Below are 71,888 nucleotides of genomic sequence, written 5' to 3' on the forward strand. Positions count from 1 at the left end.
TTATTTGTCAATTATTCCTCAATAAAGCTGGATGTTTTAATTGATCAATTAATTGATAGATTTTTGAGAGGAAAAAAAGAAAACTACAGAGCAATATCCCTGATGAATACTGAAGCAAAAATCCTCAATAAAATACTGGCAAACTCAATATAAGTGCACATTACAAGGATTATACACCATGACCAAGTGGGATTTATTCCCAGAAGGCAAGAATGGTTCAACATATAAAAATCAACTGAAAGGCTACAGTAATCAAAACAGCATGGGGATAGGAATGGCGGCAGCAGGGCGCACTTTCTGAGTTCTCCTCCGGATCTTGTTGCAAATGGGAACTATAACCCATCGAGGAAATTTTCGCTCACCACACAATATAGTGGAGAGATTCGTGGATTGCTTGAAGCTAAGAAATTCTTGGGGGTAAGCTAACTGGACGGAGCAAGGAGAGGAGGAGGAGGGGCGGCGTGGGAGCGCCCGGCCGCAGCGGCGGGAGAGCCCAGCCCCCAGCGGAGCCTCAGCTGGCGGGGGCGAAAACCGAAAACCACGGAGCCGGGCAGGCGCGGGATCCCAGGCGGAGCGGAGAGCGCAGAGACCGGGGGTAGGCCCGTTCCCTGCGTCGCTGATTTCTCCCGCCGGGAAGGCGGCACGCCCTGCGGCGGTCGGGGGGCGCAGTCTCCATACCTGGGCCCCTCCCCCCCGCCCTGCTCCCCCAATCCTACCCCGCCCTTCCAGAGACTGGGACTGGAAACCGCGGTGCAGCCCCGCTGTGCCGGGCGCGCACAGGGGCCCAGGCGAAGCCGAGAGCCCAGAGACCGGGAGGCGGCTCTTTCCCTGCGTCCCGCGGCTGATTTCTCCAGCCGGGAAGGCGGCGCGCCCTGCGGCGGACGGGGGGCGCAGTCTCCATACCTGGGCCCCTCCCCCCCGCCCCGCTCCTCCAATCTTACCCCGCCCTTCCAGAGACTTAAACCGGCCCCTGAACCGAGAAGTGGTATCAAAAGCTCACGCTTTGGGAAGCCTGACGGGCAGCCCTGACCCACGCAGACTGGGCAGTGTGCGTGATTTTGGCTGCGCTAGGAGAGAAGAGACGCCTCCACCCCCAGCCACCACCTTTTCTGGCCTGCGGGAAGAGGGCGACGCACGGCTGGGCTGGGAGAGTGAAGACCCCTCCATCTCCAGCCCCCACCCTTCCTGGCTTGCCTAGGGTGGGGTGGGTGCAGCGGCCGAGACACACCCAGAGATCAGCAGTGAGGCAGGCGCAGCTCTGGGCTTTCAGCAGATCAGAAATCTCCTGCCCGCACTCACACACACACACTGAAGAGGTGCCTTAAGACTCAAGAGTTTTGGTCACATATCTGGTGGTGCCACTCTCAGTGTGCATTTGTGCAGGCAAGGGCAGAAACTGCACTGATATTGTAAAAACTATCATCCAGACCCCTCAGGCCCACGCTTTTAAGTCTGCAGTCCCAAAGTCTCTCTGGGCACCAGGTGACCGGCTCTGCCTGCGCAATAAGCAGGGGGCTCCTTGGTACAGCAGAGAACAACCTAGACATTGCTTGGTGGGCTTAGGCCGAGACTGTCGCTGCTTTTTGTATTGCTTTGTTTTGTCTTGTTTTGCTTTGTCTTTATATCTTTGATATCTTTGCCTCTGTCGAGTGGGGTTATCAGGTGGTTTTGCATGTGAACGTATTTGATATTTTTCTTTGTTGTTGTTGTTGTTGTTGTGCTTGGTGATTTGCTTTGTTCTGAAACTGCCCTGCCGGGGCCCAGCTTGTGAGGCACGGTCAGCAGATCAGAAATCTCCCGCCCGCACCCATACACACACACTGAAGGAGTGCCCTAGGACTCACGAGCTCTGGACAAAGGACTGGTGGTGCTCCTCTCGGTGTGCATACGTGCGGACAAGGGCAGAAGCTGCACTGACTTTGTGGAGACTATCATCCAGACCCCTCAGGCCCACGCTTTTAAGTCTGCAGTCCCAAAGTCTCTCTGAGCACCAGGTGACCGGCTCTGCCTGCGCAATAAGCAGGGGGCTCTTTGGTACAGCAGAGGACAACCTGGTCATTGCTTGATGGGCTCAGGCCGAGACGGTCGCTGCTTTTTGTTTTGCTTTGTTTTGCTTTGCTTGGTTTTGTTTTGCTTTGTCTTGTATCTTTGATATCTTTGCCTGTGTCGAGCGGGGGTTATCGGCTGTTTTTTTTTTTTTTTTTTTTTTTTTTTTTCTTTCCTCTTTGCTGTTGTCGTTGCTGCTGTGCTTGGTGATTTGCCTTGTTCTGGGACTTCCCTGCCGGGGCCCAGCTTGGGTGGCACGGGACTCGGCATATCTGGGGGCCAACTCCAGACCAAATCGGAGTGCAGTCGGGTTTGACCTGCAGGTCACACACCTAGAGGGGGTTCTCGGCAGGCTCTGGAGCCCATAGAGGCCAAATCACATTGGGGTGGTTAACCCTCACGCAGCAGAGTGCCCTGCGGGGGGCAGAGCCAAGTCTCACGGCAGGTCAGCCCAGGAGTTGACCCCACCTGCTCATTAGCGGGAAGCAATTAAAGATCTTCTGGAACGGGACAGTGTACACAACACAAGACTCACCTTTGGAGCACACGCGGAGGAGGACGACGTGGTGCGAGTCAAATATAAAGGACACATACTACACAAGATAACTTAGCAAGAACTAAGAACTCTAGGGGATCTACCTAATATATCAAAATAAACACAGTCAGCCAGAATGGGGAAACAAAGATACACGTCCCAAATAAAAGAACAGAAGAAGCTTCCACAACTGGAACCAAATGAAGCAGACGTAACCAACCTCTCAGAGACAGAGTTCAGAACACTGGTGATAAGAATGTTTAAGGAGCTTAGAGAAGACATAAAGAAGGATGTAGAAATCATAACAAACGAGCTTAGAGAAAACATAAAGAAGGATGTAGAAATCATAACGAAAAACCAGTTGGAACTAAAGAACACAATTACCGAAATTAAGAACTCACTTGAAGGAATTACCAGCAGGCTAGATGAAGCAGAGGATCGAATCAGCGACTTAGAAGACAAGGTAGCAGAGATCACCCAAACGGAACAACAAAAAGAAAAAAGAATAAAAAACAATGAAGATGGCCTAAGAGACCTCTGGGATAACATCAAGCGCAACAACATGCGTATCATAGGAATACCAGAAGGTGAAGAGAGCAAGCAAGGGATTGAGAACATTTTTGAAGTAATAATGTCTGAAAACTTCCCCAACCTGATGAAGGAAACCAACATACAAGTCCAGGAAGTGCAGAGAGTTCCAACCAGGATTAACCCAAACAGGTCCACACCAAGACACATTATAGTTAAAATGGCAAAGCTTAAAGACAAAGAGAGAATCCTAAAAGCAGCAAGAGAAAGACGGAGGGTTACATACAAGGGAACTCCCATAAGACTATCAAATGATTTTTCTACAGAAACATTGAAGGCCAGGAGGGAGTGGCAGGAGATACTTAAAGTGATGGAAAACAAAGGCCTACAACCTAGATTGCTTTATCCAGCAAGGCTATCATTTAAAGTTGATGGAGAAATAAAGAGCTTTCCAGAAAAAAATAAGCTAAAGGAATTTATTACCACCAAGCCAGCATTGCAAGAAATACTAAAAGGTCTTCTGTAAATAGAAGAAAGATCAAAACAACCTAACTACACATTTAAAAATGGCAATATCTATGTACCTATCAATAATCACTTTAAATGTAAATGGATTAAATGCTCCAATCAAAAGACATAGGGTGGCTGACTGGATAAGACAGCAAGACCCTTGTATATGCTGTATACAAGAGACTCACCTCAGAACAAAAGACACACACAGGCTGAAAGTGAAGGGTTGGAGTAAGATATTTCATGCAAATGGAAACGAGAAAAAAGCTGGAGTTGCAATACTTATTTCTGACAAAATAGACTTTAAAATGAAGAACATACTAAAAGATAAAGATGGGCACTATATAATAATAAAGGGATTGATCCAACAAGAGGACATAACCCTAGTAAACATCTATGCACCCAACATAGGAGCACCTAAATATATAAAACAGGTACTGACTGACATAAAGGCAGAGATCAACAGTAACACTATTATAGTCGGCGACTTCAACACACCTCTGACCACAAGGGACAGGTCTTCCAGACAGAAAATCAATATGGAAACAACAGCCTTAAATGATACATTGGACCACTTGGATTTAATCGATATTTTCAGAACATTTCACCCCAATGCTGCAAAATACACCTTCTTCTCAAGCGCACATGGAACATTTTCCAAGATAGATCATATGTTAGGCCACAAAACAAGTCTTGATAAATTTAAGAAAATTGAAATCATACCAATTGTCTTCTCTGATCACAATGCTATGAAATTAGAAATGAACTACAGGAAAAAAACAAGAAGACACACCAATTCATGGAGGCTGAATAACTTATTACTAAATAATGAATGGGTCAAGCAGGAGATCAAGGAAGAAATCAAAAGATATTTCGAGATAAATGAAAATGAAAACACGACGACCCAAAATCTATGGGATGCCGCGAAAGCAGTCCTAAGAGGGAAATTCATAGCTTTGCAGGCCTACCTAAAGAAACAAGAAACATCACTAATCAACAGTTTATCTTCACATTTAAGGGATCTGGAAAAAGAACAGCAAAATAAGCCCAAAGGGAACACAAGGAAGGAGATAATAAAGATCAGAGCAGAAATAAACGAAATAGAAACCAGAAAAACAATACAAAAGATCAATGAATCCAAGAGTTGGTTCTTAGAGAAGATAAACAAATTGACAAACCATTAGCCAGACTCATTAAAAAAAAGAGAGAGAGGACCCAAATTAATAAAATCAGAAACGAAAGAGGAGAAGTGACAACGGACACTGCAGAAATACAAAGAGTTTTAAGAAGTTACTATGAGCAACTATATGCCAACAAATTTGACAATTTGGAAGAAATGGACAATTTTCTAGAGGCGTACAACCTTCCAAGGCTAACTCAAGAAGAAACAGAAAACCTGAATAGACTGATTACCACCACGGAAATTGAATCAGTAATCAACAGTCTCCCAACAAACAAAAGCCCTGGACCAGATGGCTTTACAGGTGAATTTTACAAAGCGTTCAAAAAAGAATTATCACCAATTCTCCTCAAGCTCTTCCAAAAAATCCAGAAGGAGGGAAGACTCCCAAACACTTTTTACGAAGCCACTATCACCCTGATCCCAAAATTAGACAAAGACACCACAAAAAAAGAAAACTACAGGCCGATATCTTTAATGAACATAGATGCAAAAATCCTCAACAAAATATTAGCAAACAGAATTCAGCAATACATTAAAAAGATCATTCACCACGATCAAGTGGGATTCATCCCTGGTATGCAGGGGTGGTTCAACATCCGCAAATCTATTAATGTGATACATCACATTAACAAAATGAAAAATAAAAATCACATGATCATATCAATAGATGCAGAAAAAGCATTTGATAAAATCCAACAGCCATTTATGATAAAAACCCTTAAGAAAGTGGGAATAGAGGGATCTTATCTCAACATAATAAAGGCCATATATGACAAACCCACAGCTAACATCATACTCAATGGGGAAAAGCTAAAACCATTCCCCCTAAGATCAGGAACAAGGCAAGGATGCCCATTATCTCCGCTTCTATTCAACATAGTTCTGGAAGTTCTTGCCACAGCAATCAGACAAGAAAAAGAAATAAAAGGCATCCAGATTGGTAAGGAGGAAGTAAAGTTATCATTGTATGCAGATGATATGATACTATATATAGAGAACCCTAAAGACTCCACCAAGAAGCTATTAGAGCTGATAGATGAATTTAGTAAAGTGGCAGGATACAAAATTAATATTCAGAAATCAGTTGCATTTGTATATACCAATAATAAAACATCAGAAGGAGAAATTAAAAAAACAATCCCATTTACAATCGCTCCAAAGACTATAAAATACCTGGGAATAAATTTAACCAAAGAAGTAAAAGATCTATACTCAGAAAATTATAAGACACTGATGAAAGGAATGAAGGAAGATATAAATAGATGGAAACACATATCATGTTCATGGATAGGAAGAATTAATATAGTTAAAATGTCCATACTGCCTAAGGCAATATACATATTCAATGCAATTCCTATCAAACTGCCAACGTCGTTTTTCACAGAAATAGAACATATAATCCTAAAATTTATATGGGACCATAAAAGACCCCGAATAGCAAAGGCAATCTTGAGAAATAAGAACAAAGTGGGAGGTATAACAATACCTGACTTCAAATTATACTACAAGGCTACAGTAATCAAAACAGCATGGTACTGGCATAAAAACAGACACATAGATCAATGGAACAGAATAGAGAGTCCAGAAATAAATCCACGCCTATATGGCCATTTAATCTACGACAATGGAAGCAAGAATGTACGATGGAGTAATGACAGTCTATTCAATAAATGGTGCTGGGAAACCTGGACAGACACATGCAAAAAAATGAAGTTGGACCACCTCCTTACACCATATACAAAAATAAATTCAAAATGGCTTAAAGACTTAAATGTAAGGTCTGAAACCATAAAATACCTAGAAGAAAATATAGGAAGAAACTTCTCAGACATTACCCGGAGTAAGATTTTTACTGATATACACCCTCGCGCGAGGGAACTAAGAGAAAGAATAAACATGTGGGATTATATCAAACTAAAAAGTTTTTTCACAGCAAAGGAAACCATCAATAAAACAAGAAGGGATCCTACTGAATGGGAAAAGATATTTGCCAGTGATATATCTGATAAGGGATTAATATCACAAATCTATGGAAAACTTACTCAACCCAACTCCAAAAAAACAAACGATCCAATTAAAAAATGGGCAGAGGACTTGAAGAGACATTTTTCTGAAAAGGACATACAGATGGCAAACAGACATATGAAGAAATGCTCAACCTCGCTAACCATCAGAGAAATGCAAATAAAAACCACAATGAGATACCACCTCACCCCAGTCAGAATGGCTATCATCAATAAATCAACAAACAACAAGTGCTGGCGCGGATGTGGAGAAAAGGGAACACTTGTGCACTGTTGGTGGGATTGCAGACTGGTGCAGCCGCTATGGAGAACAGTATGGAGGTATCTCAAAATTCTGAAAATGGAACTACCTTATGATCCAGTAATTCCACTCCTAGGTATCTATCCGGAGAAATCCAGAACTTCAATTCAAAAATCTCTATGCACTCCTATGTTTATTGCAGCATTATACACAATAGCTAAGACATGGAAACAACCAAAATGCCCATCGGTAGATGACTGGATTAAGAAACTGTGGTACATTTATACAATGGAGTATTATGCAGCCATAAGGAAGAAAGAAATCTTACCATTTGCAACAACATGGATGGATCTAGAGAACATTATGTTAAGTGAAATAAGTCAGACAGAGAAAGATAAGTTCCATATGATCTCACTTATTTGCGGATTCTAAAGAAAAGAATAAGTGAATGAACTAATCAGAAACTGTTTGGGAGACAATGAGGAAAAACTGAGGGTTACTAGATGGGCGGGGGGAGTGGGGGGTGGGGGGGAGGGTGAGGGGATTGGAGGGCAGTCGGTGACCACAGGATGGCCACGGGGTTTGAAAATTAATCTGGGGAACGTAATTTGGTGGTTACCAGAGCGTAAGGGGGTTGGGGGGTGGGGGATGAGGGTGAGGGGGATCAAATGTACGGTGATGGAAGGGGAGCTGACTCTGGGTGGTGAACATACAGTGTGATTTATGGATGATGTGATTCAGAATTGCACAACTGAAATCTATGTAATTCTACTAACAATTGTCACCCCAATAAATTAAAAAAAAAAAAAAAAAAAAAAAAAAAAAAAAAACAGCATGGTACTGGCATAAAAACAGACACATAGATCAATGGAACAGAATAGAGAGTCCAGAAATAAATCCATGCCTATATGGCCATTTAATCTACGACAATGGAAGCAAGAATGTACGGTGGGGTAAAGACAGTTTATTCAATAAATGGTGCTGGGAAACCTGGACAGACACATGCAAAAAAATGAAGCTGGACCACCTCCTTACACCATATACAAAAATAAATTCAAAATGGCTTAAAGACTTCAATGTAAGATCTGAAACCATAAAATATCTGGAAGAAAATATAGGAAGAAACTTCACAGACATTACCCGGAGTAAGATTTTTACTGATATATCCCCTCGCGCGAGGGAAGTAAGAGAAAAAATAAACATGTGGGATTATATCAAACTAAAAAGTTTTTTCACAGCAAAGGAAACCATCAATAAAACAAAAAGGGATCCTACTGAATGGGAAAAGATATTTGCCAATGATATATCTGATAAGGGATTAATATCACAAATCTATGAAAAACTCACTCAACTCAACTCCAAAAAAACAAACGACCCAATTAAGAAATGGGCGGAGGACTTGAAGAGACATTTTTCTAAAAAGGACATACAGATGGCAAATAGACATATGAAGAAATGCTCAACCTCACTAACCATCAGAGAAATGCAAATAAAAACCACAATGAGATACCACCTCACCCCAGTCAGAATGGCTATCATCAATAAATCAACAAACAACAAGTGCTGGCGCAGATGTGGAGAAAAGGGAACGCTTGTGCACTGTTGGTGGGATTGCAGATTGGTGCAGCCACTATGGAAAACAGTATGGAGGTATCTCAAAAATCTGAAAATGGAACTACCCTATGATCCAGTAATTCCACTCCTAGGTATCTATCCAGAGAAATCCAAAACTCCAATTCAAAAATCTTTATGCATTCCTATGTTTATTGCAGCACTATACACAATAGCTAAGACATGGAAACAACCGAAATGCCCATTGGTAGATGACTGGATTAAAAAACTGTGGTACATTTATACAATGGAGTATTACGCAGCCATAAAGAAGAAAGAAATCTTACCATTTGCAACAACATGGATGGACCTAGAGAACATTATGTTAAGTGAAATAAGTCAGACAGAGAAAGATAAGTACCATATGATCTCACTTATATGCGGAATCTAAAGAAAAGAATAAGTGAATGAACTAATCAGAAACAGTTTTGGAGACAAAGAGGAAAAACTGAGGGTTGCTAGATGGGCAGGGGTGTGGGGGTAAGGGGGAGGGTGAGGGGATTAGAAAACAATCAGTAACCACAAGATGGCCACGGGGTTTGAAAATTAATCTGGGGAACGTAATTTAGTGGTTACCAGAGGGTAAGGGGGTTGGGGGGTGGGAGATGAGGGTAAGGGGGATCAAATATGTGGTGATAGAAGGAGAACTGACTCTGGGTGGTGAACACACAATGTAACTTATAGATGATGTGATACAGAATTGCACACCTGAAATCTATGTAATTTTACTAACAATTGTCACCCCAATAAATTTAAAAAATAAATTAATTAATTAAAAAAAATCAACTGATATAATACAACACATTAACAAAATGAAGGATAAAAATCACATGATTATCTTAATAGATGCAGAAAAAGCATTTGACAAGATTCAACACCCTTTCAAGATAAAGACCACTCAAGAAACCAGGAGTAGAAGAAAACTACCTCAACATGATAAAGGCCATATATGACAAGCCCATAGCTAACTTCGTACTCAATGGTCAAAGACTGAAAATTTTTCCTCTAAGATTAGGAATATAACAAGGATGCCTATTCTTACTACTTCTACTCAACATAGTACTAGAAGTTCTATCCAGAGCAATTAAGCAAGAAAAAGAAATAAAAGGCATTCAAGTTGGAAAGAAATAAAATTATCTCTGCTCCAGATTTTATATGTAGAAAATCCTAAAGAACACACACACACACACACACACCTGTTAGAACCAATAAATGAATTCAGCAAAGTTGCAGGATACAAACCTAACACAAAAAAAATCAGTTGCCAAAAAAAGTTGGAAAATAATAAAAAATAAAATAATTAAAAAATTAAAAATAAATCAGTTGTGTTTTGATACTCTAACAATGAATAATCCAAAAGGATATTTAAAAAACAATTCCATTTATAATAATGTCAAAAAGAATAAAATTCTTAGGAATTTAACCGTGGAAGTGAAAGACTTGTACATTGAAAACTACAAGACATTGCTGAAAGAAACTAAAGAAGACACAAATATATGAAAAGGTCCTATATTCATGAATCGAAAGACTTAATATTGTTAAGATGTCCATACTACCCAAAGCCATCTACAGAGTCAATGCAATCCCTGTCAAAATCCCAGTGGCATCTTTTGTAGAAATTGAAAAACGCATCCCAAAATTCATATGAAATCTCAAGGGCCAAACAATTTTGAAAAAGAAGAACAAAGTTGGAGGACTCATACTTCCCGATTTCAAAACGTACTACAAATCTATAGTAATCAAAACAATATGGTACTAGCATAAAGACAGACAAATGGACCAATGGGATAGAATAGAGAACCCAGAAATAAATATTCATGTATTTGGTCAAATGATCTTCTACAAAGATGCCCAGAACACTCAATAGACAAAGGACAGTCTCTTCCACACATGGTGTTGGGAAAACTGGATACCCACATGCAAAGGAAGTCAGACACTTATCTTACACCATAGATAAAAATTAACTCAAAATGTATTAAAGACAAATGGAAGACTCAAAACTATAAGTTTCTTCTAGGAAACTTCTGTTTCCTAGGAAAGGCATAGGAGAAAAGCTTCATGACACTGGTCTTGGCAATGATATCTCAAATATGACACCAACAGCACAGGTAACAAAACAAAAAAGACAAATGGGACTACATCAAAATGAAAACTTCTGTGCATCAAAGGACACAATCAATAGAGTGAAAAGACAACCTACAAAGTGGTTGAAATATCTGCAGATCATATATATGAGTATGATAAAGGGTTAATATGCAGACTATATAAAGAACTTCTATAATTCAATGACAAAAAAACAAATAACCCTATTAAAAAATGGGCAAAGGACTTAAACAGACATTTCTCCAAAGATGATATACAAATAGCCAAAAACAAAGAAAGAGAGGCCCAACTTCACTAAGCAGCAGAGAAATACAAATGAAAGCCACAATGAAATATCACCTTATACTTATCAGGATAACTACTACCAAAAAAAGCAGAAAATAAGTTTTGGCGAGGATGTGGGCAAGTTGAAAACCATATGTACTGTTAGTGGGAATGTAAAATAGTGAAACCACTATGGAAAACAGTGTAGAGATACCTCAAAAAATTAAAACTAGAACTATCATATGATCCAGCATTCCCATTTCTGGGTACGTATATACCCAGAAGAATTGAAAGCAGGTCTCTAAGAAATGTTTGCACACCCATGTTCATAACAGCACTATTCCCAATAGCCAAGAGGTAAAAGCAACCTAAATGTCTACAGATGGATGATGATACATACATACAATGGAATATTATTCAGCCTTAAAAAGGAAGAAAATATTGTCACATGTTACAACATGGATGAACCTAGAGAATATTATGCTAATAAGCCAGTCATGAGACAAATATTGTATGATTCCACTTATATGTGACATCTAAAATAGCCAAATTCATAGAAACAGAAAGTAGAATCACGATTACCAGGGGCTGGGGGGGTCAGGGGGGAGAGGGGATAGGTAGGAAGTTGTTTAATGTATATTGAGTTTTAGATTTGCAAGATGAAAAAATTTTGGAGATTTGTTTCATATACTTTGGAAATCATATATATGACAAAGCGTTAATATTCATAGAGTGAATATATTTAACACTATTGAAATGTACACTTAAAATGGTTAAAATGGTAAATTTATATTATGTGTTCTTCACTGCAATTTTAAAAAAAAAGAAGCTGGAAGAGGGAAGGAAATGATTTTTCCCTAGTGCTTCCAGAAGGAGTACAGCCCTTGACTTTGGCCCAAGAAAACTGATTTGGGACTTCTGGGCTCCAGAACCATGAAAAAATTAATTTCTATTGTTTTACAATGCCAAGTTTGTGGTCATTGTCATGGCAGCCACAAGAAACTAACAGAGAACAAACGATTAACTGTAATGTCAGGTGAATCCGTGCTATAAAGATTAAAAGCCAGGGAAGGAGACAGAGCATGACAAAGAATGTTAAGTTGCTTGGGGTGGCTGGGGCACCTGACCTCAGGCCAGAGACCCTGCGGTGAGCGCATGGCTGGGAAGTCAGAACAGCAGAGAGGTGCCCCTTGGTTAACAAAGCTGAGCAAGGAGCGAAGTCATAAGGGCAAGGAAGCAGCCAGGGCCTAGGTCTCACAAGGGTCGAAGTGAGGGCTTTGGACTGGAAAGCAAGGAACTGCCACACTTTGACCTGTGTGTTCAGAGGCTCTGAAGGGTAACAGAGGGACAGATTAGGGGCTGTTGCACTGGAAGCCCAGCCAGATCAGGGAGGAGGGAGAAGTGGTGGAATTCTGTATATATTTTGTACCGAGAGCCAACAGACTTTGCTGATGGGTCAGATGCAAGGAGTAGGGAGAGAGAATGACAGAAGTCAAGGACAGCTGCAAGATATGGCCTGAACAACATCAGATGACGGTGGTGGCGTTTACTGAGATGAGAAACACCTAGAAGTGAAGAATCCTAGAATGGGGAGGAGCAGATCTGGGCACAAATTAAGAGCTCTGGCCTGGACACATTGTCAGGTGCCTATTTGCCATCCAAGTGAAGATGCTTAAGTAGACATTTGGGTCTTTGTGTCTGCAGTTCAAGGAGAGACGAGGGAGTGAGTCACTGAGGCACATGTCTGCGGGAGGAGGCGGCAGACTGATTCTGACAGCAGGGATCCCATCATACCAGCTGTCTTTTCACTCCTAGACGACGACAACAGCTCAGGCGCTGGCCCCTGCCCTGAATAACAGTCTTGGGCTCATCCTCTGAGTGTCCCCACAGAGCCTCTCTCCTGTCACCAGCTTGTGTTCAGCCAGGCATCAGTTTGGACAAATCCTCATCACTGACCTGGAGTAATCGAGCCTTTCCCACAGTACTCTCAACCCTCATCTAAAAAATTTTTATCACGTATTCCATCAGTAAAATATTTTTAAGCAAACATCATGTGTGTGTGTGTGTGTGTGTGTGTGTGTGTATTTCTGATGGAACACAAATGGGCACCTAAAACTTAACACATCCAAGCCAGAGCTCTTAATTTGCACCTAAATTAAGATTTGTGCCCTATCACACACACGTAGGCATATTCTCTTATAAATTATATACATAATTGACTATACAAATAATAAAATATGTTCATCACATAACAGTGCAAAAGCAGAGTTTAAGAAGAGTGCTCTAAAGATGAGATAAACAATATTTGAATGGTTTTATTTATTAAAAGTACAAAATTCCTTTTTTGCTTTCAATTAAAAAAAAGTTTAATACCTTTGAGCAATGTGACTGAATACGTCAGGTCTGATGAGCCAGTCACTGGTTTCAACGGGAAATGTTGCTGACAGGGGGCTCCAACTAGGGATGGAAATGCCAGCTTTCTCTTTTCGCTCGTCTTGCTGCATTAACATTGTCTTTCATCTCTGCTTTCTTTTCAGGAATCTTTTGCAGCCACAAATCCATTCTGTGAGGATTAATTTTGTTAAAACTAGGTAATGTCACTCAGCTAACCAGGCACAGGTCAACAGCCTCTCCAGGTCCACCCTGCATTGTGGCCTTCTCCTAACCCCCTTCAAGCTGCGGTGGTAACTGCTGCCACCCCAGGACTGTGCCTGTCCTCACTGGTTTCCCTTAACCCTGCCCAGTCTATTTTAAAATCCCCTTTATGAAACTCTCCTCAATAATCCCCACTGAGGGCCAGGACCCTGTCTGAGATATACCTTATACGAAAGCAACAAACAGTAAAACCATGCTGTACAGCTCTGAGGACCACCATGACTCCTTGGGACACTTTACTGTAAATGCTCTGGGACCATCTGACCAGCAGACAAAGTGAGAGCACTAGCATCAATCTGAATATTATTTTAAAGCCCGGCTTCTTTCTTATTAGAAAGCAAAATTTGAATATTTTCTTCCCTCCCCCAGGTAATTGTTTTGCACCCAGGGGTGAGTGCCCCTGCCTTACAGTCCACGGGCCCTGGGCCCTGGCTAGAGAAGTCTAGCAACTGTGATGGCTGGAGCCAGAGTCCGAGCAGCTCTGCGCTCCTTCACTGAGCGCACTTAGGCGTGTGGCTCAAAATCTGCGCTCATAGCTTCCTGGGTAGTGGGATGAAGTGGGAGGGCGGTCCCAGGGGAGATAGGGTCACCCCCCTCCCCAGATGGCATTGTAGGATTCTCTGCTTCTAGGCAGGTGCTCCACCTTTCCAGTGCTGGACTAGGCACCTGTGCCCTGGGAACCGCCCAATTCCTCTAGCCATTTCACTAAGCCAAACCCTGTTCAGCTGTGACCCTCCTGAACCCTGAGCAGAGCAGCGCCAGCATCAGGTCGCCCGCGCTGGGAAGAGCAAACCTCTGAGCACATGTATCGCGGGCCGGCAGGTCCTCCCCCAGGGCCTGCTCCGTTAGCGCCCTGCCTAGCCCTTGAGGGCCTGAGATTTGGGCCGTAGCCTTCCCGCCTCTCCTCCCACGCAGGCCTCAGAGAGGGAGAGGACCTAAGCCGCACCCCACCCCAAGGAGACCGCCAAGGTCTCAGGGTCCACAACGTCTCCTCCAGCTCAGGTCTCGGTTGTTGGCCTCCATCCAGCTCGCTTGAGTCAGAGGCGCTCCCTGCGGGGAAATTGAGGCCCCTTCTCGAGGCTCCTAAACCCGCCTAGGCTGCCGCATCAGAGTACGCATCCCTCCTAGGCTTCTCCGCCTCCCGGCTGTGGGCAGAGTTGTCGCCCCAGAGAGATGAATGAAGTGGGGGGAGGAGTCGGCGTAGGGGGGCAGACGCGCCGAGGGCGTGGGGCGGGGCCGCGCAGGGCAGTTCCGCTGCTTGCCCGCCCCGCCCCGCCCCCTGCCGCAGCTCTGAGGCCCCGCCCCGGCCCGCCCCTCCGCTCCCTCCCCAGGCCGCCGCGGCGCGGAGCCGGTGCCGGAGCCGGTGTCCTAGAGACGGCGGCGGCCCCGCTAGCCCCGAGCCCACGCCGGCCCGGCCCGCGCTCTCCGCCTCCGCCTACCGGGCGGGCGGCGGCAGCGGGCGAGTTCGCCGGGCCCGGGCCGCCCCCAGCCGTAGCCCCGCCGGGCCCCGCCCCCCGCCGAGTGCATGAGGTTGACGCTACTTTGTTGCACCTGGAGGGAAGAACGTATGGGAGAGGAAGGTGCGCGGGGCGCGGGCCGGGCGGGATGCTGATCCCGGGGCTGGGAGGGTGGGGCGCCGCTACTGGGGGTCGGGGGACACGGGAGGGGCCGGGCTGGGCGGCCGAGGAGGCCGGGTCAGCCGCGAGGCCGCGCCTTTCTCCTCCGGGATGAGCTCGACCTTCCGAAGCCCGCAGGCCCCTCCCTGACTAGCTCCCACCCCGTTTCCCCTTCCTCGGCCCTGGGTGGGCTACCTTCCCACGGGCGGAGGGCCCCTCCTCCCTTTCTTCGCCGTCTTCCCCCATCCCCCGACCAACGACCACCCGGGAGGAGTTCCAGGCACTGTCCCCCGCCCCCAGCTTTGGCCTCCATCCGCGTGGTCTGTCCACCCGGGGCTCGTCCCGGGCCACCCCTTATCCAGTCTCTAACAGGGCTTGGGAAGAAAGAGGCACTGAGGAAGCCGCAGCCCTGGGTCTGAGTCGCTGCCTCGCGCCTGCTTGGTTCCATGACCTTGAGCTAGGCGCTACCTGCCGGGCCTCAGTTTCCCCGTCTGTACAGTTGGGGGCCGCATAATTGGCCCCGGGTACTGGTGGTTGGGGGAGCGAATGGACAGAGCAGAGATGTGCCTCCAGGGAGCCGTTGACGTTTCTGGGGGCCTCCACCCCCTCTCCCTCCGCCAGACGCAGTGCCTACCATCAGGATTGGCTGGGAGGATGACTCGTATTCATGCCAGCCTTCTCTTCAGCCCCTTTCCCCTTACTAAGACTCAAGGCTTGGGACTGCACCATAGTTAGGGTGTGAAAACCCTCCCCACCACCCCTAAACTCCCCCAGCCCAGAACAAGGTCAGGTTTCCCCTGGGTTTCCTCAGCCAGGCCATCACATAGTCTCACCTGGTCCCAACTATCCCAGCCCCTCCAGCCTTGCCCTCCCCTGGGGCTCCTGCCAGTCCTCCCACCAGGTCTCTGAAGGCCTGCTTGGAGCAAGGGCCCACCTCACCATCACCCCCACCTTAGGTCCCTGGGTCCTAATGGAGGGACAGGTTGAGGCCTGGGAGCCTGCTGTGTGACCCGGCAAGCCTTACCTTCTCCAAGGCTGTCTCCCCACCTGTGCAGTGAGGAAGGGCAGTCCTGGGGGATCTTCCAGGGCCCACCCAGCTCCAACTGGGCCAGGCCCCAAGGATGACTAAGCACACATAGTGGCCAGCTTGTAGAGGTACCAGGCCTCCCTGGAGCAGGTAGGTGTCTGGGAGTGCCCAGCTTGGCATCCCCCGCTCCTGGTCAGGTCACAGCGGAGCTGAGGCTCATTTAGGGCCAGCACCTCTGGGCTTCCTGCCCTTTCCCTGCCAGGGGCTTCAGCCCAGGATGCACCAATCCAGCCCTATCTAGTCCCTACCTAGACTTGAATGGTTCTCTTAGTACCTTTTCTTGGGCAGTCAGGAGAGGAAAGGGGCTGTGACAAGAATGTCACCCGCTGCCTCCTTTCTAAATCCGGCCACTTTCTTTCATTTACTTTGAGTAAAGAATGCTGTTGCTGGAGGGTGGATATCTGATCCTTCTCTTCAGCTTACAGATAGGGAAATTGAGATCCAGAAAGCCTTGGTAATTTAGCCAAGGTCTCAGCAACACTCTCAGACCTACCTCCTTTCTCCTGCTTGGAAGAGTGACTGCCCGGCTTGGGTGCTATGTGTGTGTGTATGTGTGCACACGAAGATTTGTGCAGATGCCTGTGAGGTCGGCAGAGCGTTGGGCATGCACCAAACTGACTCCTCTAAGAATGGTTCCTGGCTTTCCACCCCTGCAGGAAGCGAGTTGCCTGTGTGTGCAAGCTGCGGCCAGAGGATCTATGATGGCCAGTACCTCCAGGCCTTGAACGCTGACTGGCACGCAGACTGCTTCAGGTAAGTTGGGCTGGCCAGGGGTGGGGTGTCCTAGGTAAGGCCTGCCAGAGAGGTAACAGGCTGGGCAAGCAATCTGGGAGAGCTGGCCGTTCCCCCTAGTGCTGTCTCTGGTTGTGACTTCTAGCACATCCTTGGCATCAGTTTCTCTATGTATAAAATGAGGCATTTGGACTAGACGATGCCTAACGCCCTCTCTGTTTTGTCATTCTGGACCTCCAAGGAGAGGAGGAGCGAAACCTCCCTTTCCACCAGTATTAGCAAGGCCTGCAGACACTTAGGCAAGGGGAGCAGGGGATGAGTAGAGCACCCTTGCCTTCTGAGTGCTCATGTTCCAGGGGTGGAAGGGAGACGACCCGGCCTTGGGGGAAGCTGGGCCTCCTTCACTGGCCCCCGGGTGAGTTGTGAAGATGCACAGGCCAGATGCGTAGCCCAGACACCAACTCCCAAGTTTTGGAGAGAGAGGTCAGGTGAGCAAATGGGACCCAAAGGTGGCCCAGCACCCCAGTGGGACCATAGTGAGAAGCAGGGGTAGAGGATAGCCTTAGAATTGGTTCTAGAGCCAGACTTGGGGTCTTAAAAGACGTGAGATATCCTGCGTGGGGAAGCATTAGCAGAAAGGAATTCCAGGCAGAGGACCCAGGAGGTGCAAAGGGTAGAACTGTGACAAGGCCTGGCCCAGTCAGTGAACAGCAGAGTTTGGTGGAAAAACATTGCAAAGGAGGGAAGGTGAAGTTAGGAGACGCAGCTGGGGTCTTTGGAGCATCGACCAGCTAATGGAATTTATTTTAGGCAGTCGGAACCTCTGACAAGTATTCTTTTTTTTTTTTAAGAATAATGTATAACATTTTCTACAATAATGGCCAGGCACTGGTATAAGGACTTTGTATAGTTAGATATTGCATTGTTGCCATTAATTGAGACACAGAAAAAGGTTAATTATTTTGATCAAAGTCACACAGCCAGTGAGTGAAATGAACACACAGCACCCATACTGGTTGGTGAGGCCAGAAGAGAGACAGGCACCGTGCCCTGGGGTTCCCAGGCAGGCGTTCCAAAGGAGGGCTTCAGGAAGGCAGGGGACTCCGAACAGGCCAATAAAACCACGTGCACGGAGACAGGGAGGTGGGACAGTATGGGCATTTGAGGGAACGGGAGCAGCTCATTGGGTTGGAACAGAGTAAGCCGTGGGATGCAGTGAGGAAGCAAACTTGGGATGGATTTGTGAAGGGCCCTGAATGCCAAGATAAGGACCTCCTGAAGGCAGTAGGGAGCCAATGGAGGAATTCAGAAAGCAGAAAAGCAGGGAAAGATGTGAGCGGAAGTGCTGTTGAAAAGTGCCATTCCAGTGGGCAGATGGCAACTTGGCAGGGAAGGGACTGTCACAGTAGTTCAGGCATCTGTACTCAAGGCCTGACCTAGGACTAAGTGGAGAGAATTGCAGATACAGAAGGGACAGTACTTGGCAAGTATTAGTTATATTAGCCACCACTCATTGAGCACTCCTTTAATGTTTCATTAAACCTTTGCCATAACCAAATGAGGTACCATTATTTGCCCAGCTTGCATTCGTGAGCAATGGAGGCTTAAGAAAAATCAAGCTAGATCTGGGACTCGAACCTATGTCTGTCTCGTTCCAAATCACTGCAGAGTTGAAGAGGTGAGGGGTCTTGGGGTAGGCTTGGGGGCTGGTGAACGGCAGGGGCTGAATCTAAAATGGTCTGGTTTTTACCTGGAGAGGGCAGTGGTCTGTTGACCCTGGTGGAGTTGGGGGCCGTGTTGGTGAGGAGTTGTGCCCTGTCCGTGTGAAGTTGGAGTTGTGGTGGACTATCCAGGGTTGCAGTGCCCTGCCCAGAGCTGGCCAAGGTGATCTGACGCCATCAGAGGTGGGAAGGCCAGAGAGAACGGCCCACTCAGGGCTGTCGCTGAAATAGTGGATGGGATTTGAGATGGGGCCAAGAGAAATCAGGGGAAGAAAACAGGGGAGTCCCTGTGCCCAGGTGGGCAGGGAGATGGAGCCTGGGAGACGTGAGGGAGGGCTAGGAGTAGAGCCCTGGAAGGGAAGTCATGGGGCAGGATTCATCGAACCCAGCTTCGGAGCGTCCCTGCCTGTATAACCAGCAGAGAGAGGGCTGAGGCCTCTGGTGGGGGCAGCAGGGAAAAGACATGTTCGGGCTGTCCCTGGTGGGATGGGTACCGGGAAAGCTCCCACCGTGAGGAGGGCCCACAGGCAGTAAGGGCCACAGCTCCCAGTGGGGCTTACATGAGTGTTGCTGGCCCGGTGATGTGTGGTTCTCCCAACAGCGCCCAAAACTGGGTGAGGCCAAGTATCCTCATCCTATGACAGTTAGGAAAGCAGTTCAGAGAGGAGTCTCTGCTCGCCTGGGTCCCATGGCTAACAGGCAGTCAGGCTGGCTCTCAGCGGGATCCCCAAGGCTCTGGACTCTGCGTGGTCTCTCCCTGGAAGCATCTCAGTGCTATGAAGTGGGGCTGGCCCCAGCCCCTGGACTCCAAGGCCTTGCAGTGGGAGGGTTGCTGCAGGCACACAGGATGCTTCTGGCATTAGCACTGGGGGTCATTGTCACCCCAGGGCCCACCCCTTTCTCCGTTGCAGGTGTCCCACCCCCTGTGGGCCCCACCTCCCAGAAGGTTATGGCCAGGCCCAGAGTGGCCCAGCTGCTGCCTCTGGGAGGTCCCTCCCAGGCAGCCTGCAGCCCACGAGCTCGGGGGCTTCTGTAGTTCTGGTAGCATCTCTCTGGAGGCTGGGTGGGCTGGCTCTAGGTGAGAAGGGGTGAGCGTGCAGCTGGCACTGCAGGTGTGAGCCTGAGCCAGGATGCAGCCTCCCCCTCTTTGGGGGACCTTTCAGGCAAGGAAGATAGACTATCCATGAAACTCAACATCTGTTCTCTTGGGGGCAGCACCAGAAGGAGCAGCTACTTTTGAGCTTGTCCCTGTCCCCAGAGAGCCCTGAGTCCCCAGTGTCTCTGTCAAAGCAGAGGCTCGGGAGCATGGAGGGGTGCCTTTTTCAAGTGTGCAGGGCCGAGGGCAGAGTGCCTGCTACAGCCTGTCTGCCTGCACCGGAGCCCCAGCAGAAGGCCCTTCAACTGCTTCCTGTTGTGGGCCCAGACCAAGTCCTCTCGTACCCACACTGCTGCATTCTCCTCCCATGCTGGGTGACCACACTGGCCCCACCCTCTGCAGCCTCCAATCCTGAGTGTCTGGAGTAGGATGGGGAAGCAGTTGGTCGGCCCACCCCTATGCTCCTCAGGCCTCCAGACCTCCTGCTGTGGGGAGCTGCAGAGGATGCTGCCCTTGGCCCTGAGAAGAAGGCGCTTCCTTAGAGGGGCCAAGTAAGTGGAAAGTCCATCTCCACCTGTCAGACTTCAGGCAGGGCCCCTGGTGTGAGGGCTGGGGCCAGAGGCAAGCGTGGGACAGACCGATGTGGGTCCAGGCTGTGGGGCAGGAGAACTGAAATTCCTGGTCACTGTTGGCCGCCTGTCGCGGGGAAGCAGGCCGCTGCTGAGCCTTCTGGCCTTTCTGGTACAGTCTCCCCATAAGGCTGGTCCTCTTGCTGCTCTTTTGTCACCTCTGGTGTCCAGGGATGTGGCCCTGGGTAGAGGGCACCCCGGGAGGGATGGACCTCCCAGGCCAGTCCTTTCATGCCCTCCCCAGTGCCTGAGCCTGTATGGGGCGTCCTTTAGGAGTTCCTCTCTGTCCTACCCTCTCTACACACCTTCGGTACCTGGCACTTCTCTCTTGATGTCCTTTGTGGGGCCGGGGGCATATGCAGAGCACCCCTAAGAGCCAGGCCTGCCGGCCCCACCTGCCTCCTCTGGCCCCGGCCCAGTGTGAGCCTGAGGGATAAAGAGAGGGACAGGGTTGGGGGCTCCTGGGTGCCTTCCATCAGCAAAGGTCCATTGAGGGCCCGAGTGCCAGCCACGCAGCTGCTGCATGAGCCTGGGCTAGACCCCCTATCTGAAATGGAGCTCCCCTCTCTGAGACAGAGGCCCAGCCGGGGTGCCCTGGAGCAGTTCTGAGGAGGCTGGGGGTGGGAACTGCTCCGGGTTGAGTGCACAGAGCAGGCCTCTGGCGGGAACCCCTTATGTTCTCTTTGGGGTCCAGGGTGTGAGGTTGCCTGGCCTGGGCCCTCAGAGAGCCTGTAGGTTAATGGCAGAGACTGGTGGTGCAGGCTGCACTGGGTGGCCAGCCAGGCCTCTGAACAGCTTCGAGGAAGTGGTGACCAGGTTGTGATCGCACTCAGAGCCGGGTCATCCAGGGCTGCTGAGGTGATGAGGGGTGTGAAGGAGAGAAGAAGTAGGAGTTTGCAGGCGGGAGAAGAGCATCCTCTCCCCTGGAGGAAGGCAGCTGCTCCTCAGCCCCGACCAACCCACCCCCAGGGAGACGGGGGCCCTGCTTCCTGCCCGAGAGTGAGGGGGAGACTCCTGTGGTGACACTCTTGTGACGCAACGTGTCTGGTCGGTGGAAGGACGACGTGAATCACTAATCAGCGCAGAGCGTGGGGGGAACTCCCCAAGGTCACGGTGCAGTGAGATGCAGTGAGGTGCAGAGCTTGCTCTGCCTCTGCAGAGCCCGCTCCTCCTGCTGCGCACCTTCCGGCTGTGGGAGAGCCTCTGGGGACCTGCCCCCATCCCTGGACGCCCTCCCCCTGTGGGGCCTGGTGCCCCTTCGCACCGGTTCCCCTTCAGTGTGCGGAGTTGGATGCCCGCCCCCTGCTTGAGCTGGAGTAAGGCGGGGGAAGGGATAAGGGGGCAGGAAGGGCTGCGGAGGCAGCGGATGACGTCATGGCTCTGGTCCAGCCGCTGCTTCCACGGCCGCCTCTCACGTCCTCCCAGCTCCCGTCTCATAGACCTCATTAGATCCCCTTTCCTGGGTGCACACACGCCCCCTGTGCTTCTGAACCCGGGCATTTTGTGCCTTCCCTGCCCCTGGCAGTGGTCCCCACCCCCCTTCCCTCAGGCTCCCAGACAATGGGGAACTGGTTGGATCCTCTTAAAGGGACAGTGTCCCACCAGCCCTCTTGCTGCTGCCTTTCCCTCCTCCTTATTTATCCCCAGTCAGTGAATGCAATCAAGAGCCGGCTACAGTAGAGTGGGGGGTTCCCTGTGGGATGAGGCTCAGTCAGGTCCCCGTCTTTCCTGCCCTCTTCTCTCCTGACTTCTTTCCCTACTGAGCCGTAAGCTCTAAGCATGGGTCCTTCTGTCACTGTGTGACCTTGGCACGTCACCCAGGGCCCAAACAGTAGCAGAGCTAGACCTATTCTCTACATGGTGTGTACTCTGGCCCCTAGGACCCTGGGTCAGGCTCTTGAAAACATGCCCCTGGGGCTCATTGGGTATCCAAGTTTCTGCATTTGCTCATCCTGACTTATCTGGGCTGCTGGTGCCCACCCCAGTGGGACAAACACTTGGGTGGAAAGAAACCAGGCATATTGGTCTAGCTCTGGGCCTGTGGGCTGACATCTAGAAGCTGGTACATCACTCCTCCCCGTCTGCCCTCCAGGGGCCCCACCAGCCAGGCCTCCCTGGTATCCCCTGGCTATGCAGCAAGGGGATCCTGGCCCTGCTGACCCCGCACATCCGGGCATTCTCCATAGAGCACAACTGCTTTTCTGAGGGAAGGTATGGGGAGTAAGGCCCTGGTTGAGCTGGAAGGAGGGGCTGTGCTGCACTGCCCCTTATGCCCCCTTCTTGTGACTGACAGCACCGAGGGCTGGCGGGGGTCTAGGAGAACACCACATCCCCTGTCTGCCTGCTCCTGGCTGGTCTCTACTGAGCTGAGCTCCTGCCTCATGTCTTAGTGGAACAGGGAGTAGCTTTGTGTAACCTTGGGCCACTAAGACACTCAAGCTCGTCTGCCTCATCTCTACAATGAGGATGGCTGTGTCTGCCTCATGGTGGCCGGTGAGCATTAAATAAATTTAACCAAGACAATGGGAAAGTGCTAGCCTTTGGTAGGTCTTCACAGCCCCAGCGGGTCACTTTTATCTACATCAGTTGGCTCAAGATGCCTCCACATCGCTGGGATGGGGGAAGCAAGAGGGAGAGGAAGCAGACCAGACTAGACTAGAGGAGTAGGGCCTACGGCTTGTTCAGGCACCTCAGTCCTGGGCTCCCTAGTTACTTCCTCCACCTGACTGGTGACCAAGAGCAAGTCGCTTGCCCTCTCTGGGCCGTCTTCCTTGCATGATAACGGATAGGGTCTCAGATGAGGAGCACCGCTTACCTGGGGCTAACAGGTGGACCAGACGCTCTGGGTGCAGAACTGCTATGGGTGGTTGTGCAGGATGTGCACTGAACAAAGGTTTCCGGCCAAGGGGGTGCTGAGTGCATCCGACTCCACTTTCTGAGCCCCGTGCTCCAGCGCAGGCTGCCTCTGCCCGGAGGGCACACCTTTTTCTAGTGTTCATAAAGGCGCCTATAGACTCTGGCCAGGCCCAGCTGTGGGGAGGGGTGGGAGTCGGCCCTGCTAAGCCCCAGCTCCTCTTCCTTCCAGGTGTTGTGAATGCAGTGCCTCCCTCTCACACCAGTACTATGAGAAGGACGGGCAGCTCTTCTGCAAGAAGGACTATTGGGCCCGCTATGGCGAATCTTGCCATGGGTGCTCGGAGCACATCACCAAGGGGCTGGTCATGGTGAGCATCCCCCACACACCTGTGTGTGTGTCCTCACAGGTTTCACTGCTTTAGATCATTCTCTCGTCATCTCTCTCGTTCTTTGCCCTGGTTCTCTCATTTCCCCATGCCTTCTTAGCCCATTTGTCTGTATCCCCCAGCCCCCTATCTTTGGAGCCAGCTCTGTCCAAGAGCTCAGTAGCTCGCTCATCAAGCCCCCTAATTTTGTTTGGGGATGCCATTCTGAAGAGAAGGCCAAGGGGAGGTGATATGGGGGCCGAAGGGGCTGCTAAGCTGGGTTTTCCCCCCACGTCCCTGCCAGGTGGCTGGGGAGCTGAAGTACCACCCCGAGTGCTTCATCTGCCTCACGTGTGGGACCTTCATTGGTGACGGGGACACCTACACACTGGTGGAGCACTCCAAGCTGTACTGGTGAGTGCCTAGCCCCTCCCCAAGCCTGCCGTGCCTGCCTGACCACAGGTCTCCCACTCCAGGGCCCTTTCCCTGCCCATGGGGGGAGTTACTAATCAGAGTGATGGTGTAGAAGTGACTGGGAAACATGACACAAGAGTCACACCATCAAAGCCTCGGACCTTAGCTTTCTTACTGATGTATGACTGCAGTGCAAATTCTGGCACCCAGCACCAGAGTTAGCACTGACCCTGCAAGTTCAGGGCCAGTCTCCAACAAGACCCCCCTCACTTCAGACAGGTTCAGAGGTCCCTAGGCCACTCCCACTTCAGACCAGCTGGCTACAGATCAGGGATTTCCCACAACCCCCTCAGGTTTGGTAATTTGCTAAATGATTCACAGAACTCAGGAAGTACTATATATACTTAGGATTAGTTTCAAGGGTACTAATCAGGACCAGCCAGATGGAGAGACCAAAGGGCAAGGTCTCAGTGTCCTGAATGTAGAGGTTCTATGCATCCTGCCCATGGAATTAAGACATGTGACCCCCTTCCCCTGGAGTCACCTGAGGTTTTATTGGGGCTTCATTATGTAGGCAAAATTTATTAAATGATTAGGCATGTGATTGAACTCAATCCCCAGACCCCCTCCCTTCTTGGGAGGTTAGACTGGGTCAAAGCCCCAATCTTCTAATCACACAGTTGGTCTTTCTGGTGACTAACCCCCATCCTGAGTCATCCTGTTAACATAGACTCAGGTGTCATCTGAGGGGGCCCATGGAAAACACACTCTTGTTCCAAGGATTCAGCCTCTTTCCCAGGAACCAGGGACAAACAACAGATAAATTCTTTATTTTATAATGCTGATAAAGCTGGATACGAGGGCAGCGTGGCTTGATCCCAGGTGGACTTTTAATGACTTACTCCTGAACTGGATCTATCCCCAGGCCTTTCTCTGGCCAGCTTACAACATAACAGAGAGTAGACAAACCCGGAATGGCTGGGCGCCAGAGGGGCAAGGGCAGCGCTAGCGCTGGGCATGTGTAGTTCCTGCTCCTAGTCTGCAGGTAGCTAAGACCCGCCTCCTCCCAAGTGAAGCTGGGGAGGGGAAAACAGCCTGGGGCTGACGGGGGGCGGGGGGGTGGGGGGTGATTCTAGTGACTGTGCTGAGGCTCTTTTCTTCCCACTCTTTGTGTCCCCACTGCCTGTGGCTCTTGCAGTGGGCACTGCTACTACCAGACTGTGGTGACGCCTGTCATCGAGCAGATCCTGCCTGACTCCCCCGGCTCTCACCTGCCCCACACAGTCACCCTAGTATCCATCCCAGCCTCAGCTCATGGAAAACGTGGCCTCTCGGTCTCCATCGACCCCCCTCATGGCCCATCGGGTTGTGGCACAGAGCACTCCCACACCGTCCGCGTCCAAGGGTGAGTGACTGGCCTGCAAGGCTGCAGCTGGTATGGCTGTGGCCACGGATGCTCTAGATGGGTGGCCAGCTGAGGCCGGGGCAGGTGAGCATTTAGGGACAGACTGAGCCCAGCTCACACAGCCTGGTATACTAGGTGCCTGGCCTAACAACCATTACAAATGCGAAATAAAATATTTTAAATATTTTCTTTAATCCATGTATGATGCAATAATAAAGAGGAGTAACTAGGTCAGGACTAAGTGAAGGAGGGAGCCCAGGGGTGTCATCAGAATATTGAACGCAGCCATGCCTAGAGGACAAATCTCAATTAGATGAACATAAGCTTCAATTTTCAAGTCCTTTCATGGCTGGGCCTCTTAAAGCCTTGACCTGCTAAGGAAGCTAGTCTAGTAAGAGAACTGCACCCTCACCTATAAGCTGAGACCCCAGAAGGGCTCTCAAGGTGAGGATGAATGAGAAGTGAACTACACCTTCTATCAGCCCCCTACTCCCAGAGCTGTAAAATAAACTGATTTGAACCTGAATGAAAGGGGAGAGGGAATCTTAGAATTCATAAACTTGGGATTGCAAACCAAATTCATATGCTGGGTGGTTCAGAAAACCTTAAGGCAGAATTATAAGTTTAAAGTACTTCCCATCTGGTAGTTCTCCCAGGCCCTGCCAGAATCAGAAGCAGATCCTTTCTAAAGAAACCCACCTCCAGGCTTCACTGAATTTGCTTAGATAAGTGTCCCAAGGAAGGTGAGCAAGTCAGTCAAAAATCACTGAACATAAAAGGAAGCAAGGCACTTTGAGTGAGTCAGCAGAAACAACAGGAAGCAGAACCAGACCTATAAAACTTTCTGATATTGGAATTACCAGAAACAATGTAAAATAATTATGCTCAATATGTTTTAATAAATAAGAGATGCTTGAAAAATGAGTAAAGAATAATAAATTTGGAGAATAAAATACCCCTAGAAATGATATATGTATTTATTAAAATGAAAATCTTTTGCAAGTATTTAACAGTAGAGTAGGGTTTGAAATAGCTGGAGAAGCAGAGACACAAAAAGATGTAAACTGTGAGAGGTTAAGACACACTGAAGACAGAGTGAAGAGGCTGTAATCATCGACTTGTGATACCAGGAGAAGAGAGAGATTGGAAAAGTGGCCCTATTTGAAGGTGTAATGGCTGAGAACTTCCCAGAACTGATAAATCCACAGACTCAAGCCCAGTAAATCCCAAATAGCAAAATAAAAAGAAATCCACCCATGGATCGCCCTCGTCTAGTGAAACTGGACACCAAAGGCAAAAGAAATGATATTCAAAGTGACCACAGAAAATAGACACATTACCTTCAAAAGAGGACGATTAGACTGACAGCTGATTTCTCAACAGAAACAATGGAAGCCAGTAATCAGTGAAATGATATATTCAATGCACTGAGCAAACAATAACTATCAACCTAGAATTCTATATTTGATGAAAATATCCTTCAAGAATGAAGGTGAAATAGACATGCTAATTGTACACCAAAAAGGATAAATTTTACTGTATGTAAAGTTTATAATAAGTATAATTTTGAATGGAAAAAAAAATAGACATGTTAAGGCAGACAAAACCGAGATTTGATACTAGCAGATCATTTGAGAGAATCCTGAAGGATGTAGGAAAGGTCTGAGATGCAGGGAGGAGTGGAGAGCAGGGAGCCAGCCAGTTGCCAGCACTCGGTGATGCTGAGCAGCTTGCCTTGTACTCTCTGGGCTTTGGGGTCTTGGTCTGAACAAGGAGGAGGTTGGACACCTTAGAGCCTCCTAAGATTTCTCCGGGGCCTTCATTGACACCTTGAGAAATAGTTTTAAATGTCTCCTGTGTCCACACGTCTGGACATGGGAGCCAAGTGCTGGCTTCCATTGGATTCAGTGAACTTCCTCACACACCGGCCGGGTACCAGGCGCCATGCCTGGGAGTTGGGAAGAAGTGAAGATGGCACTTGGGAAGGAGGATGCTGTCAGGCGTGACTCTGCTTCTCCACCCCCGCCTTGAGCATCAGCCAGGCCAGCAGCTGCCTTACAAAGACAAGTAAGCAGACAGACTGGTGAGAGAGATGGGGAAACTCCCAGACCAGCTGGTCTCTGACAACCAGACGGCATTTTAGAAGTGGAGAGCCAGTGGCACCTCCCCCCGTCTCCCTCACTAGAGGAGCATTCTTTCCAGACAACATCTGCTTTCCAATTTCTGCAAAGAGCCACTCCTCAGAAGCAGCCCAGTTTGCCCAAAGGCTGCTAACCAGAGTCTCTTGTTTGTTTTAAGCGAGCTGGAGTTGACCACTTTTCACTTTGTTTATAGCAGCATTTTAAGGCAAGTTTGATTTATCTGTGCCCCAGCCCCCTGCTGCCTCAGCAGGAGACTGAGGGAGGGGTGGTGGGTCCAAGGAATATACTTTTAAGGCTATATCCACAAGAAGCCTTTATCAATGAAAATATATTCATTGTGTTTTCAACTTTTTATCTTGAAATTTAAAAATTTATAGAAAATTTGCTAAAATAAGTATATTGAATACCATGCACCCTTCACCTAGGTTTACCAATTTTAATTTTTTTGCCACATTTGGGGTGCATGTGTGTGTCTCCCTCTACATATATGTATTAGTACACATATTTATACTGATTTATACATGTGTGCATATTGTTATTATTTATTAAATCATTTGAGAATAAGTTGCAGGTATCATTGACCCTTCCTTCCCCCCCCAAAAAAACTTGAGACATTCTCCTAAAAACAAGGGCATTCTCTTACATAATTATCACTTGTATCTTATATGTAATCATGACTTTCAGGAAATTTAATATTGATAACAATACCTTTATCCAATACACAATCCATATGCAAATGTCGTCCATGTCTCAGTCTTGTCCTTTATAGCAGTTTCCTCCTGATTCAGGATCTAGTCCACGATCATACATTTCATTGAATCCTTCTGCTCTTCAGTCTCTTTTAATTTGTGACAGTTCCTCAGTTTTTCATTGTCCTTCATGACCTGGACAGTTATGAAGAGTGCAGGTCAGCTGTTAAGTGGAATGTCCCTCCGTTGGATTTGACTCATGCTCCCTCCTTCTTAGATTTAGGTTATGCATTTTGACTGATACTACAGAAGTGATGCTGTTTCCTTCTCTATGCATCTCACATGCAGTGTCAGTACAGTGAGCCCTTAATTGGGGATGTCAGCTTTGATTCCTTGGCTAAAGTGCAGATAATCTTCTCTGCTGTAAAGGACTTTTCCCTTTGTAGTGTAACCCGTAAGTTACATGTGAGATATGACCCTGTAAATATCCTGTTCCCCAAGAACCTTTCACCAAATGGTGCTAGCATCCATAGATAATTCTTACCCATATCAATTATTACTATGATGGCTAAGAAATGGTGATTTCCTAACTCTGTTCTTCCTCCTGCATTGATAACCTGGCTTTCCAATATAAGGAAGAGCTTCTCCCCTATGTGAGAATGTACTCTTGATAATGAAAAATTTTGTATGACTCTGTTTTTCTTTAAGTCCTTAGTCTCCTCTCTGTCCTGTCCCCGAGCCTTGCCCATCTCAGGCCAGAGACAAAATGAACATTCCTTAAGCTTTTATGAAGAGAAGAGGAAAAGCAGATAGTTAGCACCTAAGTTAAAAGAAGCAAGTGAAACTGGCAAATTAGCCATTCCAGGAGTTAGCTTATAGCCAGCTAATCGAGGGTGTCGTCCTGCCTCCACTCTAACTGGCTCAGAGCAGGCTGCTGGCTCCTTCCTGCTGATTCCGGAGGAACGGGAGCCTCGCCTCACCTTGCACGGCAAGTTTGGGAGTCGGGTAGGAAGCCAGGGGATCCTGATCTTTTAGGACTCATGACACTCGTCTGCCCCAAGCCTGCCGGGAAGGTCAGAGGATCGCTCTGTCCTCCGTGGCAGAACCCATCCTCCGTTGAATGGGAGCCCCGAGCACCTAGTGTGGGGTAGTAAATACCTAAGGGTGTGCCTTCTTGCTCCAACTTCACACCCCCCGCAGACATCAGTAAATAATTACGGAATTCTTCCCACCAAGCCAGAACTCAGGGTTCTAGACCGTTGCCACCTACTGATCACACAAGATAGAATCATCTGTCCCTTCACTCCGATCTGATCCCTTTAGCTTTGGTTTCCACTCAGGGTTCTAGGGGGCAGGTGGGCCGGGGTCTGACCACTGCTCTGTGCCCACAGAGTGGACCCAGGCTGTATGAGCCCGGATGTGAAGAATTCCATCCACGTCGGAGACCGGATCCTGGAAATCAATGGCACACCCATCCGGAATGTGCCCCTGGATGAGGTATGTATAGGTCCTGAGTCTGGTGAGCAGAACTGGAGGTGGTGCCTTCATGCCTGCCCCCCACTACCAGGGACTCACCTGTCCACACACTTGTTCTCCCCAGATTGATCTGCTGATCCAGGAAACCAGCCGCCTGCTCCAGCTGACTCTCGAGCACGATCCCCATGACACACTGGGCCATGTGCCAGGGCCCGAGCCCAGTCCCCTGTGCTCCCCCGCCCACACTCCCAGTGGAGAGGCGAGCAGCTCTGCCCGGCAAAAGCCTGTCCTGTAAGTCATCCCTGTGCCTTGGCATGCCTGGGTACGTTCACTGACTCTGGGCCTCGGGGATGAGACCTGATCCCACCCTCCAGTCGCTCATTGTGTGTGGAAGTTGGCCCTGCAGAAAAGCAGGCCAGCAAGCGATGCTGGGGACTATGAAAGAGGAAGGGCAGTGAGAAGGAGGAAAACAGGTGGAAGCAGCTCCCCTATCTGGGGATTACATATCGCTTCCAGGGTGGCCCTGCCTCCTGGCTTCATGGAGCAGCCAGCGAGTAACTCAGGATGAAGGGAGCGTCAGATGTGGTGGGCGTGGGAGTGGGGCGGGGGGTTGCTCAATGAGGCAGAAGCTAATTGCCGGGCTTGAGATACGCAGGGGTCTTCGAGGCTTTGTCCGCCCATGATGTGTTTCACAGAGACCACTCTGGTCCCCTGTGCGGAAGCGTGCCCAAGACCAGAGACAGCTAGAGGGCTGTTGCAGTGATCCATGTGGGGGGTGGCCCGTATGTACCCTCTTGAAGGGGGTCGAAGGGCATGAGGAAGGAACCCAGAGGCAGCCTGGTCCCCACTCCACTTACTGTGGGCCTACTCAGGACTCCTGGTAAATACTTGGAGGAGAGGGGACATCTTCTTGGGGACAGCCTTTACTCTAAAGGCTTGTATTTCCTCCCTGCCTGCATTTGTCTAGAGCTCATGCCACCCTGTAGGGTTACCTATATGGCAGGTTTATGGGCTTCCTGAGCAAGTTGTCTGCCTCTGCACTCGGGGGCCCAAATGCTAGGAGACAAAGTGTCTGACCCAGGCCACCAAGCAGAGAAGGCCAAAGGCAAACATTCCTACCAAGGGTACCTGAGCAATACTGGGCCTCAAACAGGAAGGCTGAGCAGGGCGGGGCGCCGGGTGCTGGCATCAGGAAGGGACGAGGGCCTGAAGACCAGCCAGGAGAGCTGCCCTGTGCCACCCACTCGGAACGGGTGACTACACAGACTGGCACTGATGGCAGTATGGCAGGCAGGAGGAAGGGGGCAGGTCAAGACCAGGGGGCTCGGCCAGGTGCCCACCTGCCCCCAGTGGCACTGGAAATGTGTGTGCCCCCCCAGGAGGAGCTGCAGCATCGACAGGTCTCCAGCTGCTGGTTCTCTGGGCTCGCCTGCCTCCCAGCGCAAGGACCTGGGGCGCTCTGAGTCCCTCCGTGTGGTCTGCCGGCCACACCGCATCTTCCGGCCATCGGACCTCATCCATGGGGAAGTGTTGGGCAAGGGCTGCTTCGGCCAGGCCATCAAGGTACAGGGCGTGCAAAGAAGGGACAGGCCATGGATGGAAGTGGGGAGGCAGCGCGGGTGCAACCCATCAGTCCTCCGCCAGTGCCTCCAGGAATCCACACGGAAGGGGCTTCTAGACTTCCCAGCCAGTGCTCACCTCCACCTGGGCCTCCTTGAGCTAGTGAGGGGGAGGGCACCTACTGCGGATAGACCCAGAACTTTATATGGAGGAGGTGGTTGGAAGGAGGCTCCTTGGGTGGGGGATGGGCGGGCAACCCAGACCGACCGAGGCCCCATACCGAGCCTGGTGCCAACCTCCTCGGGGCTCTGGGCTGCTTCCCCCTTCACACTCTCCCAAGCAGAGACATGAGTCCTTCCCTGGCTCACGTCTGACCCCCAGCCCTTGCCCCTTGGGTCCTGGACCCAAGCCCCAGCCACCCCCCTTCCCTGCCAGCTGGGTAACCTAGGTCCCTGTTAGGAAACCTCCCTGAGCCTCAGTTTTCTCATCTGTGAAAACATTAAGTCCTACCCCGCTAAGGGCCAGGAGCGTCACGAGAAATGTGTGTGAATGGCTCGAAGCCAACAGTTCATCTCCCTGGCGCTCCTGGGGCTTCCTGCCGGGCCGGCTTAGAGCAGAGCCTCTGTCTGTCTGTCTTCATGCCTCGGTGTCCCCACGCAGGTGACACACCGGGAGACGGGCGAGGTGATGGTGATGAAGGAGCTGATCCGGTTCGACGAGGAGACTCAGAGGACGTTTCTCAAGGAGGTTAGTGAGTGGGACGGCCACATCTTCTCCACCAGGTTTCTAGGACGTGTGGTCTCCACTCCCTTCCCCCATGGAGAGGGGGTGGCAGAGGGCCCGGGAGGATGTGACACTAAAGCCACATGTTGAAAGAAGAGACAGTATCTGCCAGGAGGGCAAGAGGGGTCACCCCACCACACAGTGGGCCCACGGGACACGGAGGCTCCTTTATCTTTGGGACTGTGTGTGGCCTCTGGTGGGACGGCAGAGGGAGGAGGAGATGGGCGCACCCCCAGGCCCCCCCTATTTGCTCCCCACCAGGTGAAGGTCATGCGATGCCTGGAGCACCCCAATGTGCTCAAGTTCATCGGGGTGCTCTACAAGGACAAGAGGCTCAACTTCATCACTGAGTACATTAAGGGGGGCACGCTCCGGGGCATCATCAAGAACATGGTGAGTGCCAGACAGAGCCCTGGTCCCAGCCCCTGCCCTGGGCCCCGGCTCCTCAGCTCTTTTGTGGATTCAGCCTCTGGTCTCCAAGGCCCACCAAACCCAGATTCAGAATTGAATAGTGTTGCACAGACTCCATCTAAAGCTGGGAGAATGCTGGGGCCCAGAGAAGGGGGGCAGATTCACCGAGGGGACACACATACTGTTTTGGATTAGCTGTCCTGCGGGGCCCCAGGCCAGACCTGGCCGCAACTGCCACAGGTCAAACACCTGAGGAGAGGCACCTTTCCATTTCCTCTTCACTGTGGCCTTTGTTTTGGGTCTGGCAAAACCAAGTCATTTTTCCAGTTTGCCATGTTCCATAAAATTTAGAACTTTAAGTGCTTCGATATAATTACAGAGCCATCCTTAGAAACGAAGCTTGATGGGACACTCCTAGCACTTTCATGCTGCTGGCAGTGCCCCAGGGATCCAGTGCTAGTGCCATCTCAGTGTCACCCTGAGTCCTCCAGATCCCACCACTGAGTGCTCACCCCCCTCGGCTGAATTGACTGGTGTTGCCAAAGTGGTGCCCCTGCAGGCTCCTAACAGATACCACTTCTCAGAAGGAATTCTGTGCTCAAGTATGATTTAAAAACGCGGGACTACACCTCTTAGGCTTCCTAAGTGCGCTCTGGAATCTCTAATATGCTCTGATGTCGTCACCCTCCCGCTGGAGGTCTCGGGGGCTGGCGGGGGGTGGTGGTGAGGTCAGAGGAGTCGGCATTCCCTCAAAGGACTGAGCCCAAAGCCCTGCGCTTCTGAGTGACGTGGCTGGTGCTCTGCAGGTTACCTCGCCGGCCCGTAGATGTCTGCTGGTCCGCGGAAGTAGGTTCACTTTTTTTTAAAACTTGAAAGGAGGGCATTTTGTAGGAGGTAAACAGCTTTTTCCTCTCCGGGGTGGCAAGTCAGGAACTACAGAAGAGTATTCCCCACCTTACTGTGTGAAATCAGTTCTGCTGGAAAATCGTTTTGAATTGTTCACCCACACGTCTAAGAAGGGGTAGGTGTGGGTGCAGCAGAGAGGGGGGGTCATCAGACCCTCTAGGACACGTGCCCTCCTGCCTCTTCTCTCACCCGACGGTCCTGCCTCTGTGGCCCCATTGGCCCCTGCTGACCCTTGTCCCCGCCCCCAGGACAGCCAGTACCCGTGGAGTCAGAGGGTGAGCTTTGCAAAGGATATCGCTTCGGGGATGGTGAGTAGGCGCGGGCTCTCACTTCCAGGGTGTGGGCTGGGTGAGCCAACCCCACTTAGGAAAACATTCTCTCCCGTTAACCTAAAATTCCACAAGGAATTTAGAAATGGAAGCCACAAGGAAGCTTTGCGAGTGTGCAGAGAGGACTGAATAGAGTCGGAAAAGGACCCCCAAGTGGCCTGCTTGGGGCGGGAGGGGAGGTGGGAGCCTCTGGCGCAGGGCTGGGGCCCTCAGCGCGGCTGCCCCCTCACCTCCGTGCTCCCCGCCCCCAGGCCTACCTCCACTCCATGAATATCATCCACCGGGACCTCAACTCCCACAACTGCCTGGTGCGTGAGGTGAGCAGCCTGGGCCCGGGGGGGGGGGGGGGGGGGGGGCAGCAGGAGCCCCGCCCCTTCGCCTCGTGACCCTTCCTGAATGGGACCCTGGCTTGCCTCCCGCTCTCCAGTTTGGCCTGTGGGGACCTCGCCATGCCATTTACCTGCAGTGTGGCTCCAGCTCTGAGCCACCAACATCGCAGGTTGTAGGAGGGTCTGACAGATTGATAGAGAAAGTGAAGTATGAACCGTGAAGGACCATGAGCGTGGCATTCACAGAATGGCCCGTGGCAGAGTGGCCAGGCCTATACCAGCGGCACCCAGAGCTGCAGGTCCAGAGGAGGGCCTGGGCGTGCGGGCTGGAGTGCTCAAGGCAGGCTTTCTGAAAGAGGCTTTGGGGGGACATGCTTTAGTAGGGGCAGTGGGGACGGTGAGCCCAGGCTCTGAGGGGTAGTGATTGAGGGACCACAGCCTGTCACAGAAGGCAGAGGAGTCACTGACCATGCCCACCTGGAGAGGTTTCCCGGGGCTGCTGTAGCAAAGTACCACAGACTGGATGGCTTGAAGCAACAGGAATGTATTCTCGGAGTTCAGGAAGCCAAAAGTCCAAACTGTGCAGGCGTTGGCAAGGATAGTTCCTTCTAGAGGCTCTGAGAGAATCTGCCCCATGCCTCTCTCCTGGCTTCTGAACGTGCCGGCACTCCTTGGCGTTCTTGGCTTGTAGCTGCCTCGCTCCAGCCTCTGCCTCTGTCTTCACGTGGCCTTCTTCCCTCTGTGTGTCTGTGTGTCCTCCTCTTATAAGGACGCCAGTCATTGGATTTGGGGCCCGCCCTAAGCCAGTGTGACCTCATCCTAAGTTATTGTATGTGCAAAGACCCTATGTCCAAATAAGGTCACATTGAGGTTCCGGGTGGACGTGCATTTTGGGGGAGACATGATTCATCACGCTACAGGCCAGTTGAGATCCAGTCCTGGAGGAGGAGGTTCTGCAGGCAGGTGTTTGCCCAGTGAATTCAGTACAGGAAGTGTTTCTGGTGGTGGGAACAGCACATGCAAAGACCTGGCGGTATGACATTCAGGAAGTGATGAGTTACTCACTTTCGAATGGGGGTCTCAGCCCTCTGAGAATGTCCCTGCGGCTCTGGGGTCCTCTGGGCTGTGGGGAGCAGTGGGCAGTGAGCACAGAGCAGGGCGAGGCTGCATCCGTGGCCTCCCTGGAAGCAGGCTCAGACTGCCCCTGCTGGCGGTGGGCGTCACTGCAGGGCCCAGCCAGTGTGGTGGGCAGGCAGAGTGAGGACAGCATGGTCCGGCGTAGCCTCAATCCCATAGCAAGGACCCTCCCAAGAGAATCTGATGACATTTGTGAGCCTTCCCCTCCCCAAAATCCATCTATGCACAACCAAATCCTTTGCCTACAATTTGGGGGCTCTGAGAGCCCGGTGGTCGCCCTGGCTGGTTTCCCTAGAGCTGTTTCCCGTAGAGGGGTCTGCAGACCCCTATACCATTAGATCTTGGGGGACTCGTCGAAAGTGCAGGGACCTGAGCCCCACCTGAAAGGGATGGGGCAGGAGCCAGCACTGGAACAATCCTGGTAGACCCTGGCCTTCAAGAACCACTGCCCGGGGACCCAAGGGTCCCAGGCCCAAACCCCCTCAACTACCCTTCCCTCTGGTATTACACCTGAGAAGATGGAGCCCTGAGAGGGACTGTGTTACCTGAGGTCCCATCCAGGTGGGGCTAGGACCTATATTCAGGCTGAGGTGGCTAGGACCCCTCCCAGCCATCTTTGTAGAGTTTTCTCTAGGTGACTGTCCACGTTTGTATCGCTCTCACAGGTAGCACGGGCTCCTTCCCGTCACAGTGATCCTGGCCCCGGCCCCCGCCTACCTGGGGCCCTGCCACCTCAGCCTCTCTGTGCCCCCTCCTCAGTGTCCAATCCTAGGGCTGGCAAGTAGGGTCCAGAATTCCAGGGCCCCAGATACCAAGCCCAAGAGGCCAGGTTTCGGGGCACTTGGAGGACTTCCGCAGCCCCCTGTCTTGGCACTGTCCCCCAGGGCTCCCTCCCTGTCCCTCATCTTTCAGGAGGCCCCCTCCATGACTTTCCCATCGTGCAGGACAGACAGAGTAGTCAGCATCTCCAGTCTGCAGGGTTCGGGACCGGGCCCTGGGAGGGGCTCCTATAAACCTGAAACAGTAGAGCCTGGGGCTCTGAAGTCCTGGGTTTGAATCCCAGCCCTGCCACTGACCAGCTGGGTGGCCTTGAGCAACTTTCTTAACTTCTCTGGGCCTGGGTCACCTCATCTGTGAGGCGAGGATAAAAATAACATGTACCTTCCCAGATTGTTGGAGGTTGAGAGATAAAATACTAAATGAAGAGGCAGGTGTGGGGCCACACTGGTATTTTCAGGAGCTTTGGGCAGAGGCTTTTGGGGAAGGAAGGGGTCCTCACCCTGCACCTGAGCCCCTCTGAGGAGTGGGGTGGCAGGCCCCTGGGTGTCAGGCATGTGCTCTGGCTGTCTGCACACTGGTGTGGGGGCCCGGCGAGGAGCAGGTAGCAGGTGATGCTCAGCGCGTGCTCACTGGCCCTGCTTCCTCATCGCCCCAGAACAAGAACGTGGTGGTGGCTGACTTCGGGCTGGCACGGCTCATGGTGGATGAGAAGACGCAGCCCGAGGACCTGCGAAGCCTCAAGAAGCCAGACCGCAAAAAGCGTTACACGGTGGTAGGCAACCCCTACTGGATGGCGCCCGAGATGATCAATGGTGAGTGTGTGGCCCCCAGGCAGAGCTGCAGGGACACAACCCCTGGCCGCCTCAGCCCCCCCTTCCCCCCCCCCCGCCTCCTCCTCTGGGTCCTGTATTAGTTTCCCATTGCTGCTGTAACAAATTACCACACTCTTGGCTTTAAAAACACAAATTCTTGTGTGGTTCTAGAGGTCAGGAATCCAGTATCAGTCTCAGTGGTCTGAAGTTAGGCGTCAGCAGGGCCGGCTCCTTCTGGGGGCTACAGGGGGGGCTACAGTTTCCTGTCTTTTTCCGCCTCCTTCCCTGGCTCATGGCCCCTTCCCTCCACCAAGGCGGCAGCCTAGCATTTTCTCTCTGACATCTATCTCTCTGACATCTATCGTTGTCACGTCGCTTTCCCCGACCCTGCTCCTCCCCCCTGTCTCGTAAGGACCTTTGTGATCACACAGGACTCGCCGAGTAACCCAAGGTCATCTCCCCATCTAAAGATCCTTAACTTCGTCACACCTGCTGAGTCCCAGTTGCAGGGCTCGGGACGTGGCCATCTTTGGAGGCCGTTATTCAACCTAGGACAGGCCTCTCTCCCACTCTGTTTGTTTTTTATCAGGACTGTCACACATTGTATGCCTAGACGGGGGTTATAAAGCCCCTCCACAGACGGGTGACGTGCAAACACAGGGTCAGGGCAGGCAGGCGGGGTCACCTCAGTGCCAGTTCTGACGAAAGGTGACATAGCCCCACAAATAATTTCCCCTGTAAAATGGGGTAAGCAGCCCTATCTTTAAGGGGTGACGTGAGGATTAGATAAGGTTGTAAACTAGGCAGCGTTTAATAAATGAACGTGGTTGTGTTGATTGTTTTTAACACTGTGAGGTAGATAGTGTTCTTCCCATTTTACAGATGAGGAAACAGGCTCAGCAAGTCTGAATCAGTCCCTAAGGCTGCTGTAGTAAGTTACCACAAACTGGCTGGCTTAAAACAAGAGAAACTTGTTTGCTTATATACTGTTCTGGAAGTTGGGGCTGTGAAATCCAGTAGAGCTGTGCTCCCTGCGGGGACTATAGGGAAGATTCTGTTCCGTGCTGCTTCCAGCTTCTGGTGGCTGGCTTGGCGTTCCAGGCTTGTGCCACATCATTCCAATCTCGGCCTCCACCTTCCCAAGGCCACCGCCGCCTCTTCTGTGTGTCTTCTCTTCTGTCTCTGTCATAAGGACACTTGTGGTGGAGTTTGAGGCTTGCCTGGATAATCCAGGATGATCTTGTGTCAAGATCCTTAATCATCTCTGCAAAAACCCTATTTCCAATAAAGTCCCAGGTCCCAGGGGTTTCACATGGTTATCGATCAGGACCAACATGAAGTCACTGACTTGCCTGGAGTCACACACGTAGCTCGCTGGTCAGTGACTGGGCTGGGCCTGGAACCCCTTGCCCTGGGCTCAGCCTCGCCCCCCAAAAGTGTGCTCAGACCTGGTGGGGTCAGGGACACAGCCTAGACCCTGATCCCGTGGAGGTGGCCGGCATCTGCCTCCTGGTCCTGACCTGCTGGCCTGGGCATCCACCCAGGTGGCCCGTCCCTGGCCCGGCCATCCCCCACTCCCCACCAGTGGGCATCCCTGGCCCTGCCTCTCCTGCTAACAGTCAGTCTCTTTGTCCAGGCTGCCGCTATGACGAGAAGGTGGATGTGTTTTCCTTTGGAATCGTCCTGTGTGAGGTAGGTCCGGAGGTGGCAGCACTTGGCACTGGACCCAGTGACTCCTCTCCACTCCGCCCCCTCCGAGGCCTCAGGCTGGCAGTCTGCAGGAACCCGAGGCCAGGAGGCTCCTGGGCACTGGGCTGCCCACAGCATGCAGGCCCCGTGCGACCTGCCTTCAGACCTCCCTGGGTGGCGCCCACCCCTGGGCCTCAGGTAAGTGCTGCCCTTGTGTCGTACAGATCATCGGGCGAGTCAGCGCCGACCCCGATTACCTGCCCCGCACCATGGACTTCGGCCTCAATGTTCGAGGCTTCTTGGACCGCTACTGCCCCTCCAACTGCCCCCCGAGCTTCTTCCCCATTACTGTGTGCTGCTGCGATCTGGACCCTGAAAAGAGGTGAGTGGGTGAGGCTCAGTGCGGAGCAGCCGTGAGGGTTAGCCGTCCGCGGAGAGCCAGAGCCCCCGTCCCTGACCCCCCACCTGTCGCCTCAGGCCCTCCTTCGTGAAGCTGGAGCAGTGGCTGGAGACCCTCCGCATGCACTTGGCCGGCCACCTGCCACTGAGCCCGCAACTGGAGCAGCTTGACAGGGGCTTCTGGGAGACTTACCGGCGTTGCGAAAGCGGACTGCCTGCCCATCCCGAGGTCCCTGACTGAACCCTGCCCACCCAGCAGCCCCTGTCCCCACTCCGGAGAATCCGTTCTGCACCAGGTTCCTTTGCAGGAGGTAGCTGGCTGTGGCGCCTGTAGCGGGCACCGCGCACCCAGATCCCTCCCGGCCCTGACTTGCCTTCTACCCTGCAGGCTGTGGCCCCTGCCCTGTCTCTGCCCCTGGCCCCAGAGCGGCCTGGCTGCACACACACCATCACCTCGTCCCGCCTTACCTCTGTCTCGGTGGGGCTGCCCCCCTCGCTTCTCCTTGCATGAGCTGGAGGGCCCGTGTGAGTTGTGCCCTGTCCTGCACCCACTGCCCTCTCATCCTGCACACACTCCACCTGTCTGCAGCTCCTCTGAGGCCAAGCTGGAGGACAGCTTCAGACTGTGCCCTGTCGCGGCTGGGTCCATAGGAGGGCGTGTGTCAAGGGAGAGGCCATGTTCCCAGGAGCCATAGGGGAATCTGGAGCCCATCCCCCCATCCCCACGGGTACCTAGGTGGTAGCAGGTATTGATAACCATCCAAACATCCAAATCAGAGAGGTCTGCTCCGGTGTGGGGAGGTCTGTCCCTGCTGGCTAGGCAGCAGCCCTCCTTGCTTTGGCTCTTTTCACTTCTTTATTGGAACCACTTTAGTGAGAAGCAGGTACCAGGCCTCAGGGTGAAGGGAGGGTCCCTGGGCCAGAGCTGCCGGGAGGAGCCACAGAGGGAGGTGGGCAGAGCAGACGAGGCACGTGTCCACCAGCATCCCAGCCCCTGATGTTCATCTCAGCACCCCTCCCAAGCCTGTCCCCAGACTCTCTGCCACTGGCGGGAGCAGCTCTGCCCATCCCCACGCCCCTCCGTCCTCTGGGTTCTTTCTGTGTAATCTATTTTTTAAGAAGAGTTTGTATTATTTTTTCATACGGCTGCAGCAGCAGCTGCCGGGGGCTTGGGATTTTATTTTTGTGGCGGGCGGGGTGGGGGCGCCATTTTGTCACCTTGCCTCAGTTGAGCATCTAGGAAGTATTAAAACTGTGAAGCCTTCTCAGTGCACTTTGACCCTGGAAAACAATCTAAACAGGCCCACAAGACCGACTCACAGAGGTGGGACAGTCCCTCCGTTCAGGAATTGTGATGTCTAAGGAACAAAACCCAGACTCAGAACAATAAACTCAGTTCTGTACTCCCCCCCCGAGATCCTGTGTCACAGTGTGTGTGTGGGGTGGGGGACCCTGAGGAAATAGTCAGGACATGAGAGGAGTTTTGTGACTAGAAGCCTGGTGGGAAGACAGAAATGGAGGGCTGGCAGAGGATGCACGGGGCAGGCGCAGCGGTGGTGGCCCAGGGGACGAGTGAAGATTTTCCCAAAGCTGCGTTTATGGGGGAGGGAGACATGACGGGATGTGTTGCTTTCATTTCATGTTTCTTCCTAAAACATACAGGGTCCAATCAGGAAAACAGAAACCACACTAGTTATTAGGTTGGTGCAAAAGTAATTGCAAAAATCACAATTACTTTTGCACCAACCATATAGTATTCCATATAAAGGGCATTTAATCCAATGAATTGTGCATACAGCTGTTGAAACTGAATACTGAGGTAACCCAGAGATGAAGAACTGCAGGAAGCAGCTGCCACCCCTTGGTTGGGCATTTAAGGAAAGAAGAGGTGACTTTAGTTATCTGATGTTGCATCACAAATCACTCCTTAAATCCGATGGCTTACAGTAACAGTGATCACTCATAGTTCACAATTTCTCTGTCAAGGGTTTGGGAGCAGCTTGGGTGGGTGGTTCTGGTCTGGGGTCTCTCCTGAGGTTGTGGCCAGATACTGCCTGGGGCTTCAGTCCTTTAAGGGATGGCTGGGGCCAGAGAGTCCACTTCTAAGGACCTTGCATGTGGCTCACACATGGCTGCAGGTTGATGCTGGCTGCTGACAAGAGGCGTCAGGGTCCTCTCCACAGGGCTCGTTGAGTGTCTTCACGGCATCCTTTAGTTGAGCATCCCAAGAACAAAGCAGAAACTCCACTGCCTTTTATCACCTTGTCTCAGAAGTCACACAGCTTCACTTTCACCATATTCCCTTGGTCACATGGACCAAATCTGATTCAGTGTGGGAGGGGACCATGCAAGGCCATGAATACCAGGACCAGGAGGATACACTGGGGGTCATCTTGGAAGCTGGCCAGGTACCTGGAGGGAGGAGCCCCATGGGACCAGCTCTTGGGTTTTTGATGTGTGTGGGAGAGAGTTGGATTCTAAGCAGCTAGTGCTGGAACTTCTAAGAATGTAGGTGCAAAAATGGTTTGTGCTGGATTTAAGTGTCTGCTGCTGCTGGCTAGTGCTGGAGGGCAAAGAAAGTCCCTTCTCTTCTTTCACTTTCCAGTCTCCCTCTGCTGGCCTCTACTAGCCGGCTGACCTTAACAGGAAACCAGCTGGAGGAAGTCTGGGAAGTGTAGTTTTCAGCAGTCCAGCAACAGCATCGCAAAACAAGATGGAGTGGGCTTGGTGCTGAGATACCGTAAGTGACCAACACACGTCACTCCTTTGGCTGCTCATCACCCGCACACACCTTTCTACCACATTCAATTTCCATTCAACTCCAACAACCATGCTTCCACCGAAAGCTGCACAAGTGTCCTTTGTACACAGATGGCATCATTCTCTCCCTAAAAGGGATGGACAGCAAAGTTCTATAGTCATCATACCCATCACTGTTGGTTCCAGTCAAAATTCTACTTGAATATTCAGTAACTGAAAGACTTAAATAGTCAAGTTCATCATCATCATCATCATCATCATCATCAATACTTTTCTACGAAATAAGGGAACTAGAGGGAAGGAAAAATTAGACAACAAGCAAAGAAAATATGCAGAGCTGCTCTACCTAGTCCTCATTGCTACTATTGATTAGGACGTCAATTGATTTTGTAACACTTATAAATGAGATAATTCACGTACAAAACACCAATTAAAATGCAAAATTTAATAGTTTCTAATGTCATCAGAGTTGTGCAACCATCACCATTTAATTTTAGAACATTTTCATCACCCTAGAAAGGAAACCCAGCGCCCATTTCACCCCTCCCTCAGCCTTAGGCAACCACTAATCTACTTTCTATAGATTTGGATAAGTTTTACCCATACAATATGTAGTCTTCTGTGATGGGCATCTTTCACCGAACATAGTTTTAAGGTTCATCCATGTCACATCATGTCATCAGTATTTCATTCTTTTTTTATATAGAAAAATATTCCACTGTATGGATGTACCACTATTCATAGACGTGCTGAAGGACATGTGAGATGTTTCCACTTTTTGGCTACTATGAATAATGCTGTATTGTGAACATAGTGTACAAGTTTTTGTGTGAATGTATGTTTTCATTTCACTTGGTTATATTCCTGAGAGTAGTAACTCTATGCTTAACATTTCGAGGAACTTCAACATCGTTTTCCACAGCAGCTGCACCATTTTACATTCCGAACAGCAATGTATGAGTTTCTCACAACACTTATTGTTGTCTGTTATTTTTATTATAGCCAGCCTTGTGGATGTGTAGTGGTATCTCATTGTGGCTTTGATTTGCATTTCCCTAGTTACTATGATGTTGAGCATCTTTTCATGTGCTTATTGGCCATTTGTATATTTCTTTTGGAGAACTGTCTATTCAAGTTCTTTGCCCACTTTTTAATTGGGTTGTTATTGAGTTGCAAGAGTTCTCTGAATATTCTGGAAAGAAGTCCCTTATATATATATGATTTGCAAATATTTTTCCCATCCTGTGGGTTGTCTTCTCACTTCTTTGTGTCCTTTGTTGCACCAAATTTTTTAATTTTGATGAAATGGACTGATTGCTTAAAAGACACAACCAAAACTCACCAAGGAATAAATAGAAAATGTGACTATTTACTAAATGAATTTAATTTGTAGTTTAAAATCCTCAGAAAAAGAAAACTTCAGGCCCAGATGGTATCACTGGCAAATTCAAAAAGGAAAAAATACCAATTCGAGAAGAAGAGAACACTTCTTTTTTTTGGGGGGGTGGGGGAGGGGAACAGAACTTTATTGGAGAACAGTGTATACTTCCAGGATTTTTCCCAAGTCAAGTTGTTGTCCTTTCAATCTTAGTTGTGGAGGGTGCCGTTCAGCTTCAAGTTGTTGTCCTTTCAGTCTTAGTTGTGGAGGGCGCAGCTCAGCTCCAGGTCCAGTTGCCTGTTGTTTGTTGCAGGGGGTGCAGCCCACCACCCCTTGCGGTTGACGAACTGGCAACCTTGTGGTTGAGAGGACGTGCTCCAACTAACTGAGCCATCCGGGAGCTCAGTGGCAGCTCAGCTCAAGGTGCTGTGTTCAATCTTAGTTGCAGGGGGCACTGCCCACCATCCCTTGCAGGACTTGAGTTGAACTGGCAACCTTGTGGTTGAGAGCCCACTGGCCCATGTGGGAATCGAACCGGCAGCCTTCGGAGTTAGGAGCACGGAGCTCCAACAGCCTGAGCCACCAGCTGGCCCCCAACACTTCTTAACTCATTTTATGAGGTCAGAATTACTGATACCAAAATCAGATACAGATTGGAAGAGAGAATTTACAAATCATATGTCCAACAAAGTGCTTTATACAGAACATAACTGTCAAAACTCAAAAACAAGAAAACAACCCAATTTAAAAAAAAATAGGCAAAAGATTTTAACTACCACTTCACCTAGAAATATATACAGATGCCAAATAAGCACATAAAAAGGTGCGTCACATCATTAGTAATTAGGGACATGCAAATTAAAACCATTATGAGATTTAACTCACACCTGTTAGAATAGCTAATATTTTTAAAACCCGCAATACGAAGTGTCAGTGAGTATGTGAAGCAACTGGAGCTCTCGTATGTTGGAGCAGGAATGCCAAGGGATACTGTACTCCTACAAAGTTAAACACACTTAGTGTCGTGCAGGGGATCCTGCCGACTTCGCCAAGTGTCACGCGGGGCGTCCGGTGGGGTCTCCGGTCCCGCCCCCCACACAAGAACGCAGGACATGGTGAGGCCAAAAAGGAACACCCACGGAGCCATAGGTAGGGGAGTCACACCACTATAGTCTCACTGGCGGCTGGGCTAGAGACACAGGAACCAGGAGCAACACAATTCTCAACCCGCCGCTTGCAGACTCAGCCACCATCTTCTTGCTAGCTCCCCCCTTCTCCTCTTCTTTCTTCTCTGCTAGCCTCTTCCCCTAGCCTAGCCACGGCAGTTATATTCATGGCTAATGGCTCACTGGTTACAGCTGACGGCCAACTAGCCACAGCTGCTGGCCATTTGATCACAGTCGATGGCCATTTACTACCTGAGCCAGCACCCTTCTATGTGAGGCCGAGAGCCTGGAAACTGCTTTTTGGGGCTCTGTCCCCACACTCCACCCCTACAGGCTCTCGCCTCACAATCTACGCGACAAGCGTCTTCCGCGAGGGGCCCTGTGCGAGGAACCTGGAGGTGAATGCTATTTCCTGGACACAGCCAAGCTCTCTGGTCACAGTCCGGGTTTCTCAGGGCACCACCAGTACTCCTGGGCACAGCCAGACTTCCTGGACTTCTTAGGGTACCACTAGTCTCCCCGGGCACAGCCAGGGTTTCTCAGGGCACCACCAGTACTCCTGGGCACAGCCAGACTTCCTGGACTTCTTAGGGTACCACTAGTCTCCCTGGGCACAGCCAGGGTTTCTCAGGGCACCACCAGTACTCCTGGGCACAGCCAGACTTCCTGGACTTCTTAGGGTACCACTAGTCTCCCCGGGCACAGCCAGGGTTTCTCAGGGCATCACCAGTACTCCTGGGCACAGCCAGACTTCCTGGACTTCTTAGGGTACCACTAGTCTCCCCGGGCACAGCCAGGGTTCCTGGACACAGCCAGGGCCTCTCAGGGCACCGCCACTCTCTCTGGGCACAGCCTGGCTTCCTGGACACAGCCAGGGCCTCTCAGGGCACCGCCACTCTCTCTGGGCACAGCCCGGCTTCCTGGACACAGCCAGGGCCTCTCAGGGCACCGCCACTCTCTCTGGCCACTCTCTCTGGGCACAGCCCGGCTTTCTGGACACAGCCAGGGCCTCTCAGGGCACCGCCACTCTCTCTGGGCACAGCCCGGCTTCCTGGACACAGCCAGGGCCTCTCAGGGCACCGCCACTCTCTCTGGGCACAGCCCGGCTTCCTGGACACAGCCAGGGCCTCTCAGGGCACCGCCACTCTCTCTGGCCACTCTCTCTGGGCACAGCCCGGCTTCCTGGACACAGCCAGGGCCTCTCAGGGCACTGCCACTCTCTCTGGGCCTCTCAGGGTACCGTGCTGGAACAACAGCGGCTCACAGTCAAGGTGCTTACATATTCTCGATGGCGGCCGGTCAAGACACAAAAGCAAACATCCCCCAGTTCCACTACATGGTGGTATGTTCCCAAACAAATAGTCAAGCTGTCCATTAAATTAGGGATGGAAGGCAATTCCCCATAGTCCATAGTCATTCACCAGGGCTGTCCTGGGGGTGAGGGATGACCTTGACCTCACCCTCAGCTCCCACGGAGGACTCAGCAAGCGTTTCCTCCTGGGACTACAAGTCCTGCATCCGGGCTGCCTCTGCAAGCACTTCCCAGCCCACAGGGCCACCACAACCTTCCCTTTCTCCGGCCTCTGCTGGTTGGGGAACCGGCCACATCTTCCCACCCCTCCACGGGGGTCCAGCTCTCAGGCAGCTGCTCCTCCTGGTCTTCCTGCAACTGAGTGTTCATATGCACAAACTGCTCCACTGCCCTTCGGAGAGCTTTGGCCGACACCGTACCCTGCTCGCTGCGCCATGTGTCGTGCAGGGGATCCTGCCGACTTCGCCAAGTGTCACGCGGGGCGTCCGGTGGGGTCTCCGGTCCCGCCCCCCACACAAGAACGCAGGACATGGTGAGGCCAAAAAGGAACACCCACGGAGCCATAGGTAGGGGAGTCACACCACTATAGTCTCACTGGCGGCTGGGCTGGAGACGCAGGAACCAGGAGCAACACAATTCTCAACCCGCCGCTTGCAGACTCAGCCACCATCTTCTTGCTAGCTCCCCCCTTCTCCTCTTCTTTCTTCTCTGCTAGCCTCTTCCCCTAGCCTAGCCACGGCAGTTATATTCATGGCTAATGGCTCACTGGTTACAGCTGACGGCCAACTAGCCACAGCTGCTGGCCATTTGATCACAGTCGACGGCCATTTACTACCTGAGCCAGCACCCTTCTATGTGAGGCCGAAAGCCTGGAAACTGCTTTTTGGGGCTCTGTCCCCACACTTAGCATACAATTTACCACACAACCCTGCAGTCCCACGCCTAGGTATTTACCCTAGAGAAATTAAAACTTACATTTCTCACACACACACACACACACAATTTTTTTAACCCTGTGAGTACATGGATGTTCCTAAAAGCTCTACTTAATTGCCAAAATTTGGAAACACCCCAAGTATCCTTCAACAAGTGAATGATTGAACTGCAGTAAATCCATACAGCAGAATCTACTTAATAAAAAGGAACTAATGATACTGCAACAACATGGATAAATCTCAAAAGTACGATCATCAGTAAAAGAAATCAGTCTCAAAATGTTACAGACAGTATGTTTCCCATTTTATGACATTTTAGAAAAGGCAAGATCAATGGTACCCAGGAATTAGGGGTGGGGAAGGATTTGACTACCATGGGGTAGCATGAGTTTTTTGAGGGTGATAGAAGTATCCTGTATCCTAATTGTGGTGGTGGTTTAATGAATCTATAAATGTGCTGAAACACAAAACTAGAAGCAGAAAAAGAAGTCAATTTTACTCCATGTAAATTTTTTATTTTGTATTTTTACTTATTTATTTATTTACTTACTTACTTACTTATTTATTTATTTTTAAGAAGGACGCAGCTCACATTTGCCCATGTGGGGATCGAACTAGCAACCTTGTTGTTATTAGCACCACGCTCTAATCAACTGAGCTAACCGGCCACCCCTCCATGTAAATTTTTTAAATAATAATTTTTAAAAATCTAACCAAAGCAGATGACAGGCCAAGATGAACATTTGCAAACGGTGTAACAGTCAAAGAATTCTGTAATATATAAAGTGTTCCTACCAAAAAGAGAGATTGTCAGATTGGATTTAAAGAAAAAACTATCTATGCTGTTTACAAGAAACCTACTTGAAATATAACGATACGAGTATAGATAGGTTAAAAGTAAAAGGATGAGGCAACATATACCACACGAACACTATTTTTTAAAGAAAGCTAGACTGGCTATATTTAGATTAGATTAGGTTAGTATCAAACAGAGTAGACTTCAGAGCTGGGAAAATTATTAGGGATAAAGAGGGAATTACATAATGATTAAAAAAAGTCAGCTAGCCAAGGAGACATAACTATCCGAAATGTGTATGCATCCAAAAATATTGTTTTGAAATATGTGAAGCAAAAGCTGCTAGAACTGACAGTAAAAATAGACATCATGGGCCGGCCCGGTGGCTCAGGCGGTTAGAGCTCCATGCTCCTAACTCCGACCGGTTCGATTCCCACAGGGCCAGTGGGCTCTCAACCACAAAGTTGCCAGGTCGATTCCTCGACTCCCTCAAGGGATGGTGGGCTCTGCCCCCTGCAACTAAGATTGAACACGTCATCTTGAGCTGAGCTGCCACTGAGCTCCCGGATGGCTCAGTTGGTTGGAGTGCATCCTCTCAACCACAAGGTTGCCGGTTCAACTCCCGCAAGGGATGGTGCCCCCTGCAACTAGCAACGGCAACTGGACCTGGAGCTGAGCTGCGCCCGACAACTAAGACTGAAAGGACAACAACTTGAAGCTGAACGGCACCCTCCACAACTAAGATTGAAAGGACAACAACTTGACTTGGAAAACAGGCCTGGAAGTACACACTGTTCCCCAATAAAGTCCTGTAAAAAAAAAAAAAAAAAAAATCATATAAGCACCAACTTTACAGCCATGTGAAGGCTCCTCCAGGCTTCAACTGACTGCAGCCCCTGAGCCAGAACTACCCAGATAAGCCACTCCTGGATTCCAGACCCTCAGAAACTGAGAGATAAGGTTTGTTGTTATTTGAAGTCACTAAATTCTAGTGTTTAAGTTGTTACACAGCAATAGATAGCTTATACCGCAACCATAAAACCTCTCTGGTTCTTTGACCATGACTTGAGCCAAGAATTTATAGCCCCAAGCTAATCCTTTTCTTTCTGAAACTCTGCAGTGCGGTCGGAAATAGCCAGCCCACCTCACCATTCTTAGAGTTTTCCTTAGCCACTTGTTTTCACACGGCGTTGGGTTCAATAGGCATCTAAGATGTCTCTTTATGTCAGGGAATACCAGAATCCCATCTACATTGGCAAGGTGCTCAGTGCTTAGTTCAAGGTCAAAGACATCACCAAATAAATCTCATAGTCCCACCTATGAAGGTCTATTTCTCTTGCCAGCTGCCTTCTAACTTCTGACAACAGGAAACAATAAGGGGACCGCAGAAGATGGCCGAAGGGGAGAAAGGACTTCCTTTCACTTTTCCAGGGATTGTCTGTATTTCTCAAGCAGCAGCAATTTGACTTCTACCTGAAACTACTTGCAGCACACGTATCTCAGGCTGCCCATAGCTCTCTGCGCACAAGTCACAGCCCTGCCCCTTTCCTCAGTAGTCTGGGCACTACCCAAGGGCACCCTGTCTTCCAGGTTTCTCAGGGTTCTGAACACCAACTGCATGGAGATACAACTTAGAGCTCCTAGGTCCTAGTAAATTATAAATTTTGGTTTCTGCTATCCTGACTGGTCCCTGATTGATGTAGTACTGGGTAAATTAATGAATAAAAGAATTCATAATTGACTTACTCCCAGCTGCCACCTTACTCTCAGAATAAGCACCTAAATTATTTATTCAATAATTAAATCATTCAACATTTACTCTCTATGTTAACTTCTTGCCCGCTCCATCAAACCAGTCCATCAACCTCTTTCTGCTTCCACTTCTTAGCCCTATAAATTTAAATGAGACTCAGACTCCACAACCCTCTGGTTGAACAAGAAATCCAATAGATTTGAAGTTTTATTAAATTTTTGCAGTAAAGAAAGGAAAAAAGTGCCAAAAATCCTTTCCTGGCTTAACAAAATGAACCTCAATGATGTATATCTTTCAGAAAGTATATACATCAGATTAAACATCATTACAAGGGCAACAAATTATTAGGTAACCAGAGTGTAGACTTTCAGGGATTATTGGTTTCAGTTCACAGAATATAGTAAAAAACACTGAAGTCTGGGTGTCTTAGAAGATTCATTTGTGTCGAGAAAAGGATTACACATTTGCACACTCTCACATCAGACAGGGGTACAGAACTGATACTTTTGTGAATGTTCTCCAGTTACTGCTTTGTCAGAAATAGCTTTCTGATACTCACTGATGTCCACATTTCCGCAGCTGTAGGACAAGGGCATATATTTTATACTTTTCTTTCTAAGCCTTTTATTAGCATTTTCAAGCCTACTCCCTAGAATTCCATTAGTTGGAATTGAAAAAAAAGGAGTTACCTAACGAGCCTAAAACAGAAAACATGGGGCATGCCTGGTGGCTCAGGCGGTTGGAGCTCCGTGCTCCTAACACCGAAGGCTGCCGGTTCGATTCCCACATGGGCCAGTGGGCTCTCAACCACAGGGTTGCCGGTTTGACTCCCACAAGGGATGGTGAGCTACGCCCCCTGCAACTAACGGCAGCAACTGGACCTGGAGCTGAGCTGCGCCCTCCACAACTAAGATTCAAAGGACAACAAGTTGACTTGGAAAAGTCTCAGAAGTACACACTGTTCCCCAATAAATCCCTGTTCCCCTTCCCCAATAAAATCTTTACAAACAAACAAACAAACAAAAACCCAGAAAATATGGAAAGGGAACCACCAAGATAATTTTTAGATAAAATTTACACACAGTAAAGTGCATAACTCGAGTGCACAATTTGAAGAACTGTAATATATGTATACATCCACGTGACCACAGCAATTAAGATATAGAACATTTCTATATCCCCATAAAGTTCCCTTGGTGCTCTTACCATAAAATCCCACCACCACCACCTCACAGGCAACCATTGTTATGATTTCTACCATGCTCCAACACATTTTCCAGTTCTTAAAGTTCAAATAAATGGACTCATACAGCATGTTCTCTTTTATGTCTGGCTTCTTTTGTTCAACCTAATTCTTTCCAGGTGTGTCCGTGTTGTTGAGTATGGTTGTATTTTATTATTTTTATTGCTCATTTGTATTCCATTGTATGAATATACTACACTACAATTTGTTTACACATTCTTCTGTTAATGAACATTTTAGTTGTTCCTGGGTTTTGACTATTACACATTCATACACAAATCATTGTAAGAACATATGTTTTCATTTCTATTGAATAAATACCCAGGAGGGGAATTGCTGGGCCATCTGGTAAGTGTTTGCTTAACTTTATAAGAAACTGCCAAAATGGTTGTACCATTGTTCATTTCCACCAGCAATGTCTGAGAATTCTAGTTTTCTGCATCCTCAACAGCAGTAGGTGCCATCAGTCTTTAATTTTAGCCATTGGCATTTGCATTTTAGCCATTGGCATTGTGAACTTAATATGCATTTTGCTAGTGACCAATTATTTTGAGCAACTTCTCATTTGCTTATTTTCCTCTCATATATTTTATTTGGTAAAGTATCCGTTCAAAACATTTGCTATTATTGGGTTTGCTCTTCATATTATTGAGTTGTAAGAGGCCTTCATATATTTTGGGTTCAAGTCCTATATCAGATGTGTTGTACAAATATTTTTTTCCCCAGTTTGTGACTTGTTTTTCATTTTCTGAGCTATATCTTTTGAAGACCAAAAGTTGTTAATTTTGATGAAGTCCAATTTATTAGTTTTCTTCTTTTACAGTTTGTGCTTTTTGTGTATTAAGAAATATTTGCTTAGCCTAAGGGTCAAAAAGTTTTTTCCTGTTTTCTTCTAGCACACATAGTTTGAGCTCTTATGTTTAGGCCTGTGATCCTGTGACACTTTGACTTCGTTTTTTTATTAGGATGTGAGCTCAGTGACCAGGTTCGTCTTTTGGCATTTGTGTAACTGCCTGTTGCAGCACCATTTCTTTTTATTGTTGTTGTTGTTTTCTTCCCCCCACCCCCAACTCCGATTCAAGCCGTTGTTCTCAGTCTAGTTGTGGAGGACGTAGCTCCCTGGCCCATGTTGGTATTTTGAGCCTTGCGCTCCACCCAGCTGAGGCAGCCGGTCTCTGGCTGTTGGTTGGCTGGTCTTGGCAGCTCTCGCTGGCAGCCCAGCTTGAGGTTGAGCCGTTGTTCACAATCTTAGCTGTAGAGGACACAGCTCACTGACCCATGTGGGAATCGAACTGGCGACCTTGGTGTTAGGAGCACTGTGCTCCAACCACCTGAGCCACCGGGCTGCCCTGTTGTTGTTGTTGTTATTGTTTAATTGAGATATAACTGACATATAACATTGTATTACCTTTAGGTGCACAACATAATGATTTGATATATGTATACATTGTGAAATTATTAACACAATAAGTTTAGGTAACACCATTTGTTGAAAAAACTATCCTCTTCCTGTTTCTTGTATTTTGAAGCTACGTTATTAAGTGTCTACACATTTAGGATTGCTGTCTTCTTGATAAATTGACCCTTTTATCATCATGAAATGTTCATTTTTATCTCTGATAACAATGTAACCATTCCACCTTTCTTATGGCTAGTGGTTGTATGGTATATCTTTGTCATCCTTTTCAACTTATCTGTGTCTTTAAATTCCATCTCTTGAAAACAGCATATGATTTGGTCCTATTTTGTCGTTCATTCTCACTCTACCTTTAATAATGTTTTGTCCACTTACATTTAATAAATTATTAATGTTGCAATTATTGCTTTTATTTTCTAATCGCCTATGTTCTTGTTCCTGTGTTTTCTTTTTCTGCCTTCTTTTGGATTGAGTTCTTTGTTTCTGAGAATTCCATTTTATCTCCATCTTTGGCTTTTTATTAATAGTTATACCTCTTTATAAGTTTTATTGATTGCTGTAGATATTACAAAACTAACCCTTAACTCAGTTTACCTTGAATTAATGTTTACCACTTCACACATAATATAAGAAAGTCACAAAAATGTAATTTTATTTACCTTTCCCCATCCTTTGTGCTATTATTGTAATGTTTTATTTCTAGAAATGCTATAAACCTCACAATGTGTTGTTAGTATTCTTTGCTTTAAACCACCAATTTTCTTAAGTAAATTAAGAAAAAACAGTCTTTATTTTCACCTACATAGTTACAATTTGTGGTGATCTTCATTTCTTCCTTTAACTATGAATTTCCTTCTGGTATCATTTCCTTGCTGACTGACAAATATCCTATTATAATTTTACAATGCATGTCGGATAGAGACAATTTTTCTCTACTTTTGTTTATTGAAAAAGTATTTTACTTTCACTTTTGAAGGCCATTTTCACTGGGTATAGAATTCTAGGCTGACAGATTATATTTTCAGCCTTTACACATGTCTTCTGGCTTTGAGAATTTCTGATTAGGTTTTAGCCATTATTCTTATTGTTCCCTCGTATGTTGAATTTTTTACTCTGTCTCCTTTTAAAATTTTCCCTTTTTTATTTACCCCCCTTCATCCCGGGGCAGGCAGCAGCAGCTCACGCCAACCTCTGGCTGTTCATGGCAGCCCAGCTCCAGAGAGAGCCATTGTTCACAATCCTAGCTGTAGAGGGCGCAGTTTACTGACCCATGTGGGAATTGAACCTGTGACCTCGGCGTTGGGAGCTCGGTGCTCCAATCAAGCACCTGAGCCACTGGGCCAGCCCTAAAATTTTCTCTTTACCTTGGGGTTTCAGAAGCTTGTCTCTGGTTTGCTTAAGTGTGATTTTCTTTGTATTTAACCAGTTTGGGCTTCATGAAGTTTTTTGAATTTATGGATTAATGCGTTTCATCAAAGCTGGAAAATTTGGTTTCACTGCCAGTATGGCCAAGTAAGCATCTAACAAACCTGACCTTCTCAGAGATAACAACTGTAAATACTAGACAATATTTGTAAATGTCATGAAAGCAGTGAAGTGTGAGCAAAGCAAGTAGATCCTGAAAGGGGGTTGAAAATTAGAATAAGGGACTGGCACAGTGTGAGTGTCCCATTTTTATAGCTTTTAGCCTAAGGTCAAGACAAAGACAGTGTCATATAGTAAGTGCTCTGTCCAAACTAAAAATATTTCTGGCTTGAAGAACTAGAGAACAGTATTTAGGACAACCATGACTGATGGAAAGTAAAGGGGAATCATGAAAAGAGAGCCAGGTGAGCCCCTGATTCTGGCACAAGTCTGCCCAAGTCTCTTGCTGACTCCTACAATATGTATTCAAGGGCATATTCGTGGCAGCTAAAAGAACTGGAGTGAGATTTGAGCTGCTGCCCAAAAGACAGAGTTTGAGTTTGGGTCCACAAAATCAATTGCCTGCTTAAAAAAAAAAAAAAAATGTCAACATAGAGTTATATAAAGGAATCTATCATCTCTCCAACATAATATTCACGAGATCTAGGATAAAATCCAAAATCCTCAATGTACAACAAACAGGAAAATGTGACCAATCATCTCAAGAGAAAAGAAAGGCCAATTCTAAAATGACCCAAATGTTGAAGTTAACACTGTAGTATTTTATTTTAGAGTATCTATTATAATTATGCCAATGGAGTGAAGGAAAATATTTTCACAATGAATTAAAAGATAGAAAATCTTGGCAGAGAAATAGAAACTGAAAAAAGAAATGGAGGGGTGAATGGGTGGCTCAGTTGGTTAGAGCGCGAGTTCTGGGCAACGGGGCTGCTGGTTCGATTTCCACATGGGCCAGCGAGCTGTGCCCTCCACAACTAAAATGAAGTCAATGAGCTGCCGCTCGGCTCTCGGCTCCCGGCTCCCGGGTGCCCAGATGGCCCAGTTGGTTGGAGCGCGGGCTCACAACCACAAGATTGCTGGGTTCAACTCCTCGACTCCCACAAGGGATTGTGGGCTGCGTCCCCTGCCACTAACAATGGCAGCTGGACCTGGAGTTGAGCTGCGCCCTCCACAACTAAGATTGAAAGAACAACAACTTGACTTTGGAAAAGTCCTGGAAGTACACACTGTTCCCCAATAAAGTCCTGTTCCCCTTCCCCAATAAAAATCTTTTTTTAAAAAAAAAACAAAAAACAAATGGAAATTCTAGAACTCTGTTCTGGAATTTTTTGTTTTGTCTTCTCTTGAGTATGGGTCACATTTCCCTACTTCTCTGAATGCATTTCTCAAACTTTTTAAATTTGTTTTGGATATTATGTGTAACAGAAAAGTAGGGACTAACATATAAATTTTTGTTTTGTTCATATTTTTTTTCAGAGGCTGCAACCCCTTTCCTCCGTCAGGAGGTTAGGGTGGAGGAATGATCATTGCAATTTCACCAAGAATATAGTAGATCTGGGGATGATCTGCAGCGCTAATTAGATTGAGTTCACCTCTGGTTTCAGATGGGGTTAAGAAGATCGCTCTGTGCCAAACCCAAACTCTAACGTGCAGTGCCGTCTTAGACCAGCTGATCTTAGATCGTCAGGATTTCAACTCAGGAGTTGTAGTTTAGCCTTGATTCGTTTTGTTTTACTTTTGTATTGATTCTAGTAGTGTCTTAGAATCTAAGCACCAGGAGACGGTGCAAACCCTCTGCTTTGTAGCCTCGACTCCATCACCACGTACTCAGCAAAATTCCCAGAGGAAATGGGATTGCAGGATTGTCACGTTGCTCAAACTATTTGTTTTTAAGAAAATAGAATCATTAGAACATAACACCTTTTAAAGAACAAATTTACCTTACACATATTGTACAGGACAATTTTTTTCAAATATAAATATTTACACATATTTTGTTTAGTTGAAATGTTATTTCGGTTGTAAAACCAATCTCCTGTTTCAAAAAAACAAAAACAAAAACCGAGTACTTAAAGTATTCGAGCTGCTTTTACAAATGGACTAACACGTCTTAAGTTAAACAATATTTTATACATTTTTTATTAAAATACAATTCACACGCCATAAAGTTCCTCTTTTTAGAGGCAATCCAATGGTTTCTAATGTATTTACAAGGTTGTGCACCCATCACCACTATCCAATTACAGAACATTTTCATCACCCCTAAAAGAAACCCCATACACACTAGGAGACACTCCTCATTCCTCCCTCTCCACAGCCTCTGAAAACCACGAATTTAATCCCTGTCTCTATGCATAGAGTTTCCTATCCTGGACATTCCACATAATTGGAATCATGCAATATGTAGCCTTTTGTGCCTGGCTTCTTTCACTGAGCATAATGTTTTCACGGTTCACCCACGTTGTAGCGTGTGTCAGTACTTCACTCCTTTTGTGGCTGAATAATATTCCATTGTAGACATATACATATACATTTTCTTTAAGCATTCATGAATAATGGGCATTTGGATTGTGCCCACCTTTTGGCTATTATGAATAATACTGCTATGAACATTTGTTACCAGTTTTTGTTTGAACATGTTTTCAATTCCCTTGGGTATATACCTTAGAGTAGAATTGCTAGGTCATATGGTGATTCTATGTTTAACTTTTTGAGGAACTGCCAACTGTTTTCCAAAGTGGCTGAGCCATTTTAAATATCCATCAGCAATGTATGAGGCACTTAATTTCTTCATATCTTCATAAACACTTGTCATTGTCCATCTTTTTTATTATAATCCTAGTAAGTGTGAAGTGCCATCTTATTATAGTTTTAATTTGCATTTCTTTAATGGCTAATGATATTGAACATCTTTTCATGTGTTTACTGGTCATCTGTATATTTTCTCTGGAGAAACATATATTCAGAACCTTTGCTCATTTTTTAATTGGGCTATTGGTCTTTTATTGTTGAGTTGTAAGTTAGTTATATATTCTATATATTAAATCCTTGTTAGATATATGATTTGTAAGTATTTCCTTCCATTCTGAAAGTTGTCTTTTTACTTTCTTGATGATGTCCTTTGAAGCACAAGTTTTTTAATTCTGATGAAGTTCAACTTGTCCATTATTTTTCCTTTGCTGCTTATGCTTTAGGTGTCATCTCAGAAGTTGTTGCCTCATCCAAGGACAGAAAGGTTTACACCCATACTTTCTTCGGAGTTTTATAGTTTCAGCTCTTCCACTTAAGTCTATGATTCATGTTGAGGTAATTTTTATATATGACGTGAGATACGAACCCAGCTTCATTCCAGTTGTCCCAGCACCATTTGTTAAAGACTATGTTTACCCCGTTGAATGATTTTGGCATCCTTGTCAAAAATCAATTGACCATAATGCATGATTTCTGAACTTTCCATTCAATTCTAATGACTAATATGTTTACCTTCATGCCTGTACAGTCTTCATTACTGTAGCTTTGAGGCAACCTTTGAAATAGGGAAGCGTGAGCACTTCAAGTTTGTTATTCTTTTAGAAGATTGTTTTGACTGTTCTGGGTCCCTTGAATTTCCATGAATTTTAGAAACTGCTTGTCCATTTCCGGGGATGGGGGACGCAATGCCAATGCCAGCTGGGCTTTTAATAGTGCTTTGAATCTGTAGGTCAATTGAGGAGTATTGGAGTGCTGACATCTTAACAGTACTGAGTCTTGCAACCCATGACCATGACTTTCCATTTATTCAGGGCTTCTTTAATTTCTTTCAAAAACATTTTGTGGTTTTCAGTGTATAAATCTTGTACTTCTTTTGTTAAATTTATTCCTAAGTATTTTATTCTTTTAATGAAACTGTGTTCTAAATTTCTTTCTGGATTGTTTGTGAATACAAATCCAATTGATTTTTGTATATTAATCTTGTATTCTGGCTGAATTCTTATTAGCTCTAATTTTTTGTGGATTTCTTAGGATTTTCTACATACAAGATTATGCCATCTGCAAATAGAGATAGTTGTACTTTTTCTGTTCCGGTCTGGGTACCTTTATTTGCTTTTCTTCCCTGTTTGACCTGCCTAGAGCCTCCCATGCAATGATGAATAGAGGGGTAAGAGCAGACACCCCTGTCTTGTTACTGATCTTTCAGTGTGATGTTAGGTTGTGGGGTTTTCCCATCATGTTGAGGAAGTTTCCTTCTATTCCTAGCTCGTTGAGTGTTTTTAATCATGAAAGCGTGCTGAATTTTGTCAAATGTTTTTTCTGCACCTAGTGAAATAATCATGTGTGTTTTGTAGACAATATTTTAAGTAGAAAAAACACGACTTTTCAGATAGTTTAGTATACCAGTTCTGTGGTTTGCATGCATATATTAACTTTCTCTTTTACGGGAAACATGACAAGTTGGTCACTTACATTAAGCATTATAAAATACAGGCAAAAACTAATTGCCTTTTGGCAAAGTACTCTGTATGCAACAACTGCCAATATCAGAAATACTATTTGGTGGTTGTAATCATATGTCCTGAAATAAGAAACAAAATTCACTTACTGTATTGTTTTTCAGATGGCACCTGGCCTTCAATAATCAGAAATAAGGGTTTCCCATTAATAAAAACCACTGCAGTGCATTTTGTGGTTAAGTCAATTCTTTTTCTCTTCATGGCACCATGTTTTTAAAGGCATTAAGTACCTGGGATTTATGCTGGAGTTGATTTATAAGTCAAATAATGCACAAGTTTCCTTTTAGAAAGCATGTTTTGTGGTCACTATTGCTTCGAACCATAATTACATTCCAATAATCTGACATATCATGCTTTAGCAATTATAGAAGTGTGATTTTGGACACATGGCAATTTTATAAGTTAGGCAAATGTACAATGCTAAAAGATGTGAACTTTTCCTCTGTTTAAGTTTAGAGTGCTGCAAAATGTAGGTAATAGTTTTCAGTTAACATAATAAGCCTATAACACAGCATTCTAAATCATAAAGACTAGGAAATACAAATCTAAAAAAGGCAATTCCTTTGCCAAATGGCAAAATTTTGGCAAATCAATACAGTACTTTGTAATAAAATAAAACTATGTTGTATTTGTTGGAATCATATATCATTTTAATGATAATTTCCACTGGAAAAAAAAATACCATGTAAGTGCAAAATCAAATTACTGTCTTTTCCCCAGAGTTTATAGCAGAGCTAGTTGTTTTATACAAATTAATATGGCTTTGAAAATTATATAATTTCCTTCTTTTAGAGTGCTTGCCTTCTTGTAAACTGTGGAGTGAACAGAGCAGAATGATCATGTGTACATAAAATGTGCCCTGTTTCCTTCTGAGGTTGGCTCCAAACCACTCATGAAAAGATTTAAAATTCTACTTTAAGAAGCTCAAACATGCCAGTAACAAATTAATTTTTCAAATGTTTGTAAGTCTTCCATAGATAGGGGAATCCTCAATAATAATCACATACACAGTTACACACATAGTACTTTCTCTGTGTGTGAGCCAACATGCCCTACTCCAATCCAAATACCATTAGTTTATTTTTCTTGTTTTGCTGTACTGGCTAGCACCACCTCTACAATATTGAACAGAAGTGGTAATAAGTGGGCAAGCTTTTTTTCCCCTAATTTTAGAAGCGTGTTTTCACTATTTTGAAAATTACATTTGTTATGGGTTTTCAGTAAATACTCTGTATCAAGTTAACGTAGTTCCTTTCTGTTAATTAATTGCCAAGCATTCATAGCATGAATAGATTTTGAAAAGTATGGAACATTTCCTTTCCATCTATTGAGATGCTCATATGGTTTTCATTTTTAAAACTGATAAAGTGATGGGTTACACTGATTTTTCTAATGTTAAAAATCTTGCATTCTTGGAACAAATCCAATTTTGCTATAATGTATTAATTTTTGTATATACTGTTGGATTCTATTGGCTAAGTTTTTTTTTAATGATACTTACACCCACAATTCAGAGGAAGATGGTCCTCTAATTTTCCATTCTTCTGTTGTTCTTGCTTGGTTTTGGCATTAAGTTAATATTAACCTCATAGAATTTGTGAATCCTGTTCCTTTTGTGTGTTGTTTTTCTAGAGTATGTATAACACTCTTTCAATCCCTTGAAGGTTTAGTAATGGAAGCCATCTGTAGAGCTGTTGTGAATGTTCTCATCTTAGGAAGATTTAAAATACTATTCAACTTCTTTGATGATTTTCTATGTCATCTTGAGTGAGCTTTGATAATTTGCATTTTTCTAGGAAACTCACCATTTGGCCGAAGATTTTAAATTATTGTTAGAAAATGATGGATAGTTTAAATCTCTTCTCTGTCATCTTTAAAAATGTTATTTGTGCCTCTTTTTTTTTCTTAGTAATTTTGCCACAGATTTCTTTTTTGTAGATCTTTTTTTATTTTTTGGGTGGTTCATTAATTTCTACTCTTATTTTGGTTATTTCCTCCTATTTTCTTTGCATTCTCTCCATTTTTCCCTTACTAAATTTCTGAGTTTATTAGCTCACTGTTTCTTATTTTAAATATGCCTTGTTTTTAAATGCATGTATTTGTGGCCATACTTTTTTTTAAAACACTCCTATCACCACATTCTATGATTTATTTTTAGTGTTTGTATGTTTCCTGAGGCTGCTGTAACAAATTACCACAAGCTTCGTGGCTTAAACAATAGAAACATATTATCTCAGTTTTGGAAGTCCGGAATCAGTATCCCTGGGCCAAAATCAGGACGTCTGCAGCGCCATGCCCCTTCGAGATGCTCTAGGGAGAAATCACTCCTTTCCTCTTCCAACTTCTGCTGGTCGCTAGCAGTCTTTGGTTTGTGGCTGCATCACTGACCACTTGGCTTCCTGGTCGCATTGCCTTCTCTTCTGTCTCTCTCTGCCTCCCTCCTATAAGGATAAATATGATTACATTTAGGGTTCACCTGGATAATCCAAGATAATCTCTCCATGTCAAGATCCTTAACTTAATCACACCTGCAGAGATCTGTTTCCATATAAGATAACATATCCAGAGTCCAGGGATAAGGACCGATATCTTCGAGGGCCATTTTTCAGCCTACCATGGTGTTTCGTCCGAAGTATTTTCCAGTGTCCACGACAACTTCTTCTAATGCAGAAACATGTTTTAAAAGGTCCAAAGGTAGAGGAATATTTTGGTTATCTTTTTGTTACTGATTTCTAATTTTATTATGTGTAGACAAAGAATGTGCTATGTATGTATCATGCTGTTTTCTTTGAATATCAATTGAGATTTGCTTTGTGGTGTAGAATGTGGTAAATTTTTGTAAACGTTTTATGCGTGCTTGAAAAGAATACATATCCTCTTATTTTGAGGTATGGTTTATGCCCAGTTAGGTATATATTCTAAAAGGAAAACTTCATCTGCACACATTGCTGACATCAAATGTGTGGGTTTTTCACACCAAGCAATTCCCCAATTCTCTGTAGACACCACCTGAGTGTCCTACAATTTAATTCAATTCTGACACTAACTTCTTAGAGGGAGGGTAAGGGTCAAGGCTCAGTCCCCCAAGACCGCCCCACTTCAGATGCCAACGCAAGGAGTAGGCCTCAGGTACTCACACTTCTGACTTGGCTACAAATAGGGGGTCCCCACAACCCCCTCCTCAGGTTTGATAATTTGCTATAATGGCTCATAGAACTCAGGGAAGCACTTTACTTAACATTACTGTTTATTGTAAAGGATACAAGTGAATGGCCAGATGAAGAGGTACAAAGGGCAAGGTCTGGAAGGGTCCTGAGCTCAGGTGCTTCTGTCCCCATGGAGTTTGGGATGTGCCACCTTCCAGCATGTGGATGTGTTCTTGTTCACAACCTGAAAGCTCTCTGAATCCCAAACCTGTAAATTTAGGCATTTTATTTATTTAGAGGCTTCATTAAGTCGGCATGATTGATTAAATCATTGGCCATTGGGGATTAACTCAATCTCCAGCTCCTTTCCCCACCCCGGAGGTCAGGGAGTGGGGCTAAAAGTACCAACCCTCTACCTAGTGGTTCCTCTGGGGGGCAACCAGCCCCCATACCCTGAGAGTCATCTAATTAGCATAAATTTCAGTACGGATGAAAGGGGCTTATAAATGACAAAGACACTCCTCTTAACCCGGACATTAGGGAAATTCTAAGGGCTTTCGGAACTCTCTGTCGGGAACTGGGGACCAAGACTAAATACGTATTTCTCATTATATCACGGTATCACAATTCATTACACCAACTTTTTAATTTTTGTTCTTCAAACCTTCCATAACTTTGTCAGTTGCTGTCTGCTTGGCCTAGCTACCAGTTACTGAGAAGTATGTTAACCACACCCCCCCATGGTGTGAGTTGCCCTTCATAACACAGGAAATGTTTGCATTGTATATTTTGAGGCCTCTATTATTTCCATACTCATTTAGAATTATTTTACCTGCTTGGTTATGTATCATTTCATAACAACCCTCTTTATTCCTACTAATTCATGCTTTTGCCCTACAGTATATTTTGTCCGGTATTAATAAAGCTATTTCAACTCTTTTAGTTGTCTTTGCCTAGTAACACTTTTCTCATCCTTTTAACTCTTCCTGTGTCCTTATATTTTAGGTTATATATGTCCTTATATTTTATATGTCCTTATAGTTTAGGAATCTGTTATATAGTATACTTGTACACTTGAATTGCTTTGACTTTAATTATAGAACTTGACAATATCTGCCTTGTGCTTGATGAATTAAGCCATTTACATGGTTTATGATTACTGTTATATTTTAATTTACTTATACCATCCTATCTGTACTTTCTATTTTCTGTGCTTTGTTTTATTCTTTTTTTCACCAATCCTGCCTTTTAATAATTGATAACATATAGGCTTACTCCCATAATTTTTGTTATCGTCCAGGATTTCTTATCTTTTGATAGTGGCCATTCAACCTCTAACTGCATACTTGACTTACCAAAGTGTAAAATTAACCTTCCTACTCCTCTCTAAGGACATTGGATCTTTAATTCCAATCACTTTCTTCCCACCTTAACCTATTGACATCCACTATTTTAGTTTCACTCCCAACATTTGTCTTTGTTTTCTCTGAGCAGATTTGGATTTGACTTGTTTAATTTACTCACAAATGTACCCATGTCTTTGTGTCCCATTGCTTCTTCTCTTGCCACTTTCAAGATTTTCTCTTTGTTGCCTTCATCTTCCAACAACTGGACTATAATGTGTCTGGGTGTGGATCTCTTTGATTTATCCTACTTGGAGTTCATCCACCTTCTTGGATGGGTAGATAAATGTTTTTCATCAAATTTTAGCAGTTTTCGGCTATTATTTTTTTTATTTCTTTTCTTCCCCTTTTCTTTTCTCCTCTCCGTGTGAATAGGGCCAGCTTCATGGCATGCAGTCGGTGCAATCATACAGGGCCCCACTCTCTAGAGGGGGCGCTCCATGCTTGGTGTTTAATGCTCTTCAGTCACTGTCTTGAAATTCTTAATAACTGTATTTTTGAATTTGCTGTATAAGTGAAGTCCAGTGGAATAATGGAGCATGCACCAGGCACTTGGAGACTCAGCCCACATGTAGTCCAGCCTCCCACCACCTCCCACCTCACCAGGATGGATTCTCAGCCACCCACACCCAATTCCCCACCCAGTGACTGCCACCCTCAGCCCCCAATAAGGACTGTGATGTGGTGTGGCACATGTCCCACACAATGAGCTGTAGGACCAGGCCCCAGGCGCCTGCAAGGACCTGCACTCATCCCACAAGTAGTCCCATGCCTGTGAGTGCACATTAAATAGAAATAAACAAACAAACATGAAAAGGCACAGAGAGATTGTGTAATAAAAGAAAAGGCCTCATATGTAATGTCTGGGACCCATACATTATATAGCCAGCCCTGCTTCTAGGACATATATGTTGATTTACATATATGGCTTGAAGCTCTGCCAATTTTTCTTTATTCTTTCTAGTGGTTAGACTGGATAATCTGTACTGACCTGTCTTCAAGTTTGCAGATGCTTTCTTCTATCAGCTCAAACCTATTGTTGAATACACCTAACGAATTTCTGATTTCAGTTGTACTTTCCAACTCCAGAATTTCTATTTGGTTCTTTTTAAATAATTTCCATCTCTTTATTGATGCTCTCTATTTGGTACTTGTCATACTTTAATTCTTGAAACATGTATTCCTTTAGTTCTGTAAACATATTTATAATAGCTGATTTAAAGTCTGACTACTAAGCCCAGCATCTGGGCTGTTTCAGCCAATTTCTAGTTACCACCTTATCCTGTGTTGGGCTATGCTTTCCTGTTTCCTTCCGTGTCAGATAGACCAGTGTGTGTGTCAGCCTAGCTGTATTATCCAGAGCAAGCTACTTTACCTCTCTGGGCTTCATTTCCCCTAAATGGGAGCTAGAAACTCCTCATTTGGGAGGATTAAATGAGAGCTACCTGATAATTTTGTTGTTGAAAGTTGGACATTTTAGATAATATACCGTAATTCTGGATTCTGATCTCCCAGGGATGGCAGTTACAGATTTTGTCATTGTTATTGTTTGCTGGTTGGCTTGTTGGTTTGTTTAGTGACTTGCCTGGACTAATTCTTTACAGTTTGTCTTCCCTGCAGGGTGTAGCCACCAAAGTTTCTGTTCAGTTTTGTTTGTGAGTTTTTTGGTTTGTTTTTTTAACTCTTGCTTTTATTTTTAAGCCTGGCTTCCTAGGTCTCACCCCTGAATCAGCATAGCTCAGTGGCCAGCCAATTGTTGGTCAGTTTTCCTTAAATACCTTAAACCTCTGCCTTCCACTTTTGCCAAGAGGGTCTATGTGTGTGCTGGGCACACAAGGTTGAGGAATGTTACAGTCGGACTTTACTTTCTGCTTCACAAGGCCTTGTGGCCAGCCAGAGACCCGGGGTCGGGATACTCTCCTGCATACATATGCAGCCCTTAATATGTGCACTCTTTGAAATCCCCAAGAATATGTTTGAGCTTTCTCAAAGCCCCCTATGGCTATGTTGTGCCCAACATTTCTTTTTTTTTTTAAATTTTGACTGATCTCTTGCTTGTCCCAGACAGCATTATAGCCTTAGGCAATTGTGACATCAGTCTTTCCCAATTGTTTGCCACCAATTGATATTATTTTCAACATCACCTCTCACCATGAGCTTTTTTTGCAGAGCTCCAAATCAGGTCAGCCTCTCTAGCAGCAGTGAGACTGCCAGTTTTCATGGCTACCATGTCGTTTCAAGGGGAGGGGAGGGAAATGGGAGCAGTCCGAAGATAAAATGCCACAGATCCCTCTGTTATTACCAAGGTTCAGGAGTTTTTCTTGAATAAATGCCCTTCAATTTGTTGTATGCTTTTAGTTAACTTCCAGAGTACCGAAATGGTTGTATTTGATAATTTTGCCAGTTTCATCATTGCTTTTTTGAGGAGAGCATTTGCCAAGGTCTTCCCTCTGTCACTTCCCCTTTTCATTTCTCACTACTTTTTATAATGCTCTAAGTAGAAGTTTCTTCTTTATGAAGCAAATCCATTGGTAACTCTTTTAGAAAGAATCTGTGAGATAAAATCTTTTTTAAAAACTTTTTTCTTATGGGCCCATTTAAAATTATGTTTAGGATTCAAAGTGTTTCTTCATTCTTAAAAATTATGACTCAACAATTCTGGAAAATTCTTAGTCATTATATCTTCAAATATCTCTACCTCATTTTTTCCATACTCTTTCTGAAAACTCTATTGTCGGTGTCTAACTCTGATTCTATTGTCGGTGTCTTCTAACTTCTTTTTCATATTTTTTTGTAATTTCAGCTCTCTGCGCATCTTCAAATCTCTCTTCCAGTTCACTAATCCTCTCTTCTACGGTGTTCAATCAGCTGTTAAATCCACCCATTGAGGGGTTTATTGTGATCTTTGTTTCAGCTACTACTCATTTTCAGAAACTCTATTTGATTCACTGTTAAATCCTGGGAGTTGTATAGTGTTTGTTTTCTTAAGGTTTAGGTTTCTTATTTTATATCTTTCATAATTTTCAACATACTAAATTTTACATTCTCTTTCATGTTGTTGTTGTATAATCCCAACATCTAGGGGCTCTGATTGTCCTAACTTGTACTTTGAGTTTCACATGTGGAAAAGGCTTCAGCATTTAATTGTAAATCATCATTTGTTTTGTCTTTCATTTTGTTTAGAGAATCCCTTACAGCTTGGGGGCATACCTTCAGGGCTCCCCAGCACCCCATCCTCACTATTTTTTCTTCCTCAGGAGTATCTTTATTTCTGTCCATTTCTTGTCTTGCAAGTTATTGAACCATTCTTATGGAGTGATCTGGGATCCCTCACACATGAAGCCAGGTCAGGGGCTTTGAATTCTCAAGCTGAGGCAGACAAGCTCATCACCTCCTTGGGTAGATACATTATCTCTAGTCTATCCTTTCACTGAGAGTGTGGCTTTTTATAGGTCAAGCTGTACAGGGCCCTTGGATACAATTTCCATTATAGGTGGTGGGTCCAGGCTGCCATATATATATAAAGTGTCTGTCTGTACACACACACACACACACACACACACACACACACACACACACACACTGGCATCCTGTATTATCCTGTTTTTGTTTTTTTTTCTGGCAACCCTAGTGCAGGGCTTCATCTCCTGTCACTCCTGGTTACTGACCCTCATTGACACCTAAGGGAAGACACATTATCAACTCACTGGCTGTCATCTACAATGTTTAATCTCCTATTTCTTTCTGGACTCCTGAGATTTCCCTTTCTTTCATGGGAGCTCAGCTGTGCATTTAGAATAAAATTTTTAAATTTTATCACACATTTCAAAGAGTTTTAATAGGAAAGTTTTTTGGTTATCTTAGCCTGCCAAATCAGAAACATATGAGGAGGTTTTTCAGCGCATGTTTCAAAGCCCCTCTTCCCCTGCCAAAATTCTGATACAGTGCCCTAGGGAGTGTGCAAAATCTGGGTGGAGCTGGGGCCAGAAATGGGATGGAGGTGGGAATCATTCTTGCGTAATTTGAAAAACACATAACCCAATTTCCTAGTGTTAGATTCAATTCCTGGTGTTTTAGACTTTTGTACCCCAGTGCCTAATGCAGTTTCATGGCTCATAAAAGATACTGGGTAAATATATGCTGAATGAATAAATGAATGTATGGATAATTATTGGCAGACACTTTGTGATCAGAGTAAAATAACTAGAATGTCCATTGTGCAGCTCTGATGTGTGATCAAACGACAGTACCTGACCCAGCCCAGCTCATAGTAACTACTCAATAAAAGTCTATTTTCTCTTTCCCTAAAACAAGGAAGAGGGGCTCACCACCATCCCGTGGGTTTGGCAGGCTCAGGTCAGACTAATCCCAGGGAGTAGACAACCTGGGAAGCGTGTGGGTTGGCCTAGGGTCCATTCTGTGGATTTGGACGCACCAGTTCTTGATGAATGGGCCAGTGAGCATGGAGGACAGGCCCTAGGTGTTGTGTCAGGTCTGTATTAGGCACCACCTGTTCATCTGCGTGGGGTGTGGCACAGGAACACCTTGAGTGAGTCAGCACCATGAGGGCTTCTTCAGCCTCCTAAAGCATCAGCTTTCCTACTGCATCCCCTGCCCACTCCTCCATTCTGTCCTCAGCACTTTCCTCGCTCCAACTCCTCCTCCAGCACAGCTGCCTACCCCGGGGCCTCCAGCTCATCCCCTCTCCAGCCTGTGGCAGGAGGGTCCAACGGCTCTAAAGACTTTGTGCCCAGACAAGAACTTCTCTCCCCCCACACTCTGCCCTCCTGTGATTCCATCTCCGGAGTACCACCTTGGTTTCCACCCTCCCCTTTCCACACCTGCTTAGTCACCAAGTCTCCAGGATGGTATCTCTGCAATCAGGCCTTGCGCCTGACGTCAGCCACCAGCTTGGCCTCCTGGATTACTGCGCCTCCTAATTCATGTCCAGCCTCTAGCCCAGGGAGAGTGGCCCCTGAGCCCAATCAGAGCCTCACACCTGTTTTGTCTGCCCGCAACAGTGGTTTACTTTGCTTTTGTTTTTAAATGGGCCAACATTATGAAGTAGATTTCACATATTTAAAAAAAGAATTCTGGAGACGTCATCAAAATGGCAGCGTGAGGTGAGCCTCTGTAAAGCTCCCCTGGAATTTACAACTAATCGAACAACAATAACTCCACAAAGGACTCCCTGCAAAGCAGACAGGCAAGACGAAGAGACCCACTACTGAATTCACCTAAGGGTGGGCGAATCGCGTGAGTGGGGGAGGAGGGAAGGGAGATGTGTGGAGACGGAGCCGCGCGGGCGCAGGACGCAGTCCTAGCTCAGTGCTCCAAGCTCGCTGCATCCTGGAACTACGCAGCTGCAGGAGAGGGAAGAACTCAGACTGCTAGGGCTCCGCTTATGGCCCACAGGGCTGAGAGGGCAGCATATAACACGGCTGAACCCAATGCTCACGGCAGAGACCTCGGAGGAAAGACTGAAGGAAGAAGGCTGAAAACGGTGGTTTAAGCCCTCACTGCTGGGCAGAGAACGGAAGCCTTGGGCACTGAGACTAGCCTCCCTCTCCCTACCCTCCCAGAGCTCACCCCGCCCCCACCTGCCCAGTGCTAGAAGTGGAACAGTAGCACTGTCAGATCAAAAGAACAGAATATTTGCTGTTCTGAGAACTGTGGACCGCAGACAGATTCGCAGCCCAACTAGTTCGGGCAAAGGGGAGGGAGCTGTGGAAGCAGGACCGGCTGTGGTGGTGGTCGCCACCATTGCTCTGGGCCACCTCTCACAACTCACCCCACCTCTGGCCCAACCTATCTGGGCGGATCCCTACAGGAGTAAACAGAACTGCTGAAACATACGGGCTCTGAATCTGGTGCAGGAAGAGCTTTGGAACTTCAAAAGCTCTCTGCATACCCACACGGACAGTGTGTCCTGTGATCCAGGCGAACTATTAACAGAGGAGAAGCCCGTCTCCCCGGGAATCCCCCCATTGTGTGAGAAGCTGGAATAGTGCAGAGAAAACAGCACTACTGTGTGAGCGAGAAAAAAAAAGGCTGCAGTCGGAAAGAAAATAAAACATTCTACCAACAAGTACTGGAAAACAAAAGAAAGACCTCTTCCTATCAACCTGTTGCAGAAGCCACTCCTGTAGATGTCTAGGAAGAGAAATAATAAATCAGTAATTGCCATGAATAACCAAGGCAACAAGACAGCTCAGAAAGAAAGTGAAAAGTCTCCAGAAAAGGAACTTAAAGATATGGAAATAGGTGACATAAATGACAGAGAATTCAAGACTGCAGTTCTGAAAAAACTCAACGAGATGCAAGAAAACACAGAACGGCAGTTTAATGAACTCAGAAACACAATCAAAGAACAACATGAGCATTTTACGAAAGAGATTGAAATTTTAAAAAAGAACCAAATAGAATTTCTGGAGATTAAGAACTCGGTAAAAGAAATTAAGAATGAAATAACCAGCTTAGGTCGTAGAGTTGACCAGATGGAGGAAAGAATCAGTGACATCGAAGATAGAAACCTGGAAATTACACAGATGGAAGAAGAAAGAGACTTGAGACTTAAAAGAAATGAAAGAACTCTACAAGAATTTTCTGACTCCATCAGAAAGAGCAATATAAGAATAACGGGCATACCAGAAGGAGAAGAAAGAGAGAAGGGAACAGAGAATATATTCAAACAAATTGTCGATGAGAACTTCCCAAACTTGTGAACAGAACTGGATCCTCAAATCCAAGAAGCAAATAGAACACCTAATTACCTCAATCCCAACAGGCCTTCTCCAAGGCACATTGTATTGAAGCTGTCAAAAATCAACGACAAAGAAAGAATCCTCAAGGCAGCCAGGGAAAAGAAGACGGTAACCTACAAAGGAAAGCCCATTAGATTATCATCAGATTTTTCAGCAGAAACTCGACAAGCCAGGAGGGAGTGAAACCAAATATTCAAACTATTGAAAGAGAGAAATTATGAGCCAAGAATAATATATCCAGAAAAGATATCCTTTAGATATGAAGGAGGAATAAATACCTTTCCAGACATACAGAAGCTGAGGGAATTTTCTAATACACGACCTGCACTACAAGAAATATTAAAGGAGGCTATTCGACCACCATCAACAGGGACAATTTGTGGCAACCGAAACATGAAAAGGGGGAGAGTAAAGGACTGAACCGGAATATGGGAATGGAGAAAGTAAGCGTGCTGAAGAAAATGGAATACTCTAAATATCAAACTGTCTTTAACATAAACTTAAGGGTAACCACTCAAAAAAAAATCCAGAACTGAAATATATACGGAATAAAAGAAGAAACAGAGGGAAACATCATAGAATACCACCACACAGAAATAATAGACAACAACACAAAGGCAAAAAAACAATGGAGACACAGCCATACCAGAAAACTAAATATAGAATGACAGGAAATCGTCACATATCAATAATCACCCTAAACGTAAATGGACTGAACTCACCAATAAAAAGTCACAGAGTAGCAGATTGGATCAAAAAACTAAACCCAACCATATGCTGTCTCCAAGAGACACATCTCAGCTACAAGGACAAGCATAAACTCAAAGTGAAAGGGTGGAAATTGACACTCCAAGCAAATGGCACCCAGAGAAAATCAGGTGTAGTCATAATGATATCAGATGAAACAGACTTCAGGGTGAAAAAGATAACAAGAGACAAAGATGGACATTTCATAATGGTAAAGGGGACTATACAACAAGAAGACATAACAGTCATCAATATTTATGCCCCCAATCAGGGAGCATCGCAATATACCAAGCAACTACTAACAGAACTAAAGGGAGAAATTGACCAAAACACAATTATACTAGGGGACATAAATACATCATTGACAGCTATGGACAGATCATCCAAACAGAAAATAAATAATGAAATAACAGCCCTAAATAACACATTAGATGAAATGGACATAATTGACATATATAGAGCACTTCATCCTAAAACATCAGACTATACATTTTTTTCTAGTGTACACGGAACATTCTCAAGGATAGACCATATATTGTGACATAAAGTCAGCCTCAGCAAATTTAAGAAGATTGAAATCATACCAAGCATATTCTCTGATCACAAGGCTTTGAAATTGGATATCAACTGCAAAAAGAAAGCAGGAAAAAACACAAACACATGGAGATTAAACAACATACTTTTAAAGAACGACCAGGTCAAAGAAGAAATTAGAGGAGAGATCAAAAGATACATAGAAACAAATGACAATGAAAATACATCCTACCAAAATTTTTGGGATGCAGCGAAAGCAGTTTTAAGAGGGAAATTTATATCATTACAGGCCTATCTCAAGAAACAAGAAAAATCCCAAATAAATAACCTCATGTTACATCTTAAAGAACTAGAAAAAGAAGAACAAATGAAACCCAAGGTCAGCAGAAGAAAGGAAATAACAAAAATCAGAGCAGAACTAAATGAAATAGAGAACAAAAAGACAATAGAAAAAATTAATGTGACAAAGAGCTGGTTCTTTGAAAAGATTAACAAAATTGACAAACGCTTGGTTAGACTCACTAAGATAAAAAGAGAGAAGACACTAATTAACAAAATCAGAAATGAAACAGGGGAAGTTATCACGGACACCACAAAGGATCATCCAAGAATACTATGAAGGACTATATGCCACCAAATTCAATAACCAAGAAGAAATGGACAAGTTCTTAGAAACATATAGCCTTCCAAGGCTGAACCATGAAGAACTGGAAAATCTAAACAGACCGATCACCAGTAACGGAATTGAATCAGTCATCCAAAACCTTCCCAAAAGCAAAAGTTCGGGACAAGATGGCTTCACTAGTGAATTCTACCAAACCTTCAAAGAGGATCTAATATCCATCCTGCTCAAATTCTTCCAAAAAATTGAAGAAGAGACAGTACTCCCTAACTCATTTTATGAGGCCAACATTACCCTGATACCAAAACCTGGTAAGGACAACACAAAAAAAGAAAACTACAGACCAATATCTCTGATGAATACAGATGCAAAAATCCTAAACAAAATTCTAGCAAATCGAATACAATAATACATTAAAAAGATCATTCATGACGAGCAAGTGGGGTTCATCCCTGGGGCACAAGGATGGTTCAACATCCGCAAATCCATCAATGTGATACATCACATAAACAAAATAAAGGACAAAAATCATATGATTATATCAATTGATGCAGAAAAAGCATTTGACAAGATACAACATCCATTTATGATTAAAACACTTAATAAAATAGGTATAGAAGGAAAATGCCTTAACATAATAAAGGCCATATATGACAAGCCCTCAGCTAATCTCATAATTAATGGTGAAAAACTGAAGCCCTTTGCTCTACGTTCAGGAACACGACAGGGCTGTCCCCATCACCTCTGCTTTTCAACATAGTGTTGGAAGTCCTTGCCAGAGCAATCAGGCAAGAGAAAGAAATAAAAGGCATCCACATTGGGAATGAAGAAGTTAAATTATCACTCTTTGCAGATGACATGATGCTATATATAGAAAACCCTAAAGACTCCACCAAAAAGCTATTAGAAACAATCAACGAATACAGTAAAGTTGC

The 71,888-nt window shown here is 46.6% G+C and overlaps 1 protein-coding gene across 2 annotated transcripts; it reads left to right on the forward strand.

The window, feature by feature from the left end:
* Positions 1 to 15,018: 15,018 nt before the first annotated feature.
* On the forward strand, positions 15,019 to 40,493 carry LIMK1 (LIM domain kinase 1). 2 transcript variants are annotated; one of them, XM_033110950.1, is made up of 16 exons: positions 15,019 to 15,280; positions 17,060 to 17,156; positions 23,667 to 23,805; positions 24,107 to 24,216; positions 25,415 to 25,621; positions 29,843 to 29,948; positions 30,052 to 30,218; positions 31,307 to 31,490; positions 32,148 to 32,234; positions 32,532 to 32,663; positions 33,836 to 33,895; positions 34,168 to 34,233; positions 36,818 to 36,974; positions 38,611 to 38,666; positions 38,888 to 39,045; positions 39,141 to 40,493. In XM_033110950.1, exons 1-16 carry the CDS (start codon positions 15,226 to 15,228, stop codon positions 39,301 to 39,303), a joined length of 1,944 nt encoding a protein of 647 aa, XP_032966841.1. In that variant the 5' UTR covers positions 15,019 to 15,225; the 3' UTR covers positions 39,304 to 40,493. The 2 variants fall into 2 exon arrangements, with proteins under 2 accessions (XP_032966841.1, XP_032966840.1); XM_033110949.1 differs by lacking the exons at positions 15,019 to 15,280; positions 17,060 to 17,156 and adding an exon at positions 20,382 to 20,503.
* The last annotated feature ends 31,395 nt before the right edge of the window (positions 40,494 to 71,888 follow it).

The sequence above is a fragment of the Rhinolophus ferrumequinum genome, chromosome 7, assembly GCF_004115265.2.
Source record: "Rhinolophus ferrumequinum isolate MPI-CBG mRhiFer1 chromosome 7, mRhiFer1_v1.p, whole genome shotgun sequence".
Taxonomy (NCBI): domain Eukaryota; kingdom Metazoa; phylum Chordata; class Mammalia; order Chiroptera; family Rhinolophidae; genus Rhinolophus; species Rhinolophus ferrumequinum.

Excerpts from the sequence above, each read along its gene's own strand:
- LIMK1 (XM_033110950.1), top strand. The coding sequence starts at position 15,226 with ATGAGGTTGACGCTACTTTGTTGCACCTGGAGGGAAGAACGTATGGGA. Across the intron at positions 29,949-30,051 it reads GGAATGTGCCCCTGGATGAG|ATTGATCTGCTGATCCAGGA; the intron begins GTATGTATAGGT and ends TGTTCTCCCCAG. Across the intron at positions 36,975-38,610 it reads GGCGCCCGAGATGATCAATG|GCTGCCGCTATGACGAGAAG; the intron begins GTGAGTGTGTGG and ends CTCTTTGTCCAG.